The sequence below is a fragment of the Hyaena hyaena genome, unplaced genomic scaffold (assembly GCF_003009895.1).
Source record: "Hyaena hyaena isolate Hyena2069 unplaced genomic scaffold, ASM300989v1 scaffold_206, whole genome shotgun sequence".
NCBI classification, from domain to species: Eukaryota; Metazoa; Chordata; class Mammalia; order Carnivora; family Hyaenidae; genus Hyaena; species Hyaena hyaena.
In genome coordinates this window covers 2,010,348-2,082,436 of record NW_024080840.1, presented here as the reverse complement: position 1 = coordinate 2,082,436, position 72,089 = coordinate 2,010,348, and the positions used below count along the sequence as shown (strand labels likewise).

The 72,089-nt window shown below is 42.2% G+C and overlaps 1 protein-coding gene across 2 annotated transcripts; it reads right to left on the bottom strand.

Annotated features, from left to right (window-relative positions):
* Positions 1-29,045: 29,045 nt before the first annotated feature.
* On the bottom strand, positions 29,046-61,300 carry CEP78 (centrosomal protein 78). Of its 2 annotated transcripts, XM_039242180.1 has the most exons (16): positions 60,912-61,300; positions 55,946-56,118; positions 55,778-55,850; positions 54,404-54,507; positions 52,540-52,714; positions 50,470-50,583; positions 48,598-48,662; positions 48,205-48,316; positions 44,974-45,109; positions 43,733-43,778; positions 41,939-42,067; positions 33,836-33,913; positions 32,485-32,651; positions 30,783-30,954; positions 30,413-30,460; positions 29,046-29,636 (listed from the first exon to the last, which is right to left on the bottom strand). In XM_039242180.1, the coding sequence occupies exons 1-16, from the start codon at positions 61,162-61,164 to the stop codon at positions 29,073-29,075; spliced, it is 2,409 nt and encodes an 802-aa protein (XP_039098111.1). In that variant the 5' UTR covers positions 61,165-61,300; the 3' UTR covers positions 29,046-29,072. The 2 variants fall into 2 exon arrangements, with proteins under 2 accessions (XP_039098111.1, XP_039098112.1); XM_039242181.1 differs by lacking the exon at positions 30,413-30,460 and having other exon boundaries at positions 60,912-61,299.
* Positions 61,301-72,089: the final 10,789 nt, after the last annotated feature.

The window sequence follows — 72,089 nt, the reverse complement described above, 5'->3', positions numbered from 1 at the left end:
GGAGCTGTCTTCCCCTTGAGAAGGAAAAATCAGAAACCTAGATGTTTATGTGATGTTTACCAATTTTTAAACGTCTCTGAATTTAAATTTCAGAACACACTGTACAGATCAATATTGTGGAGGGGCCCCGCCTAAATTCCCTGCAGGCCTGATTCAGCTTGCTGGCCATCAGCTCTCCTTCTAACGACAGCTTTGTAGTATCTGTCCCATAATTCCCTCCTTCAGTGAGGAATACACTGTGCCCTCTGCTTGAATAAGAGAACGAGAACAGAAAAAAACAAAAACAAAAACACTGGGGGAAATGTAATTTAATCTCAAAATATCCTTCTTGCAGTGCAGACGTATAAAGACAGCCCCGGGGGATTCCTGCATTTCAGGAGGGACCCTTCCCCTCTTACTAGGCTCTCGCTGAGTACCTTAAAAGAAGCTTCTTTATGAAAGGCATATTTTGTAAATATCAGTTTCCACAGGTGCTACTTCTTGAGCCCTTACTGTACATATGCAAATATGCCGCCATTTCCAGTCACATTGGCCATCCCATTTAGAGGGAAGGAAAAGAGGGGTGCCTGGGTGACTCAGGCAGTTGAGCATCTGACTCTTGATTTTGGCTCAGGTCATGATCTCACGGCTCATGGATTTAAGACCCAAATCAGGCCACAGAGCCTGCTTGGGATTCTCTCCCTCTCTTCTCTCTCTCCCCCACTCAGGCCCATGCTCTCTCTCAAAATAGATAAATACACTTAAAAAAAAAAAAAACAAAAAAAAAGAGGAGAAAGAGAAGAGAACTGAACAGAAACCTGTTGGGAATGAGGGGAGACTATTTCTGTTGCCCCTTCTGTAGTTGGAGCTGACGGTCCTTTTCTGTCATCTTTATTCCTAGAGGAAATAAGGCCTGGGACAAGGACTCAAACAAAATGTCAAAATCCTATAACATTCTTCATTCTGACCCCAAAAGGTGGAAAAAGTTACTCATCCTGGTTACTTTACGCCCTCAATTTATTTCCTCTCCCTACTTCACTGCATTTTTAAAAATTGTGATAAAACATACATAACATAAAATTTATCGTTTTAAACATTTTTAAGGGCACAGTTTAGTGGCGTTAGTACATTCAGTGTTGCACCACCATCACCACGTCCATCTCCAGGCTTCTTCATCTTCCCCAGCTGAAACGCTGACTGCTCCCATTCATCAGTCCCCATAAACCACCATTCTGCCTTCTGGTTCTATGCATGTGAATGCTCCGAGCACCTCTCACGAGGGGAACACGATGTGGGAAATAAAGGCAAACGAAAAAAATTATATTTCCTTACAACTTAACAGGTCCTTGAGACAGGCAGAGTGACCTTCCTCTAGGAGCTCAGAGGTCTGGATGTTAACACTTGATTAAGGGCAAAAGGTAACCTTAGCTTAACATCCTGACCTCCAGATTCTTTTAACATACACAGATTCCTTTGGAAATTTCCTTTATGTCCAATCCCCCCAAGATATATGTTAGCAACCATTCCTCAAGCATATGGACCACTGATAGACATCTGAGGGGTCTCACAACTGAGGTTTTATTAGACAGGAACAAATGACCTTTTCCTAACAATAGCTAGCCCCCTCAAGGTCCTGGAAACATTTCTTCCAAGATTCCTTAGAAACTTAGGCTATCCCTAATGCCCTCCCAACTTGAACGCATATAATCAATCGCTCCTCACAAACCCAGTGCAACTCTTTCTGCCCACAGGTCCTATCCCTGTCCTTTAATAAAACCACCGTTTTGCACCAAAGACGTCTCAAGAATTCTTTCTTGACCATTTGTGCCAAACCCCAATATTTCCACATCTGAACATACAGACTTTGTCTTTTGTGACTGGCTTAGATTACTTAACACGAAGTTTTCAAGCTTCATCCATTTTCCTTTTTTTTTTTTTTTAACTTTTTTAAAGTAGACTTTATTTTTAGAGGAGTTTTAGGTTCATGGGAAAATTGAGAGGAAGCTACAGAGATTTCCCATCTACCCCCAGCCCCTACACATGCCTAGATGGCTTCCCCTATTATCAGTATTTCCCACCTGAGTGGTAAATTTGTTAAGATCGATGAACCTCATTATCACCCAAAGACCAGAGTTTACATTAGGGTTCACTCTTGGTGTACATACTATGTGTTTAGACAAAGGTATAATGCTGTGTATCCACCCTGATAGCATCATACAGAGTAGTGCTGTCTATTCATCCCTCTTTCTCTCTCTCTCTCTCTTTTATTTTTTTTTTCATTTTTTAAAAGTAATCTCTACGTGTTATGGCTCGAACTTACAACCCCAAGAGTCACATGCTCTACTGACTGTGCCAGCCAGGCACCCTCTTTGTCTCCGTTTTTGAATGATCAGCATAGAGAGCCTTCTGTAGCAAGGTTTGCACAAGCAAAATCTCTAAGGGGGTCATTTTAAGAGAAATGCTCTCTATGGACCACCAGGCAAAATTACACAGGGGACTGAGTACACACCACTTGTTTCTCTTGACATTCTAAAAGGATTCTGGTATGGAAAAGGCATTGGGATGTTTTTAAACCTGAAAATGTACTTATTTAACTACCTTTTTTTTTTTTTTTTAAAGGAAGGGAGCAACCCCCTTGACACCATCTGTCTGATGTGTGGACACAGTATTCACCACACTGGGCGGGGCTGTCCCTGCTCACATAGCTGTGCAGTTTCGGATTAGCACTCTTCACCGGGGCAACCTCATCTAGTTCCACATGGAAGGACGAAAATGGGCCACAGAGCACTTGTTTAATCACCCGTCCAAAGTCTACATGTGCTATTATAGAAACCATCCAGTGTCTTTTAGAATGACTTTTGTAGGGGCCCCCAGGTGGCTCAGTTGTTAAGCATCTGACTTTGGCTCTGGTCATGATCTCACAGTTTGTGAGTTCAAGCCCCATAGTGGGCTCTGTGCTGTCAGTGAAAAGCCTGCTTTGGATCCTCTGCCTCTCTCGCTCTGCACCCCCTCCTCATGCTGTCTCTCAAAAGTGAATAAACTTTAAAACAATGTGGAATAACTTTCGTAGTATTAGTGATCTGGTGGTGGTTTTATTTTTTCCTTTTATTTATTTATTTTTAATATTTTATTTTTAAGCCGTCTCTACACCCAACATGGGGCTCGAACCCCCCAGATCAAGAGCCACATACTACCCACTTAGCTGGCCAAGCAGCCCTCCTTTTTTTTTTTTTTTTCCTTTTTAGGGGCCAGAGCAAATACTAAGATAAAGGAAGGAGATAGAGCAAAGCCAGGGATAATAGTGGCAGAGCCAGTACAGGAGTTGGAACTTCCTGCTTCTGACCCTTATAAATCCCCACTCCAACTCCAACTGCCTCAGACATAAACAAGGACTGTCATCTAATTTATTTGCTGGCTTACGTTTGGTACAGAAAGGCAGCAAAGATTAATAAAAAATAACAAGAATTCAAAGCTGCATAGGTGAGAGCCATTTTTGTAATCCTAGAGACGAAACGGAGGAAAGGACACACAGGCAGTGTGGCCGGAGGGAAGTGACTGGGAAATATGGGAAGCCCAGTTCAATAGATCATGGTTTATGCACGTGGTGAACAGCTATAGCCCCATTACATGGAATGTACACCAAGACTTTTTATTTTATATATATATATATTTTTAATATTTTTATTTATTTCCAGGGGAGAGAGAGAGAGACAGCGCGAGCAGGGGAGGGTCAGAGAGAAAGGGAGACACAGACTCTGAAACAGGCTCCAGGCTCTGAGCTGGCAGTCAGCACAGAGCCCGACGCGGGGCTCGAACCCACGAACCGCGAGATCATGACCCAAGCGAAAGTCGGATGCTTAACCGACTAAGCCACCCAGGCGCCCCATTATTTTATATATTTTTAAAAAGTTTTTTTAATGTTTATTTTTGAGAGAGAGCATGAGTGGAGGAGGGGCACAGAGAGAGAGAGACAGAAACAGAGCAAGAGCAGGGAAGGGGCAGAAAGAAAGGGAGAGATAGAATTCAAAGCTGGCTCCAGGCTCCAAGCTGTCAGCACAGAGCCTGACATGGTGCTCAAACCCATGAACTGTGAGATCACAACCTGAGCAGAATTTAGATGCTTAACCAACTGAGCCACCCAACTGCCCCCAAGACTTTATTTTTGAAAGAGAGAGAGAGAGACAGAGCGAGCTGGGGAAGGACAGAGAGCGAGGAACACACAGAATCTGAAGTAGGATCCAGGCTCTGAGCTGTCAGCACAAAGCCCGACATGGGGCTCAAACTCACTGACCTCAAGATCATGACCTGAGCCAAGTCGGGCACTCAACTGACTGAGCCACCCAGACAACCACGAAAAGTTTTTAATCACATAGGAATGCGATCGGTAGGAAACACCAAATGAAAACAAAAGCCACTTTCCATCACCGCAACCATTAACCATCTCCATTCTCCAACCATAACAAAGGTCCCCCTCCCAAATAAAAGCCCGTCTCCTTGAGGGTCACAATTCCTACTCAAATTTAGACAACAATTTATAGTCCCAATCCAGAATCCTGATAAATGCATTCAGATTCATTTATTCATTCCACAAATACTGTGTTCCTACCGTGTACCATGAAGAAGGCAGGCATGTTCCCCGGCCTCCTGAAGCTTCTGGTGTTTGATATATTTATAGAGAATTTTTTTATATTTGGCAAAAGTCATCAGCTCAGTGAGGCCTGCCATGCTCACCCTGATAACATCACAAACCTCCCCTTCCACACCTGGGGCTCCTGAAGACTCTCACCCTCCTACCATTTCTCTTGTTTCCAAAACATGAATCACCTGTAACGTGCAGTAGGATTAGTTCATTTATTATTTATTTCCGTGTCTGAAGGGAAGGAGAAAGTCTCCAGCCTTCAGGGTCGTCCAGCTGGCCTAAGAATTAAATGGACATGAGACCAATTAACTACAAAAAAACCAGAGTTTTACTACATGCTCATGGAGGCCCAATAATGAAATTGAGATCTCAGGAAATGACTGAGGCAGGCAGCTTTCACAACTTTTTAGACTGAGAGACAGTAAATCTGGGAGGAATTTACTGGAGGACAGGACAAAGAAAAGTTTGGGAGCTTCCATTAGTAAAGAATTCTAAGCAGAATTTGGGCTGGGGGAGTAAATGAGTAAAAAGTAACAAGGTTGTTTATTCAGGCTTCTCCACTCTAAATTTCTCATCTCTGGTGAAAAGGATGTGTCTTTATCTCGTGGTGCAGGAAGGGTACCTTTCCCTGGGACAGTTATTTCCTGCTTTCAAGGGGATGGGGAGGGGAGGGGGGTCTGAGTGTCTTCTTGCACAGGCTGTCTCTTAAGAAGCTCTTATTTATGGGGGCACCTGAGTGACTCAGTCAGTTGAGCATCCAACTCTTGGTTTCAGCTCAGGTCATGATCTCATGGTTTGTGAGATCGAGCCCCATGTCAGGCTTGGAGCCGAGCATCAAGCCTGCTTGAGATTCTCTCTATTCCTCTCTCTCTATGTCCCTCCCCTGCTTGTGCTCTCTCTCAAAATATTTAAACTATTTTTAAAGGAAACTTTCATTTATAATAATCAATATGCCACAGTGGCAGATTTGGGGGCAGGCCGACCCGTGGCCCCTACGTGTCTAGTCTGCGTGGTAGAATACTAAGTCTGTGGATTTGCTAAAATCCTTAGATCAGTGCCTAGTCTAGGGTAAGCTCACAAGGATTTGCTCAGTGAGAGACCCAGTCTATAAATACTGGGTCTACTAGGGTGCCTGGGGGGCTCAGCTGTTGAGCATCCAACTTCAGCTCAGGTCATGATCTCTCAGTTCATGAGCTCGAGCCCCAAGTAGGGCTCTGTGATGAAAGCATGGAACCTGGAGCCTGCTTCAAGTTCTGTGTCTCCCTCTCTCTGCCCTTTCCCTTGCTCATGCGTTCTCTCTCTCTCTCAACAACAAACAAACATTAAAAAAAGTAAATACTGGATCTACCATAATTTTCCTAAAACAAAGAGGTCTGTCCCAAAGTTGAAGTCTCCACCCACAGAGACAGAAAGCTGCTTGCCTTTATTAATGAATTATTCCCCACCCCATTGTGCAAGGTTTCAGAGAAGGTTATATCTTCTCTCATTGTCACCCTCAGTTTCTTAGCAAGTCTGTCGGACTTCCAAACTTTTATCCACTCCATCCACTTCTCTCTACCTTCACTCGCCTATCCAAGCTCCCATGCTCTTTTTTAGACCTCTAGACCTGGGCCCCTTGCATTCATTTTGCCCCCTTACAGTTCATTCCTCAGACAGAACAATAGCCATCTTTGAAAAACATGCATGAAATAGATCATGTAACTGCCCTGCTTAAAGCCCTTTAACAGCTGCCCATTACCTTTAGAACAAAGACCAAACTCCTAACGGGCCCACAAGAATCCACCTGGCCCGGTCTTTGGTCACCTCTTAGCTCAGCATTTGACTTGCTTCAACCACCCTTTCTCTGACAGTCCCAGGACGCCCTGGAGGCTCTGGCCTCCCCGAAGCTGGCTCCGCCCATCCCTCCGTCTACAATTCGGACACCACCTCCTCGAGCCTTGTCTGCCATCTTATCAAAAGGGGCCCCAGTGTACCCTCCAGTTCCTCGTCACCTTATTTCCCAGGCTATTTCTCTCATAACTTGCCAGGCTCTGCAATACTCACATACTTACTCATTGTCCCCCTCACTCCCCATTGGAACACAACGTCCTCTGAGAGCTGAGACCACACCTGCTGTGTCACGCTGTAGCCCCAGCATCAGCATTAGTACATGCATGGTAGATATTCTCTGAGCGCATGTCCAGGGCAGGAAGAATAGATAACAATGATGTTGACAGTCTTCGCTGCTGGGATAAAGACACTGTATCTATTATTGCTCTAGAATTTTCTATAGTGAATATGAAACACTTAATAATCATTTTTAATTGAGTTATTTTTAAAAATTATTTATTATATTTTATTTTTTGTTTTAATTTTAATTTTTTTTAATGTTTACTCAGTTTTGAAAGACAGAGACAGAGCATGAGTGGGGGAGGAGCCAATAGAGAAAGAGAGACAGACACAGAATTTGAAGCACGCTCCAGGCTCCGAGCTGTCAGCACAGAGCCTGACGTGGGGCTCGAACCCAAGAACAATGAGATGATGACCTGAGCCAAAGTCGGACGCTCAACTGACTGAGCCACCCAGGTGCGCCAAAGTCCGTTATTTCTAAAGAGTGGGGTGAGGATGGACATGAGACCCATGAGGCCCACGAGAAGCTCTGGTGCTCCCTGCACACCACTTTGCAACGTGGTGATTGCTGACGCCCATCCTGCCCGAGGCGTGTGCTGAGACTGGAAGCCTCCTTCTCTGCATCGAGTATTAACATGTTGCGGTGCAATTAGAATTCTAGGTTAGTGTTCTCGCTGGTGAGTGAAGCTGCAAGTGGGAGATTACCAAATCCCTCGCTCCTGTCCAAGTGGCACTGGATCCAATTACACTTCTCTACATGGGCACGACCAGCCAAAGTTCACGGCAGCCACCGGTGAGTTACAGATTGTGGAAGGGAGGCATTTTGTGGGGGAAGAAGTGGTGGATAGAGGTGCAGGGTGGCAAGGGGTAGAGACGGAGTACCCACAGAACTGGAAGGAATCTTGGAATATCATCTAGAATCATCCGCCCACACATTCTGAAAGCCAGCCCCTCCCAAGCTTTGTCCTGGGGCCGCAGGGAGGAAAATTACTTCCCCTATAAATCGCACTAAGTCTGTCCCAGATGCCTGTGCAAGGATCAGGGTGGAGGCTGGCAGAGCCCGGGAATGGGATGAAAGAATAAAAATTTTTAAATTAATAATAATCCCCATATTGGTGATGTCTGGCCTAGCGTCCCTGTAACTTATAGCGCCCAAAATCCTCTCAGGTAACTTGGTGCCAGGCTGGCCCCATGAGTCTCAAATCTCTAAACATGTCTACACTTCATTGGGCAACTAACCAGGTAGACTGACAATATGGAACTCAGGGGTCAAAAGAAACTGCATTCTAAACTCTAAGGTTATAGATGGGAGAAAATGACCAAGGGGCGCCTGGGTGGCTCAGTCTGTAAAGCGTCCAACTTCAGCTCCGGTCATGATCTCGCAGTGGGTTCGAGCCCCATGTCAGGCTCTGTGCTCACAGTTCAGAGCCTGGAGCCTACTTCAGATTCTGTGTCTCCCTCTCTCTCTGCTCCTTCCCCACTCGTGCTCTGTCTCTCTCAAAAATAAATAAACATAAAAAAAAAAGAAATAAAAAACGACCAAGTGTGCTTCTCAAGAATAAAATGAAAAGCATCTGCTCTCTTCCAAACAACATGAGAACATTCTCGGGTATTAAATATGAAGCATTTCCAGTGTGTCTTAAATCTATGGTGGGCAGGGAGGCGATGATAGAATTCAAATCCCAGATCTCAGGAATTTAGTGCCGCTCTTAGTTTCTGATGAGGAAAGTGATGCTGTAGGGCTGGTCCCACCCTCTGTGTCTCCAACAGCTGTTACCTCCTGCTGATAACCAACATTTGTTCCCATTTGGTGGAAGGAAGACTGAAATCTAGATCAAGGATTTGGCTAGGGTCACCAAGAATCTGGTCAATCAAACTGAGGAGAAGACACCAAACCACTGCATCTCCAGCCCAGAGAATATAACCCTTTCGTCTCATGTGCACTTCCCTGCTTTTAAAAATGATTTCAAGGTTATTGGAACTCCCAGAAGAGAGCAAGCTCAGAGAAGTACAACCTCAACATGAGCAATATGAGATCTAGAAAGTGAAGGGTGTGTGTGGTGTAGGCAGATGCAGAAACCTGGGAATGGCCGCGCCTCACCCCCGCCCTCACCTCCTCCCTCAGAAAAACGCTGTGTTCTCTCCAAACTGCAGGCAAGGGCTTCACCTAATGTTCCTGTGCCCTTTTAGGGACGTTGGTCCCCTGTCCTTCCAGCCCGAGCTGATCCATGGTATCCCAAGTACCCTTGGCTACTCTTCCCTGTTTTTCTCTATAGATCTGAATTCTCTTTCCATCCCAAGCTAACTACACCTGCTTTCACCCACTTATCACCAAGTCAGCCATTGCCATCCTGCTGGTTTTCAATCTTTCTGTAGTTGCTGAATGCCAAAGGCACGTTATTAACTATCCTTAGAGGTCTGGCTCGGACAAGAAGCTTTCTGACCGATTTGTGATGCAAGTTTAGAAATGTTCATATTAGAATGCCAGTGTCGGGGTAGTCCCTCTTCCTCCCTACTTTTGAACTTGACACATTTACATACAGTCTTGGGCCCTGGAGAAATCTCTAGGTCTTTGGCTTTGTTTTCCTAGAGCTCCTTACATAGGAAAAATGTTAACAGCATGTGTTGATCCCTAACAGTTTTCGGTTTTCTGGAGGCCAATGTAACATGATCGCTGTTAAAATGTTCAAACATTATAGACATTGAGTGTAGACAGGGAATATCCAACCTTGGAGACAAGTTTAGCTTAGGGACCAAGTCTACTTTTTGTTTGAATTGGCAACACATTCACCTGGTTCAAAAACCACACAGATAAGAGACATAGTGAAAATGTTCTTATCCTCTCCACCCAGCTAGCTTCTCTCCACCAGGAGACACGTTTGTCAGTTTCTTTTGCATCTTTCCAAGTTTCTTCAGCAAATCCAGGCAAAAACAAATATATAGTTATTCCTTCCCTCCCTTTGACACGTAAGGTAACATACTGTAAGCACTGCTTTGCGCCTTGCTTTTTTATTTCACATAAGAGATATTAAGCAAGTTTTGAATCAGAATGTAAAGAAACCAGAAATAAAAAGCCATGGCATATATGTGCATGCACACACATGCACACATACTCTCTCTCTCTCTCACACACACACTTTTCTTCCTTTTTTTTTTTTTTTTGGTATAACTAAGGATAAATTAATTGAGCCAATCATTGTTCAGTCTACTCTTCTCCATGGGCCTTAGGAAGAAATAGACCAGGGATAAGATCTGATAAGAAGATTCTATTTGATAGATAGTAGCAGAAGGTGGGAATAGGTGAGATATAGGAACCAGAACTTCTCAGGCTCCTTCCTTGCTGGTTCCAAAGATGCAGTGAGATCCAGCTATTTTAGGGACAGCCGAAGCTGGGGATGCCTCTCCTCAGGGGGCTTTCCTACTCTTTGGTTGTCTTTATCAGCAGAAATAAAAATGAGAGCATCCCAGGAGTAGAGAACGGGCTTCATCTCCTTTATTAACTACAATGTCAATATAAATATAAAACTCACCATTGGTCTGAGAGTAAGACTTTCCAACAGTGCAGACAGCCCCAGGGTCCAGAACTGGTGAAGTTCATTCCCCAGCAGGCAGCCAGGCAAGGACTTTTGCTGAGAAGTTCAGCCACGCCTCTGAAAGTAGAATTATCCAAGAAATTCTCTGACCCATTGCTTAAAATTTCTCTCAACACAAACAAAAGCTAAAATTTCATGATGTCAATCATAATCTTCTTTAACTTCTTTTGTGCATGTATGCACATGCACATGCAAACACACACACACTACAGGAACAAGAAAGCAAGTATGTTTTTCAGAGGGACTCAGCCTATTCAAGGGACACTGCATTACTCCCCTTCCTCACAACACAGACAAGATATTTCCTGAAAGGAACACAGAAATCTTCATGTATTTTTTTTTTAATTTTTATTTATTTCTAGGAGAGAGAGAGAGAGACAGCGTGAGCAGGGGAGAGTCAGAGAGAGAGGGGGTCACAGACCGAAACAGGCTCCAGGCTCTGAGCTGGCAGTCAGCACAGAGCCCGACGCGGGGCTCGAACCCACGAACCACGAGATCATGACCTAAGCGAAAGTCAGACGCTTAACTGACTAAGCCACCCAGGTGCCCCTCATGTATTTTGTTTAAGAGCTACAGTCCCAGGCTGTTAAAAAGATCTTACATAATGATGTTAGGGGAACACTGGGAATTTTTCCAAGTCTTCCAAAGTGGCAACTGTAATCACTGCTCAATCAGCAGAACTCAACCCTGGGTGCATATTTCCTGCCTCTTTGGCCACTTCTGTCCCACAGCAAACCATCGGCTCGTGACAGCATTCAACCTTGGGAACAGAAGATACTGAGGACAGTTTGTGACTCCTCTTTCTTCTGTCTTCTTTATGCTCCTTGCTGCCAAGCCCAGAGGTCTTCCCTTCTTTAAATACCTGAGTACTTGACTGGGGAGATACAGGTGTGCTATTTTTCCCTCTCTTAGTCCTTCTAGGCAGCACAGGAAGGATTAACTTTTAAACCCTGTTAAAAAGTAAGCAAGTCAGCAAAGAACTGAAAGCAGAGTTGGAGTCAAAACGAAGAGAAGGCTCAGTAGTATAAATCAAACTGACATTTAAGTATTTGAAAGAAGGGGCGCCTAGGGTGGCTCAGTTGGTTGAGCATCCAACTCTTGATATCGGCTCAAGCCATGATCCCAGGGACGTGGGATCAAGCCCCAAATCAGGATCCACACTGGACTTTAGATTCTTGGTCTCTCTCCCTCTCCCGTTGCCCCCTCCCCTGATTATGTGTGCTTTCTCTCTCTCTGAAATTAAATGGATGAATGAATGAATGAATGCTGAAATGCCCTTTGGATGGCATTGTCTAGCCCCTTTGTTTTATGAGTTTCAGAAGGTAACTCATCCAAGATGGCAGTTAGTAGTGGGAGCAGTAGGCAGATTGCTCTCCTTTGCTCTTCCAAGTCCAATGTTCAAGTCCACTTCCTGTCACTCCTGGATTTCTCAGAAAGGGAAGGCAGTAGCCTAATCCTGCCCTAGTTTATCTCCGAAGGATACCTCTGCACCCTGTAATGGCTGAGCGGCCTGTGCTGACGTGCCAGGCCGTATCTCCAGACTCACTCAATTGCGAATGACAGAAACTCAACCCTGATCAGCTTAGGCAGAGGGGGAAGTGAATCCATTCGTGGAGCCTGGAACCAAACCTCAAGGTGGTGGACAAGGGTGAAGCTTTGCTTCGGGGACAGCCTGGACAGAACCCTCATGTGCTGTAAGGTGTGTATTTGTGTATGTCTTTGTCTCCCGTCTTTGCTTCTCTCTTCATATCATTTCATTCTGTCACATTGGCTTTCTCCTCAGGCCTGAAATCATGGCCAGGGACTGCCTCGTCTTTGCAACAAGAGAAGAGAATCTCTTCCTTTGTTTCTAGTTTGAAAACCACACTGAAAGGGCTCTGGGACCTTTGGGTCGTATACCTACCTATTCCTGCATTCAGGGGTACAAAGGGGTCGGCTTGGTAGCACCCCAAAACTGATCAGAGGTGGGATCAGTTCATCCCACAGCGGGATGGTCTTCACAGAAAAAAGGCAGAGGTCTGGGAAGACAAACACTGGCTAGCCTCTCTCCTTCCCCTCCTTTGCACAGCTCGGCCTGATGACCCCTCATCTCAAATCCTGTCAATACCCTGAATTCTGAGCTGTTTTGCTGATGTGCGCTGTCTCTCAGACGTTCCAGTTCATCACCCATGTGGGCAGGCTCCTCAGTCTGAGGGACTCGCCCAGCAGCAAGCCAAGTTTCAAAAGAAAATCAATGATTAACATTTTACCCTGAGCTAAAGTGCTGGGTGACATTACCAAAGAGAGACTTTTTTTTTTTTAATTTTTAAAATCACTAAATCTTTATTGCTGCGAACTGCCACGCAACCTTAAATGCCTGAACTGTGAAGATCATACGTTGTTGGGGATATACCTCTCATGCAAGAACATTTTATCTTAAGGCTTCAGCAAAAAAATCAGTCTTTCCTGTCCTCCCTGTCCTGGCATCTCAGATTGAACTTTTGAGTTTTATTAGCTTTATTCTTCTGAGCTTGGACAACTTCAAAACAAAAAATGGGGGAAAAATATTTTGCCCTTTTCTTTTGACTGGTAAAAAGGCACAAACTACAGAATTGTTTCTTCTGCAAAAATTTCAATGACTCTTCCATTCCATTTACGATTTTCTTTGCCACAGACATCTTTCAGCCACAGGATTCCAAAGCCTTTCAATGTCTCACTAGCTTCAAATTATATGAACGCCAGCAGCAGCGGACACTCAGTGCTCCTCTCTCTAAAGGAGTGGAGGCTCAGATGTTCTGGGCTGCTCCTGCCCACTGGCCACAATTGATGGCTTCAAGAGTGAAGCCCTGATCCAAGAGGCATTCATCACAAATCTTTCCCAGGATTTGAAAAAAATTGTGGTCAAATACACATAACAAAAAAATCTACCATCTTAACCATTTTTATATGTACAGTTTGGTAGTGGTAAGCACATTCACATTGTTGTGCAAGCAACTCACCAGAACTCTTGCAGCTTTCAAAACTCCAACTCTTCACCTGTTAACTCTCCATTCCCCTCTTCCCTTCCTCTGGGCCCTGGCAGCTGTCATTTGACTTTCTGTCCCTGTGAATATGACTATTGTATGTTGTATTAGAAAAAAACCCAGCCGTCCCCCTGTGTGTCTCCTTAACTCTCACATGACTTCCAATTCACAGAACTTCTGTCACTGGAGGTGTGTGCATTTCCCCCACAAGCTGTTCTGCAACACCAGCTAAGTGTCCCGCAAGTTAACTCACTTCTGACACTCTCTGCCCAGAGTTAGCATCAGACCCCACAAGGTAAGGGCTCAGTCCCTTAAGACATCGTCGGACTTCAATGCCAAGAGGAAGTAGGAGGACCCCAGGTTCCTCAGGTTCCCCACATCTCCTATCTGACTTGGCCACAAACACGAGATTCCCATGACTTCCTCCATGGATTCAATTATTTACTAGAAGAGCTCACAGAACTCAGGGACACTTATTTATACTTATCGGTTTATTAAAGGATATAGTAAAGGATATGGATGAACAACTAGATTTAAAAAATACATAGGGCAGAGGCTGGGCGGGTCCTGAGTTGAGGAGATTCTGTCCCCTGCGTGGCATATATCACCCACCTGGTACCTGGATATGTTCCCCGACCTGGAAGGTTTCAGAACCCCATACTACTGGAACTTCACTGAGGTATCCTCACATAGGCACGATCAATTATTAACTCCATTTCCAGCCTCTCTCCTCTCTCTAGAAAAGGGGGGGAGCAGGCTGAAAACTCCAAGCTCCTAATTATGTCTTGGTCCTTGTGGTGACCAGCCCTCACCCAGGAACTATCCAGAAGTTGACCCAGAGTCACCTTATTAGAACAAGAGATGCTCCTGCAATGCCCTTGTGACTTAGGAAATTATAAGGGTTTTAGGAGCCAGTATATATATTGACATATGTATAAAACAGATGTACTTTCTATTGACAGAGACCAACATATCTGGTTTCTATTATCTCGCATATGTATATACCACATTCTGTCGTTCCATTCATCTACCAATGGACACTTGGGTTGCATCTTCCTTTGGCTACTGTGAATGATGCTATGAACACAGGTGCACAAATAAATATTTGAGATCCAGCTTTTAGTTCTTTGGGGTACATACTCAGAAGTGGAAGTGCTGTATCATAGGGTAGTTCTATTTTTCATTTTTTGAGGAGCCTCCCTACTGTTTTCCATGGTGCCTGCATCATTTCATGTTCCCGCCAATAACGCACAAGGGTTCCAATTTATCCACATCCTCACCCACACTTGTTATTTTCTGGGGTTTGTTTGCCTTTTAGATGAGCCGTCCTAATGGGTGTGAGGTGGTTTTTGCCAGGATGTCTAACCAGACCTGAGGAAGATGATCGTTCTCTCCTATGACAGACGCCATGGAGGTGGGACTCGGGAGTTAACTGTCATATTTTCTTGACCATGTGGAAGAACACAGTCTGTGTTGTTTCTAGGGTGCTCCATAGTCCTACCATTCTCCCCTTCAAAGTTCCGAATCCAAGCGAAACCTCTTCACAGAAGCCCAAGCGGCTGCAGTGGGGACTGAAGTAGCCACATCAGTACTTTTCGAGGTGGACCGCGGACTCTGACTGGAAGTCACGTCCAGGCTATTCTTTCCGTTCCTCTTTCCTCACCAAACGGAACTTATTTACCAGGCGATGCACGGGCAGGCCTGCTGTGTCAGCCGCTGCCCCTCCCCTCCTCACCCCGCCCCCTCCCAGCCCCACAACAGAGGCAGAGAAGGCTCTGGTGAATTTACTGCAGAGAAAGGACAAGATGACAAAGAAGACCACATCCTGCCTGTCCCCAGAAGGAGGAGGCCATGCCTGTGTGAGGAAGAACCCCACTGCCAACCTCAACAGCCAGAAGAAGCCACTCCCTCGTGCTGGGAGAAAGAAAAGGACCTGACAGGGAGAGGAAAGCTTAGTGTCCAGAAGTTCTGAGAAAGCAGACACTCACCTTTATGGTTAGTTGACTTAGGCTGACACATGAAGGGAGGGGGGAAAAGGTCTCTCTCCTTATGTCCCCAATATTTCTAACATTTAGGTTTCTGAACACACAGGACTCAGCACTGCCTAAGTGCATCTATTCTTCCTGAGAAAAAATGCTGAGTGTCCTCAGCCGAGGTGAGGCCGCTCCCTGGGGTTGTCACCATCCGGGGGTGAACCCTCCTGAGGTCAGCCCGGGAAGCTTGAGGGCTCTGAAATGGGTCTCAATGGAGCATTGATTAAATTCCCTCCAGGCTATCCCAACGCTCTAGCCGAAAAATTCCCTCCCCAATCTATTTTCCATCTTAGATTTTTCCCAGGTAGGACATTCAACAGAGCTCACTGGAGATTATGCAATGAATTCAAATGAAGGCGTAAATCTATTCCAAATAATAAATGCCAGCGATATTAAAATGCCCTGATTTGAACTATATGAAATGCCTCACGTTATTAAATTCTCAGGGAGGAATTAAAGTCTAAAAAAAATTAATATCCTTTCTCTGGAAGGTTGAGCTCTAAAGAAATTAAAAATCCACCATTATTTCCCGCCCAGATTCTTCTCGGTTGGGGTCGGTCAGAGGGGTCTCGTTCAGTGAGGGTGGCGGGGGCTGGCTCTTTCCACAGCTGCCTCCACTACAGGACAGTCCTGGCTTCGGGCTCTCCAGGGTGTCACTCCGTTGGCCGGTTGTCCGAGGTCTGTGACTTGTGAACTACCACTCGACCGGGAGAAAACCACCCGCATGGGGGCAGTCCCGCTGCCACGGAGCCTTCCCCACGGCTGGCGGAGCTCAGGGCTGAGCTCAGGGGTTGCCTGAGACGGGAGGGGGAGGGGGAGGGGCGGGGGAGGAGGAGGAGGAGGGGGAGGGGGAAGGGCGGGGCGGGGGGGATGCCGGGACCGTAGCTCTCCTGAGCCGCCTCTCCTCAAAACCTTTATTTATTATTTAAATATTTATTTATTTAAAGTAATTTTTTAAATGCTTATTTATTTTTGAGAGAGAGAGAGACAAAGTGTGAGTGGGGGAGGGGCCGAGAAAGACCGAGACACAGAATCCAAAGCAGGCTCCAGGCTCCGGCTGTCAGCCTAGAGCCCCATGCGGGGCTCGAACCCACGAACCGCAAGATCATGACCTGAGCCGAAGTTGGGCGCTTAACCCACTGAGCCACCCCGGCGCCCCCCCCTCAAAACCTTTAAAAAGGAAACCCACCTCAGAGAAGTATCTCTGCCTGCTTGGAGGTAAGAGAGTCCTCGTTCTAGCAAGCACCTCGTCTCTTCCACGCGGGACTTTGAAGTCCCTGAAGAAATGAAGCTGTTTCTAACTTCTCTCAGAGTCTGTCCTGAAGAAAAGGCCTGTGGTGCTGAAGTCACTGGCAAGGACTGAGGCAGCAGTGTAAGCTTCACAGTCATACAAGGCCAACAACCTTCAAGGCCGATTTCTTTCTTCTTTTTTTAAAGTTTACTTACTTATTTTTGAGGTGGGGGAGGGGCTGACAGAGAGGGAGAGCGAGAATCCCAAGCAGGTTTTGCACTGTCAGTGAGGAGCTTGACATGGTGCTTGAACCCATGAACCCGGAGATCAAGACTGGTGCTCAACAGACTGAGCCACCCAGGTGCCCCTGCAAGGCTGATTCCTGCAAGAAAACACTAGACTTTATCTTATCAGTTGTATTAAAAAAAAATCTAGGCTTTGAAGACGATGGACTTCACTCTGTTTAAGATGACTGATTTCTGGGGCATCTGGGTGGCTCAGTGGGTTGACTGTCTGACTTTGGCTCAGGTTATGATCTTACAGTCTGTGAGTTCCAGCCCCACATGGGTTTGCTGCTGTCAGCATAGAGCCGGCTTCAGACTCCCTGTCCCCCTTTCTCTCTGCCCCTCTCCCACTCATGTGCGTTTTCTCTCTCAAAAATAAGTAAAAATCAAAAAAGGAAGATGATTGATTTCTGCAAAGTTATTTTACTAAAAACATTATAATTAATTTTTTAAAAACAAAAATGAATGGAAAACTATGGTGAAACTTTTTGAGGCATTAGCCAATTTAAACTTATTATCTAGTTGTAAGGTTATTGTATTAACGACATTGTAGAAAGTGATGTAAGCTTAAGTGTCCATAAAGAAAAGGAGACAAAAAAGTCATGTTCCACAGCTTCAAATTTCCCATTCTCACCACTCATCACAAAACATTCTGTGGTTCACTTGACTGTAAGCAGTAGCATGTGCCAGGGTGTGCATGATATAAAGTGTAAAAAGATAATATCTCTGACCCCTTACAGGTTTTCAAGTCTTGGAATGATGTGTGAAAGTGTCTCCTATCTGGTATATACAGTAAGGTGCTCGGTTCATAGGAAAGACTTAGGTGACAGTTTGACTTTGGGATAAAGAAATTAGAGAGGCTATTTAGTAAATTGATTTTAGTGTGTTTTTTAAAATTAAATTTATATTTGACATATAACATTTTGTAAATTTAAGGCATCGAACATGTTGATTTGATACATTTGTATATTATGATTGCCATTGTAGCCGTAACTTAGTACCTCTACCACATCACACAATTATCACTTCTTTTTCGTGGTTAGAATAATTCAGATCTAGTCTCTTAGCAAGTTTGACAGGTTTTAAAAAACTTTTTTTTATAGTTTATTTATTTTTGAGACAGAGACAGAGCACGAGCTGGGGAGGGGCAAAGAGGGAGACACAGAATCTGAAACAGGCTCCATCCAGGCTCTGAGCTGCCAGCACAGAACCCTATGCGGGGCTCAAACCCACGAACCTCGAGATCATGACCTGAGCCTAAGTCTGACGCTTAGCTGACTGAGCCACCCAGGCGCCCCCAAGTTTGATGATTTTGATACATTATTGTTGTCTATATTTACTACACCGTGCGTTCTATGTATATTCTATGTATAGGACTTCATACTCGTTGCAGGTTTATAGCTTTATACAACACCTCTCCTATCCTCTCTCCCCGTTTTAGTGTTTTAACACCATAGTCAAATTTTAGCATTTAAGATACCCACCTGGGATTATCTAGTTTTAAGATTTTGTAAAGTTTTATTTAGTTTTTCTGGTTTAGAGATAAAAGCCTCCTCCACACGTCAAGAACTCTGAGGACTATTTTTTTTTTCATTTTTTAAATTATTATTATTTTTTTTTACAAATAGTTTATTGTCAAGTTGGTTTCCACATAACACCCAGTGCTCATCCCCATAAGTGCCCTCCTCCATGCCCATCTCCCCCCTCCCCCCCCCCACCCATCAGTCCTCAGTTTATTCTCAGCATTCAAGAATCTCTCATGGTTTGCCTCCCTCCCTCTCCCCCACTATTTCCCCCCTTCTTCTCCTCCTTGGTCCTCCGTTAAGTTCCGTTTAATCCTGAGGACTATTTTCTAAGACCTTAAATAAACCAGCTAGTCCTCACTGGTCACTCTGGAACAAAGTTAACAATTATATAATCTATGGGAGGCATACTTATCTAATTCTAAGCTGCCTGGTGGTTGTTTTGGTTTTTGTATTTGAAATTCACACAGGTTTACAATTTATGAACTCTGCTAAGACGACATGTGTATTGAGCCCTTTCAACCTTCCAGTACCTTCTGTGCTTTATGAGCAGCCTCCCATACCAAGCGATTGCCTTAAGTCACAGGGCATCTGCTTTGCTTTTTTAACTCTGACAAAATTATATTTTAGGATTCTGCCATAGATGTGTCAATGTGAGGCTTTAAGGGTAACAAAAGGACTTTTAAAAGGGGAATCTAAGGTAAATTACCTTCAGCCTATTGAGAGGGAAAGAGACAAAGAAAGTTGGGCTTTGGAAGTAATTTACAGAGAGACTTTGACCCGTCCAGTAACAAAGTGAAGGTAGGAAAGCTTTACATTCTCCATGCACAGCAATTTGGTCAGGAGCAGAGCAAATGTTTGAGACATGCTACCCAGCGTTTTCAAACCATAGGTCATGACCCAGTAGTGGATTGTGAAACCTACTTAGTGCATTGCAAACAGAACCTCTTTAAAGGAATGAAACAGAACCGGACATACCAGAGTGTCCCTAGAAGTACTGTAAGAGCAGTTTGATGAAATTTTCCATTCATTACGTATGCACACAAGGCAGGTGTGGGCCAGGACCATTACCTTATACTTTGCACAAAATATCATTTTTATTGTGGGCTGTGGTTAAAAAAAAACAAAACCCAACAAACAGTTTGAATATACTATGTAGGAAGCCATCCAGGGGTACAAAGCTCATTTTCCACGTAGATACTAGGACAGGTTTTGAAAAATGGACGCAGGACATACAGGGTGACCGACCATCCATATATTTGTATTTTCCAAGTTTTGTGTCATGAAGAGAATTTAGAAAATTATTTATCGACCATAAAACATACTTCTTAAAAAACAAAATCAAATAACCTGAAGTGAATGGAGTCAAATATGAAAAGTCCCCTTTCATCCCTCCTCTCCAGCTGCCGTCTGCAGAGTCACCATCAACAGCTTGACGTGTATTATTACTGAATATTTTCTAGGTGCACACAGACACCCATGTGCGCTATGTATATGTAAGCAGGATTTTAGCCATATACGTGTAAACAATGTGCATTAAGAATTATGGTGGAACTTGTTTTTCATATCGGTATGTCTTTAAGATTTTCTTTTTTTAAGTAACTTCTATACCCAACATGGGGCTCAAACTCACAACCCCGTGACCAAGAATTGCACGCTTTACTGGGGTGTCTGGGTGGGACAGTAGGTTAAGTGTTCAACTTCAGCTCAGGTCATGATCTCACGGTCTATGAGTTCGAGCCTCGCGTTGGGCTCAGTGCTGACAGCTCAGGGCCTGGAGCCTGCTTCGGATTCTGTGTCTCCTCTCTCTGCCCCTCCTTTCCCCCACCTCCTGCCATGCTCTGCCTCTCTCTGTCCCTGAAAAATGAATAAACCTTAAAAAAAATTTAACAATTGCACACTCTACTGACTAAGCCATCCAGATGCCCCACGTCAGTAGGTCTTAAAAATACTTCCATGCCCACACTACAAAGCTGCTATTTTATCTGCTGCAGAGTATTGCATGGTAAGAATTGGTAGGTACTAATTTAATAATTTCCACATTTATGTACGATTATGTTGTTTCTAATTTCTTATAATTTTAGAAAATGCTTCAGTACACGTTCTTCTACCTGACTCTTAAGACACTTGCCTGAATATTTCTTTAGGCTGGCTGCTTATAACTATTGTTAAATCAGAGTCTGGGCACAGTTTACATATCATATCACATACAATGATATACAACATCGAATTGTCCATTCAAAAAGCTGTATCAGCTTACATGTCCTTCAACAGTGAGAGTGCTCTTTATGCACATTATCTCCCGCAATAGCTGTTTACCGGTCTTTTCATATCTGCCACTTCAAGGATTGAAAAACAGTATCTCATTTCAATTTTTGATTTCTTATGAAGTTGAATGTTAACTTCTCTTATTTCTGAGAGAGAGAGAGAGAGAGAGAGAGCGAGCAGGGGAGGGTCAGAGAGAGAGGGGGACACAGAATCTGAAGCAGGCTCGAGGCTCTCAGCTAGCTGTCAGCACAGAACCCGACGCGGGGCTCGAACCCACGAACCGTGAGATCATGACACTTAACTGACTGAGCCACCCAGGCGCCCCTAGGTTTATTTTTCTTTACAAAAATATTTATATCTTTTGTCCATTTTTTTGGTCTAGTTTGTAGGTGCTTTATATTAGGGATATTTCACCTTCTCTTATGTTTCACATATTTTCCCAATCCTTTGTCTCCTTTTTGTTTAATTTGCATATATGTTTGATATATTTTAATGGAGTCAAATCAGTTTTTTTCCCTTTTATGGAAATGGGTTTTGAGTCTTCTTTAGGAGGCCCTTCCTCATCCCACAAATTGTTTTCCAATATTTTCTTCTAGTTATTTTTATATTTTAATGTTTAATTCACCTGGATTTTACTTCCTTCCCTTGAAATGAAAGAAGAAAGTGTTTTCCAAGTAATCAGCAATCCCAACATCATTTACTGAATAGTTCAACTCTTCCTTACCTGTTTGTAATGCCATTTTTCAAGTATTAAATTCCCAAATATACACATTATCTTAGATTCTCTGTTTTGTGGCTTTAACCTATTCGACTGTTGCCAGAACCCCATGATTTCATTCACCCTGGCTTCCTGGATTTCAGAATTGTTTTGTGTGTAGTCTTCCAGATGAGCTTTGTAATTAGGTTGTTCCATCCGTTTTTAAAGCTTGGCTTTGATTATATGAAAATGTTCTGAATTTATAAGTTTATTTGGTGGAACGGACATATTTAATGTGTTGCATCTTCTTAGAAATGTGGCATGCCTCTTCATTTTGGCAGTCTCTTTTTTTATCTCTTTCAGCATAGATTTCTTTTTTCATACGGGCCTTAACATTTCTCTGTGGACATTATTTCTACATGAATGGGATCTTTTCCTCCATACATTTCCTAACTGGTTATTGCTGGTGTATAAAAAAGTTTTTGTTTTTGTTTTTTTTAATGTTTACTTTTGAGAGACAGAGCAACAGAGACAGATTGTGAGTGGGGGAGGCGCAGAGAGAGATACACACACAGAATCCGAAGCAGGCTCTGGGCTCTGGGCCATCAGCACAGAACTCAACATGGGGCTTGAACTCACGAACCACGAGGTCATGACCTAAGCTGAAGTCAGACACTTACCCAACTGAGCCACCCAGGTGCCCTTGAAACAGTATTTTATAAAGGCTTTCTGCAAAACTATACCTTCTGTTAGTCAAAAAGAATTTTTTTCTATGTCCCGTTTAATGGTTTTCATCTTGGATTCTATTTAGCCAGAAATCAACGGAGCCACATACACTTTTGTTAGCACCTGCCTAGTATGCTTTTATCTATTTCTTTATAATCCATGATATATTTTTTAGATTTGCTTTTTGTAAATAATGAGCAGTTAGACTTCATGTTTTTACTCAAGCCTAAGGAATTTGAGGATTTAACCTACTCAACATTTATTGTGAAAAAAGCATCTAGTCTTATTTAATACCTTTTACTTGTTTGTCTTCCCTGACTTTTCTTGGATTTTTAAATTACATCCCCCATTCCTGGTAGTTTGGTAGCTATTATTGACTTATATTTGCCTTGCTCTCCTTGTCTTTGCACATGGTAAGTTCACCCTTATCTGCTCTATTAAACTTGAGCATGGTCATGTGACACACTCTGGCCAATGAAATGTGAGAAGTGGCTCGTGTTTGGAAGCTTTCAGCTCCCTGTTGGCTGACTGCATTAGTCTCTTTTTCCTTAGGTTGCAACCAAGAGTATTGTAAATAGTGATGCTTCATCAGCTGACTCCCAGGTTGAGGGTGAGATGGAGTTCACTTTATTTTCCCATATGCATGAATATTTCGACTTTTTCTGACTATAGGCGTCTCATGATTATAAAGGAGAATGGCGGGTCACATGGCATCATCAGTTTCTTTAATGTAAAACCTTTTATGGATTCATTGTTCAGTTTGCTTTGTAATTCTTAAAGAAAAATCTTTTTGTTGCTAAGAAATCTAATACCAAAATCTGTGTCGTCTCATTAATCCCATGAGTATCTGTGTGCTTGTGCAATTAGTCTATGCCTGTTTGTGGATGGCTCTCACTTTTCTTTCATAATTTTTTTCTTTCATCCCTTGGCAGAACTGGAGGGGGAATCTCTCAAAGCTTCTATTTCCTGAATTTAAGCTTCAGCTGAACCCATTCTGTGATCTAGCCAAGTGCTTTTCATAATCGTATTTTTAATTTCCAGAAGGGAAAGATTTCTTTTTCCTAGCATCTTATTCTTCTTTTAATGAAAAACTAATTTTTAAAAATATTTTTATTTTGCACAGAGATTGAGACTGAGCAGGGGAGGGGCAGAGAGAGAGGGAGACAGAGAATCCGAAGCAGGCTCCAGGCTCTCAGCTGTCAGCAGAGCCCAACGCGGGCTCGAACTCACAAACTGTGTGATCATGACCTGAGCCAAAGTCGGACACTCAACCGACTGAGCCACCCAGACGCCCCCCTAGCATTTTATTCTTTAGGGATACCATATCCATATGACTCTCTGAAGATCTTAATCATATTTTTATTTACTTTTATTAAAAAAATTTTAAAACATGTTTTATTTCTTCTTAGGAGACAGAGAGAGAGAGAGAGAGGGAGGGAGGCAGAAATGAGTGTGTGAGGGGCAGAGCAAGACAGTACACAGATTCCAAAGCAGGCTCCAGGTTCTGAGCTGTCAGCACAGAGCCCGACATGGGGCTTGAACCCATGGACCGTGAGATCATGACCTGAGCCAAAGTCGGATGCCCAACCGACTAGCCACCAAGGCGCCTCATTAATCATACTTTTAAATTTCTTCTGTTTCTTCTAGGAACAACCTTCTTAAGCAGGTTAATTTGTTGTAATTTGCAGTCTCCTTTTCTGTTACTGGTTTTCTTCAAATCTGATGATTCTTGGCGTATTTATAGATGTGGACCTAACGCCACAGTTTGAAGTGCTTTTCCTAAGCCAAGTAATTCTGTTTGACTTTCAGTGAACACAAATTCTGATCACAGGTGCCTCTGGTGATGATCAAGGGAGTGGCTGGTCTCCACAGCCAGAGAGAGTGGGTGAGTTGCTCATCTTCAGTTCCTCCTCATAGTCACTTGGGTGACATCACTCTCCAATCTCAGCGTGTCCTGTGCCAGAGCTCCCACTTCAGAGAGCTGATTTCTTAGCCTCAGCCTGGTTCTAAACTCCCCAGTTAGGTGCTTCAAAGATGCACGGAACGGAAGCTTAGCTGTTCTGCTCTTGATAACTAGCTGATCCTTTGATAATGTGCTTTTTATCTTCTAGAAATTCCACATTGTTCATTTTCTGGTTTTCCAACTCTGCTATTAAACTATTTTTGTTTTAATACTTCTCTAATCATCTCAATGAGATTCTGGAAGAGTAAAAGAATGTGTTCAGCCAGCTCTGTTAAATGATTCGCTCTAGCATGTGGTTTATAATCAGAATCTTAAAAAACTTAATCGTCAATCCTATCTTGCCAATCCTCTGAAAATCAAGTGTTATAATCTTGAGATTAGGGATTATTCTATAAATATCCATTTGAAATTAGACGGATCCTTGGATACAGTACCAGATAGACATGAAATAGTAATTTTTGACCAGGAGTAATTATGTGGATTTAGGGCAGGATGACAAACTCTTTGCTACATCATCACATCTGACACTATTTTAAAAACCTCAAAAGGTCCTCTTTGCATAGACTTCATATGCTCTGGCAATCACTCAGTAAATGACACAGAAACTTCTCAGTAAAGAAACATGGCTTGTAACTTTCTCCCAAATGAAAATACTGCCCTTCAGGGAAGTGACCTTGCTTCAGGTGCAGTGTTGGAAGTTTAACATCAAAGTGCTAAAAAGTATTAAACAACAAAACATCCATATTGTTGATTCTTTTTCATTTTTAAAATTTTTAATTTTTTTAGTGTGTTTATTCTTGTGAGAGAGAGAGAGAGAGCGTCCGCAGGGTAGGGGCAGAAAGAGGAGACACAGAATCAGAAGCAGTCTCCAGGCTCTGCGCTGTCAGCACAGAGCCCAACGTGGGGCTCGAACCCACAAACCAGGAGAGCATGACCTGAGCTAAAGTTGGATGCTCAACTAAGCCACCCAGGCACCCCCATATTCTTTTTTAAAAAATTTTTAAAAATGTTTTATTTATTTCTGAGAGAGAGAAAGAGAGAGACACCATGAGCAGGGGAGGGCCAGAGAGAGAGGGCCACAGAATCAGAAACAGGCTCCAGGCTCTGAGCTGTCAGCACAGCACCTGACGCGGGGCTCGAACCCATGAACCATGAGATCATGACCTGAGCTGAATTTGGATGCCCAACTCACTGAGCCACCCAGGCGCCCCTAATTCTTAATGAAATCATCTCAAATGATTACAAAAACACATAAAACATGCAAGAATTTTAAAACTGTAATGTGTATGCATACATTTTTTTTTTTTTTTGAGAGACAGCATGAGCAGGGGAGGGGGAGAGAGAGAGAGAGAGAGAGAGAGAGAATCCTAAGCAGGCTTTGCGCTGTCAACATGGTGTTGGATGTGGGGCTCGGTTTCACAAACCGTGAGATCATGACCTAAGCCAAAGTACGTGTGTCTTTTAAAGATCTGTGGTAAAAGCAAACTGAGGTGATCAGCATAAAACTCATTTAACTTCTACCTCTTCCCTATGCTCTATTCCCCAAACTTGCCAGAATTTATCTCACTTGAAGAGTACAAGTTACTCTTCTGTACTTTGTAGTACGGACTGTATCTCTGTTTTCACCTTACTATATTTCCACGTGTCCCCAATTGTCTACACTACTTATCGTTTTCACTGCGTGTATGTGGGCGAGACACCTCCAATTCACTGAGGGTTCAAATGACTTACACCCTCATCTGCTCACATCTCTTTCTGCCTGTCCTAAGAGCACTCATGCTCCCGGCTCCTGGGATCCCGAGGTACACCTAAGCCGCTCACCCCTCAACATCTTCAGTAGCTCCTTTCTTCGGTTCCTTCCTTTCAACCTATAAACATTTAAGTCACCCTCATTCTAAAAAAATTCTTTTTTGACTCCTTGCTTCCTCTTGTCCAAACTCCTTTAAGGAGGATCCCACACCCACTCTTCACTGTCCCCCGGGGTCAGCCCTGCCCCTCAACTTGTCTCAGTCTGGCTTCACCTGCCACTTCACTGAATTGCCCTCACTAAAGTCGCCAGGGCCCTAACCACCAAATCCAGGGGACACTTACATTGTCTGCAGCAGGACACTGTTACCTATTTCCTCTTCCTTGAAATGGTAGGAACGCTCTCCTCAAAATCCTTTCTCTGCTTAGGACTTAGGATTTTGATAGTCCCCACAGTTTTCTGTGACCTCAACCATTTTCATGATTTTAACTATCGCTCACATGTGCTGACAACAGTCAAATGTGTCTCTTTCCCTGACTTCACATGCATGTCGTTATTTACCTGTCCTCTCCTAAATTCTATAGGTGCTTTGAAACTGAACACATCCAAATCTAAAGTCTTCTCCCCAGTATAGTTCTTCACCCCCTATTTCTAACCTCAAGGACATCACCAGTCAACCTCAGTCACACAAGTGGGAGTCTGGCCTCTGCCTACTTCTTCCTTACCTCTTACAACCAAGGCTTGCTTATTTTGTTTTCTAAATAAAATTCAAATTTATTTCCTCCCTTCATAGATTATCTTATTTCAGACCATTTTTACTCTTGCTGTTGACTAATTCAGAAGTTCCCAAACTGGTGTTTGGTAGAATTGGTTGTTAGATGCTTTTTTTTTTTTTTTTTAAGCCTATTTATTTTTGAGGAGGGGCAGCAACAGGGAGAGAAAGAGAGAATCCTAAGTAGGCTCCGTGCTCTCAGCACAGACCTCGATCTCACGAACCATGAGATCATGACCTGAGCCGAAATCAAGAGTTGGACGCTTAACCAACTGAGCCACCCAGGCGCCCCATTAGACACTCCTTTTAAAAAAGGATTCTATAATCAAATATATTTGAAGAGGGATGTGTACCTTAAGCCTGTTCTGGAAATTCAGAATCACCATTAGCCTCCTGCAGCCCCGAGAAATCATATTGTAGAGAAACCTGCTTAACTTTATTTAAGCCAGGATTTCCCTTACTTTTGTCTATGGAACCCTTTTCATAAAGACAGGGGAGGAAGTTTTTAATTTTTATTTAAAAAAAAAAAAACAATGCTCCTCAGAAGTGTGTGGAATCATCTCTGATCTCTGTGCTTCAACAAACTGATGTTCTACTGAACATCCATGATCTAACATGCAACCCTCAATATGTCATTTCCATTCTTCAACCCTTTTAAGTTTCTTTTTAAAATATTTTATTCATTTTTGAGAGAGAGAGAGAGAGAGTAAATGGGAGAGGGGCAGATAGAGGGGGACATAGGATCTGACGTAGGCTCTGTGCTAAAAGCAGTGAGCCTGATGCCAAGTTCAAACTCATGAACCGTGAGATCATGACTTGAGCCAAAGTCAGACACTTAACCAACTGAGCCACCCAGGTGCCCCCACCCTTCAACCCTTTTATCAGCTATTTCCTGAGAAAGAACCAGCTCCATGTGACATGGCTTATAAGGCTACTGCCTGATGACATTCCACGAACTCTGAAATGCTCATCTGGCATCCCCCGAACATACCACTCTCTCGCTCCTGGTTCTATACTTCTGCCTATGCTGTTCCTTACACCTTGAGTATCCTTTCCCTTCCTCACAGTATTCACCAGTTTCCAACTAGTCCTTCAATGCTCAGCTTAGTTATTACCTCTTTAGATGACCTTTCCAGTTCTTTCTTCTTCCTCAAACATGGGCTACGTTTTCTAAGCAATCCCATCACAGAATGGAAAATGTAGTATTAATGCCTCTACTTGTGTGTCTTCTACTTTCAGTCTACTGTTAGGTAAGGGCCAAGACTACATCTCTTTATTGTTTTCTTCCAATAGCAGTCACTCCATGATTCAAGAACTTAGTAGTAGTGTCGTAGTCCTCTGGGTATCAATCAGGCAAGACCTTCTAGAAGAGACCCGATACTCCAGCTTTTCTCTGATCTTACCTCTCAAGTCACAGTCTGGTTGAACTCAGGACTTATCTACGCATGTTTTACCAGGAAGGCATAATTTAGTCCAGAGACATGCATTCATTTACCCTTACATATTCTGCCTTTATTAAAAAAAATTTTGTTTAATGTTTTATTTATCTTTGAGAGCAAGAAGGACAGAGCATGAGTGGGGGAGGGGCAGAGAGAGAGGGAGACACAGAATCTGAAGCAGGTTCCAGGTTCTGAATTGTCAGCACAGAGCCCAACGCGGGGCTCAAACTCACACACCTCAAGATCATGACCTGAGCCAAAGCTGATCGCTTAACCGACTGAGCCACCCAGGCACCCTGCACATTCTGCCTTTAAAATCCCAACCCAGATGGGGGAGGGGCGCGTATGCTTTCTACTGGTCCCACGGTGCACTTCCAGTGCTCACTGGCTTTTCTCTCCCATGGCCTCCTCAAGCCCTTTCACTCTTAACAAGGTAACAGGACAACAAAGAGATTAAGAGCACCGGTTCTGGTTCAAATCCCAGCTCAACCACTTACTTAAAGCTCTGTAATTTTGAGCAACTCACATTATCTGATTCCTCATCCATAAAATGGTGCCCTACCTTATAATTTATATGATTGCTGTAATCTATAAATATGGTTAAGTACCTTGGTCAGTATTTGCTGCTTTGGTTATTATGATTTAGGTCACACCAATGTCTTCAGGGCAAGTGATTTATAGTATTTCCACATTTAACCACACGTTAAAACTATCCCACTTATTACCTCATCCCTTTCTAGTGCTATTACCCTGCTTCATTAATTTTTTTTCTCCCTCTACAGAATATTCGCTCTGCAAAAGTACAGGTGTTGTTTTGTTCTCCGCTGAAAGCAGAACGCCCAGAACGGTATAGCGTGTGCTAGGCTCTCAGGACACACCTGTTGAATGACTGGTGTACAGTGTCGAAAAGAAAAAATACACCAAAAGTTTCATTACAATGAAAAGACTAGATAAACCTTTCTCTAATGGCTCCCAGTACCATCTTTTAAGACACCATATGCCACAATGAAAATATAAGAAATTTATTACAATTTGGAGGCAAAAACATAATTTCAAAAGATTTAGACCTATGTCAGGCGTGATACACTATGGATGCTTTCTTGAATTTCAAAGTCAGATCCAAGAGTATCACTTTCAGAGTGTTCTAGTAGATTGAGTTTACTTTTAGTTCTCTTCGATGAAAGAGTCACTATTTTACTTTCTTTCTTGACAGAAATGGAATTTTTCAAAGGCTCATTTTTAATTGGTTCGTTAACCAGAGAACCATCTTGCCCGATTCCGTTACTTTTCCAATGTATGGATGAGTCAGAGCAGGAATGCAGGTCGTTTCTGGACTGTTTTTTAGCAGAGTGTTTTTTGGTATATTCACCTGTTTTGGTCAATTTCTCTGAAGAAGGTCTGCTATTTCTGGATAATTCGTCGTCTTTTCTTTGGCTGCCAATTCCAGGTATCACATCTGCTGACGGAGAACACGTTCTAGCAATGAATTCTTCGAAAGATTCCTGCCGCTGCTCACTGGCCAGGGATCCCAGGTTGTCTCTCGAAGTTTCTAAGGGCTCCTGTGTGGAGACGGGGACATGGAAGGAGTCGAGAGGCAAAGGAATTCTAGCATCACTTGTAATTTTCTGAAACTGGAGGGAAAACAAAAGAAGACAAAACAAAAATTCAGTGATGAAAAAGCCATCCATTAAAAAGTAGAGTCCATGACTTTAATGTTACTCTATGATCTTATTATTAAGACAGATAGTTGTTTAATCAAGATTTTAGATCCAGTGTTTTTCTAATTGTATCTTGCCAGGTGATTCCCAACTTAACTTAGCTATATCCAAGACAACGTCTACTTCATTTTCAGACTTTATGGTCTGGGGTAATTATTACCCACTTCCTGTTCCTTCATTAAAAATAATAAAGCTAGAGGGGCGCCTGGGTGGCTCAGTCGGTTAAGCATCTAACTCCGGCTAAGGTCATGATATCATGGTTCATGGGTTCAAGCCCCACGTCGGGCTCTGTGCTGACAGCTCAGAGCCTGGAGCCTGCTTCAGATTCTGTGTCTCCCTGTCTCTCTACCCCTCCTGTGCTCGCGCGCTGTCTCTGTCTCAAAAATGAGTAAACATTAAAAGAATAAGAAAGCCTTATTCCCTAAGAAAATTAATTTCTTCTCTCTCCTCCAGAAACATGTGAGCAGTAGCCAATCTGTGACGGGACTGTGTTCTCAAGCTGTCGATTCCCAAGACTGGCCGAGGCTGGCCGAGATGGGAGATGAAGGCAAGGGAAAGGAAGGCCAGGGGAAAAGCGGACAGGTTTTCCCCTCTCATTCCCGTAACTGGGAGGTTAACCAGAACACCCTGTTTGTTAGTTATGTCTGGATTACTTATTTAAAAAAAATTATCTGTATCAGCACTTGTACCTTCATTAGTGTTCCTTCATTGTTAGCTGTCTGCATACAAATAGAAACCTAGATGAAACATGAATAGAATAGACATTTACACAATTTAAAATTTGGAATATTTACTCTAATGTTTCATTTCTATCTTCACTGAGGACAGTTTGGGCTTAACATCATAAATTTTCAAAAGGCCTCCCCATTTTCTCATTTACAACTGTACAGTAATATGAAATGGGCACAAACTTACTAACTTCAGACTGAGAAAGGGCCCCAAAGAGGCTCGCAGGCGTGTGGATTCCTAGAGACAGATTGTCTTCATTTTCCCTCTGACTCTCTAATTCCCTTTTGCTCATCACTCTCAGGATCACTAAGTTCTGTTTCGTCCACTCACTTGGATGTTCTGCACGTGTCCTAGGGAGTTCTGCTTTGATTCTGGTTTTTCTTCTTCAGGTGCCTTCTTTTCTTCTCTAGGCGGACCACTCATCGTAGAATTCATCTGGGGACGACCCAGTAAATGAAAATCTGACTGATCTATACCAGCCATGGTGGCAAGCTGACCAAGCCTGGACAAGAGGAGAAAAGGAGAAAAAAGCAAAGACTGTTATAATTGCATATGAGCAGCTTAGATTTCCACATACCTACAATCATGAAATATTTCTTAAAAAAATTTTTTTCGGGGTCCCTGGGTAGCTCAGTCAGTTAAGTGTCTGACTTCAGCTCAGGTCATAATCTCTCAGTTCATGAGTTCAACGCCCACATCAGAGTCTGTGCTGACAGCTCAGAGCCTGGAACTTGCTTTCGGATTCTGTGTCTCCCTCTCTCTGCCCCTCCCTGCTCGCGCTCTGTATCCCTCTCCTTCAAAAAGAGATAAACATTGAAAAAAAATAAAAAAATTTTTTTTCAATGTTTATTTATTTTTGAGAGAGAGAGGTGAAAGCTGGGGAGAAGCAGAGAGAGAAAGGCAGAGGATCTGAAGCAGGTTCTGACATGAGGCTCGAACTCACAAACTGTGAGATCATGACCTGAGCCAAAGTCGGACGGCTTAACTGAGTCACCCAGGCGCCCCACTCATGAAATCCTTCTAAAATCTTAAAAGCCAATATCCTATCCCAGAAACAAGCCCCTATTCTCTCCTAAATTCTCAGCCCTTCCAGACCATGCCCTGGGACTCAGATCATCCAGTCCTTGAAGCACTCCTTCCTCCCCCAGCGACGTCCGGCCCACTCCACCACAATGCTTCGGATTCTAGCATGCACCTAGTGCACTGTCCCTCACCTCATCCCCACTTCTTTTCCACCTCTCCCCTCACTCCAAAAACGTGTTTGCTCCTTCCCTCCCCACACCAACCCTTTCACCTACAAAAGATCACTCCATCAAGTTCAATCTCCAATTCGCTCTTTGGATAACTTCTCTTAGCAAAATCGTTCCTGGTTGGAAACGACCGATCTATCTCTGCCCTGCAGACTACTAATGATGGCTTTTATATGTAGGACAAAAATTGCTTTATTTTTTATTTAAGTTAAGAAAACTTTTTTAAACATTAATTTTGAGAGACAGGGACAGAGCATGAGCAGGGAAGGGCAGAGAAAGGGGGAGACACAGAATCTGAAGCAGGCTCCAGGCCCTGAGCTGTCAGCACAGAGCCCAATGCCGGCCTCCAACCCACGAACTGCAAGATCATGACCTGAGCCGAAGCTGGATGCTTAACCAACTGAGCCATGCAGGCGTCCCCCCAAATTGCTTTAATTCAGACTTATTTTACAAGGAAAATGGATAACAGGGAGGAAAATTCCTATGCATTCTGGAATATTTTCAAGTAAAATTACCTTCAATTTAGTCTTTACTAAAACCTATACTTACAAATTAATTTATAGGTGATTCCTTTATAATGAACTCTCTCCACTACCAAAGCAGGTTTACCATTTTGCATTTCTTTGAAAATTTAGGTCCTCATTAAAAAATAAAAACCCACTATCTTACATATAGTTACACCCCAAGTAAAATGATGGAAGCAATGAAAACTGCTCATGCTCCTCAGCAAACCATCATTACAGTTGCAAAGGGAATAATGCAATAGAGAGAAATTAACTAACCCAGCATCTTTAAGGAGATCCAAGAAAGCATGGAACTTCTGAAAAGAATTCTCAATGCTGCGCAAAACACCTTCGTCATCCAGGATCATATTTGTCACGGATTGCGCATGAAGGGCTTCAGACAAAGAATAATTTATATTTCTTAATTGGGCATTTTCATGTTCCAGCTATAAAAGAAGATTGAAAAATGTCTGACATGATTTTCTCGCACTGTCATCAAAAGAAAATAGTTAAACATTTCAAATGTAATTAATTTGTAATTAACCTAACTTTCCACCAGTAAAGACAGAGACCACATCAGATAATAATCAAAATCCAGAAACATCTGATAAAGTTTCCTATATAACACTCAGATGGTATATAAATAAAGTCCTGTTTTAGTCATGATCTTTGAAAAGATCACTTTTCTAACTGCTTATATTCATAACAGAGCCTCATTTTATATTAGAAAGTTAGCTGCTTATGGTTCCATTTAAATTAGAAAGTGGAAGATCGTCTGACTTGAGCAAAGCATATTCCAACTTGGCTGGACGTTAAGGATTAACTTTACTGGGCAAAATATTAAATGCTTAAGTTTAAAAGTCCCAAATCATACCCAACTTATTAACTGTACAATGATCAATATTCTCCTCGGCTTCTTAAAGATATTTCCTCCCTTGAACATTCCCACCCCCTCAACATCTATTCATCTAAAACCATAAGCAAGCCTAACTGTAGTATTTCTCAGAAAGGCCCTTTTGTTCATGATGCACCTTTTACCTTAACAACTGCTCAACATTTACTGAATGAGTAAATGTCCTTCAATCCAACGTATGCACTTGCAAAAATTCTCCCTAAACTCACCTTATGATAATAAAATATATTTACATACAACTTTTTAGCTCATGTCCTACGTCCATGAACATCAGCCTAATGTAATTCTCAGAATATATATTTTTATCTTTCACTGCATTCTTAGCAGTTTTACAATGTTTCATGCTTATTTATTTAAATTATTCAGTTTTCTAATTCACTGATAGTAAACAATCTCATCGTGTCTTTTACATTACTGTAAATACAGTATATGCAAAACTGCTTTCTTTAATTGAAGCATCGGGAACAGAAAATACAGAAAAAGTCACATAAAAGTACACACACACCAACAAAAAAAACCCCTAAGATTTTAACATTTTAAAAACATGTCCTCCAGAATAGAGATCATATGACCACTAAATATAACACAAAGATTCATACGTACAACAGTGTGCAACATGTTACAGTTTCAAAGTTTAAAAACTGCGAGTACATAGCTTCAAATAAAATCAAAATAAAACCAAAACACTCTCAAAAGTATAAGAAAAAACTTGTTTACCTCACTGACTCGTTTATCAGCCTTCAGCCTTATTACTCTTTCCTCCTTTAACTGCTTTAGGCATGCTTCCAGTTTTTCCTAGTGAGAAGCAACAGAGTAAGTATAATACACAATTCAGAGTACAAGATCCAAAAGCCTTTGCAGGTACAGATCTCACCAAGGATTTAGGCGCAGAGCCAGAAGTGAACTCAAGGCTTAAGGATTATAGTCTATTACTTATGATATCATATCATGTTAGTGAAATTAACTGCCAAAATATATCAAATTAGCAATGTTAAACACGTACTTGAGGGGTGCCTCAGCCGATTAAGCGTCCAACACTTGATTTCGCTCGGGTCATGGTCTCACGGTTCATGACATGGAGCTCCATGCCGGTCTCTGTGCTGACAGCAACGGCACCTGCCTGGGATTCTCTCTGTCTCTGTCTGTCTCTCAAAATAAATAAACACTAAAAAAAGTTTAACTTGAATCCCACGCTTTCCAAAATAAATTTGTGGCAGCTCACCATAAAAGGTATATGTGTTTTATATAGTAAGTCAGATATTTATCTTACTTTTTTAAAATTAAGGCTAAGAAAGGAAAATTCTACTTTTAATTATGGGTCCCTTTATAAGAGGAAACCTTAATGACATGGCTAAGCTACCTGAATTATGTAACTGTAGATTCAATGCATTTTTAAAAAAGTAAACACTTTAGGGGCACCTGGGTGGCTCAGTCGGTTACGTGTCTGACTTTGGCCCAGGTCATGATCTCGTGGTTAGTGAGTATGAGGCCCGCATTGGGCTCTGTGCTGACAGCTCAGAGCCTGGAGCCTGCTTCAGGTGCGGTGTCTCCCTCCCTCTCTGCCCCTCCCCCACTCACCCTGTCTCAAAAATACATAAACATTAAAAAAAAATTTTTTTTAAGTAAAAAGTAAACACTTTGAAAACCCTGAGGCAGAGACAAGGGGTGTAGGACACCGAAGACCACATCACTAATTAAGCTGTAGAGCCAAGTTCTGCACTGAGGAGGTTGAGCGCCATGCCTGCCTACAGAGGTGGTGCTCTTTCCTTTCACTAACGTCAATAAAGTAGAATGCACTTGGTAAACTCCCTTTCGGTTTCCAGGAACAAGACAGTCAAGTCCTTGCGGTGGGGGACACTACTTGCAGTTGGCAGAATTCTATGCCCCTCAGATTCCTACCTGTTGAACTACAGCCCTCCCAGCTACTCAAGCAAATGCTAATCTAGGTGCTGCAGCAAGGGCATTTTGCATCTGTAATTCAGGTCCTTCAAATAAGTTGATCTTTAATTGAATTTAAGAGGTTACTTTTGGTGGGGCTGACCTAATCAGGTGGCGCCTTAAAGGTGACTGGGGTCTTGATGTCTGACGCCTTGATTTCAGCTTTATATATTTATTCTAAATATTTATTTATTTTTGAGGAAGGGGAGGGGCAGAGAGAGAGACAGAGACAGAGGATCTGAAGTGGGCTCTGTGCTGACAGCAGACACCACGATGTGAGGCTTGAACCCACGAACCGTGAGATCATGACTGGAGCCAAAATCAAGAGTTGGATGCTCAACTGACTGGGTCACCCAGGTGCTCCTGTAAGACAAAAGGCTAGTTGAGATGTTTGTATATGCAGAGGTGGCTTTTATTTTCTTTAATAAGTTTTTCATTATTTAAAAAAATTTGCTCAATGAACATATGTTTTTACACTCAACATATGTTTAAAAAATAAAAAACTAGCCTACTAACTTCAAATTCTTTTTTTTAATATACATTTATTTATTTTTGAGAGAGACAGAGTATGAACAGGGGAGGGACAGAGAGAAAAGGAGACACAGAATCCGAAGCAGGCTCCAGGCTCTGAGCTGTCAGCACACAGCCTGATGCGGGGCTCGAACCCACAAACTGTGAGATCATGACCTGAGCTGAAGTCGGATGCTCAACCGAATGAGTCACCCAGGCACCTCTCAAATTCTTTAATGGGGACAAAGGAAAAATATTACAGAATTCCTCTTCTTATACTTGTATAATGGTTTTAATATTTAAAATTTTTTTCCCCCAGAACTTCTAAACAAATAAGCCAACAAGAAACTGGTTCCACAGAGATAGCAGACTGAGATACTCCCCTCTCAGGTAGTTCTAGAGTACATCATGTCATTACATGAAATAGTTTCTCCCCCTAGTGGAGGGAATTAGAACATAATGTTAAATTTTCACGAAAAAGTATAGCTTCGTCCTACAAAGTAACTCATGCTCCTTAAAAAAATATGGAAGCAAATAATTAGAAAGTAAAATTGCTTGACATTCTCTTACTTAAATAAGACTAATCATCAGGTTTTGGAGAAATGTGCCTTCTTGTCATCTGCTCTCCTTCCCTTTCTATTCATTGACTAGTGGGATTTTTTTCTGGAACGAAGCTCCCATCATACTGTACTAATAATTTTATGTTCAACTGTTTTTCCATTTACCATCAGATCAATCATTTTTTATCTAATCAGGGGATTCATAACCTTGCTTTTTTTAATGGTCTACAAAACATTCCACTGAGCAGGCTTCTCTGTCCATGTAACCATTCCTTTACATTTAAATTCTTTCCAACTTTTCAGTATTATAAAACTAAGTACCTGTTTTTATGCATGAAGCCTTTCCCCCATATGTAGGAATAATTTTCTGTCAATAAATCCATAAAAATGAGTTTGAGATCAAGGCAAATGAACATTTTTAAGGTTCTGCCATACTGATCTCCAACTGTTTTCCAAAAGATTCCTAACATTTTAGACTGCTTTCAGCAATGTGTCACCTGGTATGCTATCTTCTACTATAACTGGTGGCTTGCTTCCTCACTTTAAAGTGCGAGAAATTTAGGGGCAGGAGGTGTTTTATCCCAGCCCATGTGCCTAGCACTAAGCACACAATAAAAAACTGCTGAATAAGGAACACTTGTGTCACTACAAGATCTATGTGTGTAAAAGACAGAATGTTTTTCTCTAATTGGATAGGTGAAAACTTCCCATTTTCCTTCAATATGCATTGCTTTGCTTATAATTAGCAATTAAATTTCTCTTTTCAATTCCTAGGTGGCTCAGTTGGTTAGGCATCCGACTCTTGATTCTGTCTCAGGTCATGGTCTCATGGTCTGAGATCGAGCCCCGAACTGGATTCCAAGCTGGACATGGAGCCTGCTTGGGATTCTCTTTCTCCTTCTTTCTTTGACCCTTCCCTGCTTAAGTTCACATATGCTCTCTCTAAAAACAAAAAACAAAACAAAGCAAAAAAACAAAACCATTCCGAATCTGTGACTAAAACCTGACTCTTGGCTATATAATGTTGGACAAACATAGTAACTTTGTCTCTATCTTCTCATCTATAAAATGAAGACAGGTTCCCACATCACAGAGTTCTTATGAAGATTATATGAGTAACATGTGCATATGCTAATGAATATATGTGAATGCAAACAGCAGTGAAGGACTGAAAATCAAATATTCTCATCTCACTCACACATCCAGCCCCCTTGAGGCAACCCTTCTTCTTCTTCTTCTTTTTTTTTTTTTTAAGTTTATTTATTTGAGAGAGACAGCAAGCACAGGACTGGGGGTGGGGCAGAGAGAGGGAGAAAGAGAATCCCAAGCAGGCTCTGCACTGTCAGCGCAGAGCCTGATGTGCAGCTTGGACTCACAAACCGTGAGATCATGACCTGAGCCAAAATCAAGAGTTGGATGCTTAACTGACTGAGCCACCTAAGCGCCCCAAGACAACTCTTCTTTAAGTAGGTTTTTAAAAGTAATCTCTACACCCAATGTGGGGCTTGAACTCATAACCCTGAGGTGAAGGGTCACATGCTCCACTGACTGAGCCAGCCAGGCGCCCCTTTAAGCAGGTTTTAACTGTAAAATACGATACACATACTAAAAAGTCCGTAGAACAAAACTGGCAGTGTCACAAATAAAAAGAGAACACTTACTTACGTAACCAGCACTCAAGCTGGCATATACAGCTTGTCAGCATCTCAAAACCCACCACATCCTTTTACCGTAACAAGCACCTTCCCTCCTCCCAGAGTTAAAGGCCGCCCTCATCCCTTACATGCACGCACCCCTAAAATACACTGGTGGTGCCACCTCCTGCCGTCACATAAAGAGAAGCACAGTGTACACAGTCCTCCAGCCAACACTGTTTTTAAAAAGCCAGGGGCTCTGGCTCATGAAATGTTACTACTTTCTGAATACACAGAATTTATTTTCTTAAAGTTTATTTATTTACTTTGAGAGAGGGTGCACTGGTGTGTGAGCAGAGAGAGGGGGGAGAGAAAGAGTCACAAGCAGGCTTCACGCTGCCAGCGCAGAGCCGGATGCGGGGCTCCATCTCCTGAACTGTGAGATCACAACCCAAGTTGGAACCGAGAGCAGGACACTTATGCGACTGAGCTACCCAGGCGCCCCACACCTAATTTAATTTTTAACTCTTAAGGGACACTAGGGTTGTTTTCAGTTGGTGCCAATAACGTGCACGTGTCCTGCTGCACCCGTTATTCTAGTACGCGTACCGAGTGGGTGGGGGAGAGGAAAACTCCTTGGGTCGCGGGGTATTCATACACCTTCAGTTAACAGACAGTGCTACATGCTTTCAAAGGCAGCAGTGTCTGTTTATACACCCATATAAATGTGTACAGGGTGTGAGGTTCCTATTACACTGCAGGGCTAGGGTATCTGTTATTATCAGACATTTCTTTGTTAATGTGATTGGAGTTACATTTCGTATTGGCTTTAGTTCATTTTTTCTCTAGCTACTAATGGGATTGGTCTCTTTCCCATTGTTATTAGCTGTTTTGACTGCCTTTTCTTATAAGGTTTTACCTATTCTGACTTGTAATTCTTTTCCATTTCCAAGTAACAAACTTACATGACTATGCCATGATGAAATTTCAGACACTGTTAACTTCCTGCTTTACTAAACAAGAGGTCAGATCATTTACACTCTTTCCTGTGTCTACTCCTCTCAGTGAGGTCATGGCACCATTACTTTTCCCACTGCTCATGCCCTCTTAACTTGCAGTAAAATACCTAAAAACCTGTATTGTTTATCAACTGTAAACTCAACGCCCCATTTTGGGCAATGAGGACATTCATGCCTTTTCCCCTTCTGTCCATCTCCTGTTTTCCTTCCAAACTTAGCTTTTATGTTGTCAGAGCTGATATTTACACTCTGTTCTACATTTTCTGTTGAGAGATACTACACGACATAGGCACTGGTCCTACTAGGTATCTCGTTTTACTTTTTTTCTCCTGTCGTGCTGTAACTCAATTATCAGGTGAACCACGGTCATTTTTAGACTGTGAAAAAGGAGAGAAGGGAGGCTCAGTCATTAAGCATCTGACTTTGGCTCAGATCATGATCTCATGGTTTGTGAGCTCAAGCCCCACTTTGGGTGAGTCCCACTTCTCTCTCTCACTTCCTCTCGCTCTCTCTGCCCCTTGTGGGATTCTCTCTCTCTCTGCCCCTTGCTCACTTGCACCCTCTCTCTCTCAAAAAACAAAAACAAAAAAACAAACAAACAAAAAAACCCAAACAAACCGAGAGAAGAAAGGTCCCTGGAAACTCATGATTGACTGGCTTCTCTTATGTGTGAAGAGGCAACACTACACAGCAGGTGCCCTAGTTCTCCCCGTTCTTTTTAAAGTAAAAGAATCTCGAGGCGCCTGGGTGGCTTAGTCGGTTAAGCGTCCGACTTTCGCTTAGGTCATGATCTCGCGGTTTGTGGGTTCGAGCCCCGCGTCGGGCTCTGTGCTGACGGCCAGCTCAGAGCCTGGAGCCTGTTTCAGTCTGTGACTCCCTCTCTCTCTGACCCTCCCCTGCTCACACTGTCTCTCTCTCTCTCTCCTAGAAATAAATAAAAACATTAAAAAAAAATTTAAAGTAAAAGAATCTCATTTTAGGAGAATGAGGGCAGGAACAAAAGTTCTCTCTCCCAATTAAGAACTTTCCACAGGCCTTCCTTGTCTCAGTCACATTTCTAACGAACTCCCCCCTCTCTCCCGCACGCACACCTGGGGCTGGAGCTATCTCTGCCTGGGGGACAGGTTCCCCTCGGTTGCAGCCCGTCTCTGTGCATATTCTAGGTTATGGTTTTCCTCTGTTTCTGGTTTCACACTCTTGTACTTGTCTTCTGTCTTTGCAAAATATGTTGAAATCTCTTCTTTTAACTGTTGTGGGTTTTTACAGTCATAAGAATTTTAATACCATCACTTTTTTAAAACTTTTAAATGTTTATTTATTTTTGAGAGAGACAGAGCATGAGCGGGGGAGGGTCAGAGAGAGCGGGAGACACAGAATCTGAAACAGGCTCCAGGCTCTGAGCTGTCAGCACAGAGCCCTGCGCGGGGCTTGAACCCACAAACTGTGAGATCATGACTCGAGTCAAAGTCGGATGCCTAACCGACTGAGCCACTCAGGTGACTCCCTCATCATTTCAATGTGTCTTGTCAAACTGGAGAAGAGCCGAAAGGGTCCTCAACACATCCTGAATCAGCTATTCCCTAACTACAGTTTCTAACCTCCTGTGTCTTCCCCAATGCCCAGAGTCCATTTTGCAAGTACAATCTCCCTAGTCTCTTGGTGCAGGAAATGAACCCATATCTAAAACGACCTTGAATGCAAATGAGATTGTCCAGGGTCGTCTTGTCACTCTGCAACTTGGTACTCAAGTGCTACAAATTGCTCATTTATAAGGTGAAATTGGTAATTTTTTTAAGTTTGAGAGAGAATGTGTGCACACACGTATACCTGTGCATGAGTGGGGGAAGGGTGGGGAGGAGGAATCTCAAGCAGGCTCTGCCCTGTCAGCACAGAGCCTGATGGGTAACCTGATCTTGCAAACCACAAGATCTTGACCTGAGCCAAAATCAAGAGCTAGATGCTTAACCAACTGAGGCATCCAGGCTCCCTGAATGGGGTAATTCTGTATCAACTACACATTCCTCCCACTCTAACACTTCATCATTTTCTTTAAATTTTTTATTAAAATTTTTAAAAAATGTTTTATTTATTTCTGAGAGAGAGAGGAAGAGAGAGAGACAGCATGAGCAGGGGAGGGTCAGAGAGAAAGGGAGATACAGAATCTGAAGCAGGCTCCAGGCTCCAAACTAGCTGTCAGCACAGAGCCTGACGTGGGGCTCGAACCCACAAACCATGAGATCATGACCTGAGCCGAAGTCAGACGCCCAACCGACTGAGCCACCCAGGCGGCCCCACTTCATCATTTTCAAAGTACTTATCTTAATTTGTCTATTTTATTGTCATTAATTTTATTTAAAAAAATAAAAATCTTTTTTAAAAAAATCAAATAGTAATTTCCACTGTCCTACAATAACAAGATAACCGGTTTTAAACCTGTCAAGTTTCACAGTAAAAGAAAACCATATTACATCATTCTTAGAAATTAAATGCAGACTTTGTAGCAGAAAAGACAAGGTCCCTCCCAAATGAGGGTTCCATAATTTACTACAAAGGTCAGCTCTGCATTAAAGTTGAAATAAAATAAATATGGTATTTTGAGAAGCTAATTTGTTATAAAAACCAATTTTTTCTTTCCTGTCCACACAAATGGAAATTGCAGATGAGATTAGAGGTCAGGTTAATTAGGCAATACAATATAACTTCTTGAGTTTTTTTAATTCGGGAAGGGGGACTCTCAACATCCAAATCATCTTTTCAACTTTTTTATTAAAAATGAGGTCATATTTTCCTATTACAAAAAGAAGGGTTCAGCGAGGACTTCCAATTTCCTGATCTGTAAAGTAAGAATATCAAATCAGCTGACTGCATTCATTCAAAAGTCTGTTCCCTTGAGTTTATCTGACCATCATTAAGGTTCTCTCTACAACTAATAGCTGATGGTTCTAAGGAAAGGAAAATATATATTACTGATGACATGTTTTGATTTTCATTTCTCAGAATTCAAACGTCTATCTCTCACCCTGCTCTAAGCTGAGGAACCGCTGAGGGGAAGACAGGACCCATGCGCGAGCTTAGCCAGTGGTGTCATCAGGCTTCCGCCAGATAACCACCACCAGTCTGAAAAATGATCTCTGTATCTTTAAAGTGATAACTCTGTACCTGTAATGCTTCTTGTTTTAAACTGGCTTTTGCAGGCTCTTCTTGAACACTTTCAGAGGAATCGTCGGCGTCTTCAATCTCGGAGGAAGAAGGACTCTCTACTGTCACCGTCACAGGAAAATTCGATTGCTTAGAGAGAGGAGACAAGGTTGTAGAAGAGATAACAAAACCCAGATACCGATATTAAAGGACATGTAACAAAAGTGATCTGAGGTATCAAGTCATTATAAATGTCTTCCGCTGCTCCTTAGTCTAAAACAGGCAACGACAAAATACAGCGACAGTAACTTATTTTTGCTGTTACTGCATAGAATTCTGTTGTTATGATTAATATTTGAAATCACCCATATTATTTTATAAAATTTCGTTCACATAAGCCAAGTGAGGAGCCAGGGTCAATATTTTTCTCAGATCAACTTTACACTGCAGACAAGAAATTTATTCTCCACCATTAGGCACAAAAAGTCTAGAAGAAAATATAGTTTTGGAGGAAAATCCATCAGTAGGGGACTGATAAAGAAGAATTAGAAGAATAATTTGAAAGTCAATGTATCTAATGAATGCCAAACATGAGAATTTTAAAAAATAAATCAGTTATACACACACAAAACCGGTCAAAAACATCTTGTCATCCTTAAGCCATCTTAAGCCAAAACTAGGGTAACAGTAATGTAATTCTCCTGCCAAATTTCAATGCCACTGGAATGCAATTCAACATGATGTTTCCAAACATTTGAAAACTGACCTGGTCACACCCCATAAAGAGTTTACAGATTAAAAGGAGGTGCACTGGGATTCCTAAACTGCACAGAGGACAAGTCACTAGGATATCACTCTGACCACAGGCAGCAAGTCCGCCAGTGCAGGAAAACCCCAATGGTAGAAAGAGGTGTGTGCCCCTTCTTCCGGGCATGCGGGGTGGGGGGGCAGGGCTCACACCCGGGGGCTCTTCCCCCAGTCACATCAGTGTGACTTTATTCAGAGCAGCTACGTAGTCTCCCAGGACAATGGGGAGGAGAACCTGGCGCTCTGAGGGGATGAGCTGGTTTTCAGACCAGGAGACAGCAGGACAGGGGGAGTGTGTGGCGTGGGTGGGTGAGGGAGGGAGAAATGCTCTGAGGCAGCAGGAGCTTTGGGACTGGCCTCTTTATTCTGCTTTCAGGACCCAGAACTTCTATATACAGCCCCCAAATACCATTTCTCAAAAACAGAAGGACATTCTTGAAAATGGCAACTCCATGCATTGGGTCAGGAATGTCAGATCTGTTTCACTGGGTAACAGGTGGCTTGTGAGCTGGAGAAATGGCTTCCCTGTTCACAGGTGAAACCACAAGGGCTCCAGTGTGCGCCATGTCCACACAACTACGCAGTGTCCCTGGGAGAGCATGATGACAAGGTGCATATGGACTTATTTCAGAGAGGGAGATGTTCCCTGTAAGGTTCTGTTCAGTTTATTCTTTTATGTTTTGAGAGGGAGAGAGAGAGACAGGGGAAGGGGGCCGAGGGAGAGAGAGAGGGAGAGAGAGAGGGAGAGAGAGAGGGAGAGAGAGAGGGAGAGAGAGAGAGAGGGAGAGAGAGAGAGAGGGAGAGGGGGGGGGAGAGAGAGAGAGNCAGGCTCCATGCTCAGCTCGGATCCCACGACCCTGGAATCATGACCTGAGCCGAAATCAAGAGTCAGACGCTCAACCGACTGAGCCACCCAGGCGCTCCCATTTAGTTTGAAAAGCAAAGAGAACGCCCTCCCACCTTTCCCACTTCAACTTTCTATATATTGTAAATATGCAAACTACATACCTGCAAGTGATTATAGACATCACGAGTCTTGATTAACGGAAAACCCCTAAGGAGATACCAACAAATTCAGTTACACTTTGATGTGAATACATCACCAGTTAACCTCAGTTAACACAACCTAGTAGTATTATGTACAATAATACTGTCAAGAATACATAGGAATTGCATATTAACATAAGTAAGTTCAAAATAAGGACTGGGGAGGCTCTGCTATGAAGAAAAGTGAACAGAATTTAGCAAACTGACTTGTGACTCTCTGAACCTGAGAGGCGACTCCACTTCCTATGTTCAGGATGGTTGGGATTTCCAATCTAACTTCTTTAACTGATAATCGTTCTCCAATTTACAACTCCGTGTGGTCAGAAGGGACTCGAGATTACTAAATGTCACAAGAAGAAGATACGAAACCACAAAGCTATAAAACTACAGTGCAAGGCTGGGGACTTGGAACTATAGTTTACACAACAATAATTCACATCACCGTTTGTGAAAAGGTGTAGCAGTCAGTTGTCCAATGGAGATTACATTCATCAACATAACGGCTAATTTACCTCACACCTACTTCAAGCCTTAAAATTTAAAATCAATCCTTTGTTTCCCGAAGCAATTGCTCACCCTCAATTTCTTGAACACTACCATGTAAGTTACTTGAAAATACTCTATAGCAAAGTGATACACTCAGCAAGCCTAAAATTATGGTTTAACCATGGAAAGAGATGTCTATATGTTGACGACCAAAATTATCCTGCACAGTTATCTCCAAGTAAGTAAGCAGCTAAAACTAGTTATATCTAGTTTGATTTACTAAATCTGATTCACTAAAGTGAGTTAAGCCAGTTGACCGAATTAGATTAAGTCTAATTCATACTCCCCCATCCATTCTGCACTAAACTATCGCCCACGCCTAAAATGTCTTTTTCCCTATTCCTATAAATCCAAGTTCTTCCTCTTGCACTGTAGGGCCTGGCTCAGTCACAAGTGCCTTTAATGAAACCTTTATGACCTGCACAAGTGGGGATAATTTTATCTCCTCTGGATTCCTTGTTGTGACACTTGAGAAATGACTTTGAAACGATCAGTTATAATTTTTTTTGTTTTGTTTTTCTTCCTGAAAGGACTCATTAGGCAGAAATCACATGGGAGTTACCGCCTTTCGTTCACAGAAACCGCTAGAGACCAACCATGTAATACAAGCTCCAAAATGAAGATCTGTGACGAGACAGGGAATGAAAACACCCTACCGGCTCCTCTTTGCACGTTCTGCTGTGCGCCACGGCAGGAAACCAGACACGCCCGGAGGTAGCGGTTCAGGGGCATAGTACTCTTTACCAAGGCAGTGTTTTCTTCCATTACTTACAGGTTTCTTTGCACCCAATCCTATGTTTGCAAAAGCACGAAAAGAAAAAATCAGGATGCGCTAAAGGGCGACAGAGCAGTCATCACATGTTCACGCTTCTACAAGAATAAACAGGCACCGGGCAACGATGCAAAAGCCATTAATAACAAGACTTTGTAAAAATGTTTTTACATAGGCCTGGTACTGTTTAAATATATACATTCTCTACAGTAACAAGTTATCACTGTAACTAAAATATAAGTACATGAAATGTACAAAACATGCAAAAGTAAATAAAACATATATCCCAGAGAATGAAACGCGCACGATACATTTCTTGTATCACGCAGAAACTTTCAGTTGGCTGACTTTCAGAATAGCTTTGGTATCTCTGAGGTTCCAGGATAAGAGAAACACTGATATATCCGTGATTCCTGCCAGACAGGATCTGAATTAGACCAAAATTTCAATTTAAGATTAATTTTTCTATGTGAAAATGATCAAAGTAATAGCACTGAAAGCTTCTAAAAGGCAGACGAGTCAATGTTACCCTCTGCAAGTCTGCTGACCGTCATGACTTATTTAGTGTCATATAGAAAACAAAAGAAATAAACCCACTGATAAAAGAGCAAGATAAGGAGATATGGCCTAGATGTCAATACTTAGGGGTCAAGTATCCTTATGAAATATTTGGTAACAAAAACTAGACCTACATGCTAATACACTTTATTTAGAATAAACCATATATTGAAATTGACTTACACTGTGTTACTGAAAACAAGTGATATAGATTGGTTATATTCATCCTTCAAATCTATTTCACAATACTACTTTAGCAGCACCAGGAAAGTATGCGAAATAAAGTGTAAGTGGTAATACAGTGTAAATATTTCGTAGGGGGAGGCTTACTGGTAATCACCATGTAACCCTGTATGTTTTCTTGGGATACATTTATTTTTTTTATTTTTTATTTTTTTTAATATTTTTATTTATTTCTAGGAGAGAGAGAGAGAGAGAGAGAAAGACAGCGTAAGCAGGGGAGGGTCAGAGAGAGGAGATACAGACTCTGAAACAGGCTCCAGGCTCTGAGCTGGCAGTCAGCACAGAGCCTGACGCAGGGCTCCAACCCACGAACCGCGAGATCATGACCTAAGCGAAAGTTGGACACTCAACCGACTAAGCCACCCAGGCGCCCCACTCTCGGGATACATTTAAATGCCTCTTAATATATATAGAAATTCCATTCACCTTGTGCTATGTTTGTTTTTTTAACTTATTACTCTCAAGTAAAAAATGTTCACTGTCTATGTGGTTTGTATGTATACGTCTTTCCCCTTACTTTCAGAAACTAATGCAAAGGCCATTTTTAAGTAAAACCCAAAGAATTTATACTTATTAGGAGATTTAAAAAAAAGCTCATAAAAGTTGCTATCTTCTTACTGCACACATAATTACAATATGAATATGACACAACTCACACAATTATTCAACCCCTATACTCACCTGGATCTAACTATATAGCGAGCCACCGATTTGGCTTACCTCTATGTCTCCATATAACTGAGGCAAATATAGAAAAAAGCCCAAGAAATAAAATTACTCTTTAAACAGCTCAGTGAGCTTATAAACTTCAGTCATATTTCCACTTTGTTTAATTATGCTAAGAAAAAAATTTTTAAGTTTTATTCTTGTTTCACAAAGTCCTGTTATATACCTCTACGTATTAAAATTACAGAAATCCAAATATGACACATATACATTTTCTTCCTATAGATAACTCTATTTCCAATATTATATCAAAATACCAAGTTTTTTCTTTTGAGAGAGACAGAGGGAGAGAGAGTGTGCGCCAGCAGAGAAGGGGCAGATGGAGAGGGAGAGAGAGAATCTTAAGCAGGCTCCACAATCAGCATAGAGTCAGACATGGGACTTGATCCTACAACTATGAGATCATGAGCTGAGCCAAAATCAAGAGTCAGACGCTTAACCAACTGAACCACCCAGGCACCCCCAACTTAAGACACTTTTATGAAAAGTTTACATGATGTAAACTTTTAATAATAATATATAATTAGTGTGATATCACAAATCTCAACTTCCTTGTATACACTTTTTGACTGACTACTAAAATATCACTGTTTTGGAATAAAAATTGGTAGAAACCTGTAAGCTTTCTTTTGTTTTAATAAACACTTAATTCCTATCTAATATTTTGTTGAGCAAACAAGTTGACTAATGGAGAATCAAAAACATGTATCTCTTAATGATAAAAAAAGTTATATTTATGAACATGTTTACAATATGATTAAAATTACTTATATATAAGCTACTTCTAATTTTTCATGAATTTATTTATTTTTTTAAGTAGGTTCCATGCTTGGTGTGAGGCTTGAATTCATGACCTTGAGATCAAGAGTTGCATGCTCTACCAACTGAGCCAAACAGGCACCCCAAATTTTTTACTAATTAAAAAGGTAGACAAATCAACTCAATGAAACCTTGTGAACATATTAAAAAGCATAACCATGAGTCATACAGAATTTTAATTTAAGATGAAGTGAAAGGGGGCATGTAGGTGGCTGAGTGGATTATGTGTCCGACTTCAGCTCCGGTCATGGTCTCAGAGTTGGTGAATTTGAGCCCATCGGCTCTGTGCTGACTGTGCAGAGCCTGCTTCAGATCCTCTGTCTCCCTCTCCCTGCCCCTCCTCAGATCATGTGTGTGTGCTCTTTCTCTCTCTCTCAAAAATAAACACTTAAAATTAAAATAAAATGAAGTGAAAATAGAAAAATGGCAAATTATACTTAAGCTACATGGAATCATGTTACAGACAATAGGAGGAGAAAATGAAAATCTTAACAAAGAAATACATTCAAAATAATGAACTTTTTATGGGACATAAAGTTGCTTAACTAAAAAGATGGAAATATTAGCATCTTTTTTTAAAAGTTATTTCTACATTCTATAAATTCGCATAATCTCTATAAAATATTTACAATCTTTCTAATCTGCATGCAGTCAATATTGCTTATTACCTTCAATGTCATTCAATGAGAAGAGATTTCATTTTAGCACCCTGAACACATAGCAGGTGTAAACACTAGTAGTGCTAAAAAGCCAGGCTAGAAGGAGTTACCGATTCTAATAGTAGCTTTCCCTTTTCGACCACTTCCCAGAACTATAGTTCTCTTTTTCTGTCTAGCAGTTTTGAATGGTTCCTTCACTGATGGAGAAGTGATCCACTGGTACTGGAAGAGAAATAACAAATACGCATTTCAGTTACAGGTAATTTATGAGGTTTGATCTCAACTGGAAGTTCAGATATTTTAAGTTAATAAAAGGTTTGGAATCTGCATATCTGGGACCCCATATTAAAGAATCACACAATTTTTTCAAAAACAGAAAGCCGTATGATTTGACATTTTGATTTAAGATGGCAGAAAAATGCCTTGATAGTTTTATTAAGGGGGGAAAAAAGAAAAACATGCAATTAAAGAAAAATTCTTCCTAGAGAACCACTACATGGTACCTCTGACTTGGCACTCCTTCCATTCTGGAGAACTTTCTTAATAACTGCTTTCATCACAGAGTGATCTGAAATAAAGTAAAACTGAAATTACAGTAATTGCTTCCCAATGAGCGGCTATCCCCATTTAAAAACAAAAGCCAATAAATCACTGCTTTTCACATAAAAGTAAATATAAAACCCACATTGTGTAATTACAGACCTATTTCCCCCTTTGAGTATTCTAATTTCTTCCTCAAAAACCGAAGATAAAAGTATGCCTTCTCCCTTAATGTCCCCAATGATTTCTATGTTGCCAGCAGTGAGATAAAGTCTAGATACTTTGTATCTTAAAGTGGCTTTGATACCTCTGGATAAAAAGCAGAGAGTCTAGGCGCCTTCCAAATGCTTAGATACATACATAACAGGCACCTAAACCATCAAACCAAAGTCCTGATGGTCTCTCAAAGTTGCCCCTGTCCGCAACCCCCCTTTTTCAGTGAATGGTACCAACCTGTTGCACACATAATCATCTAGGACTTGCTCATTACTATTTTCTTCATACCCCATACCTGATCTGTCCCTAAGTCTTATTAGTTACACCCTCAAAACACAACCTGAATTCAACTGCTTCACCAGCTGCAAACTTCCACCTTAAGCTAAGCCATAAACAGCCCTTAGTTGGACTCCTGACTGGAGTGATAGTCTCCTGACTGGTCTCCCCACTTCCCTTCTCTATTCCCGGGCCAATCCTAAGTCCATTCTTTACACCGGGGTCATCTTACTGAAACGTTATTCAGTTCAAGCCTTTCCCACTTCAAAGCCCTCTGCTAACACAGAACAATCTATGTCCTTAGTCTGGCTTTCCAAGACTTTATTTATAAGATCACATGCTTGGCCACCAACGTGACCTCACTGCACACCATGCTCTCCTTCACCCAGTGCTCCGGCCAGGGCGGCCTCCGTGCTTTTCCCTAATACTCCACCTACCCTGCCACCTACGCACCTGCACACACAGCCTCCTGGTCCTGGGACGTGCTTTCTCCAGGTCTCCCATGCCTTACCACTTGTCACTCGGCTGTCCCCTCAGAGGTCATTTCTCCAGTGAAGCTATCCCCCGACAAATCTAATACAGTCCTACTGCCCCATTCAATGTCCTCACATTAAGGTGTGTTTGCACTTCCTGCTATCTAAAAGTACACTACTTATCTGCTGGCTCGTGTCCACCTGAACTCCTCCACTGAAACCTAAGCTGCATGAAGGCAAGACTTTTGTCTATCTGATTCACTGCCACATCTCTAGCACCTAAAACCTCTGTCTGGAGCACAGAAAGGATTCAGCCCCTACTCAGAAACTTAGAAATGAATGAAATGCTCTTTCCAAGAATGCAAACGTCCCACAAGGAGGAAATAGCTCTCTTGGTGGAAGCAGGTTCATTATCTAGATTCATGTCTATACACAGTGGCAGGCAAGAGCAATTTACAAGTTTCAATTGATTTTAATTAGTAAATTATCTGCTAAAACCACAAGGGAAGTACAGGATTAGAAAAAGTATGACATTAGGAAAGTAAACACATTAAATTTTAATGTTTTTGTTGTGTTTTTTTTCTTGAGAGAGAGAGAGAGAGAGAGAGAGAGAGAGCGTGAGCAGAGGAGGGTAAGAAAGAGGAAGAGACACCGAATCCGAAACAGGCTCCAGGCTCCGAGCTGTCAGCACAGAACCCGGTGCAGGGCTTGAACCCATGAACTGCGAGATCATGACCTGAGCCGAAGTCGGACGCTTAACCGAATGAGCCCTCCAGGTGCCCCAAAACACATAAAATTTAAAAAACTGTCAATACATGAAGAAATTCTTTGTTTGGCCATTTGTTGTAATCAATTAAAGATGTGACTTACCAACAAGTGGATTTTTCCTTATATCCAGAATGACCAGAGTTCTGTTGGTTTCCAGGGCCTTTAGTAAAGCCTTTGCTCCTTCATTGGTGAGGCCACATTGCTGCAGGTCAAGTGCTTTTGATGAAAGATAAAAGGTCACTTGCCAACTCTCTACAGATTTAACACACAGTCAACTCTCATGTATTCCTGTGTGTAAGATTTCTGTACAAGCCTAATCACGGCAGGTACAGGCACACATAATACAAAGTACACACATAACACAAAATCCAATAAAAAATTCTTTGATGTGCCCCAATTATCCTGCCCATAGTACCAATAAATCACCCAACATATTCTAAGATTACATGGTTGAAGAATGACTGTAAACAGTCTATGAGTGAAAAACACCCCAAAAGGAATCCCAGTTCATAATCAGCAAGAATGCTCGTGGCAGTGGGCCTCAGCTGCAAAGACTAGTGGAGTTCAGCAACGGCACTGCATTCTTCTGATATGGTCTTGAGCTCCAAATCATTTTTGAAATGAGTTGAAAGGAAAAAGCCAAATAGAGGATATGTGATAAGGGTTAGTTTTAGAACAAAAGAGACAAAGAAAGATGTCTCAGAGGATGTAAGTAATAGCAAATCCAAAGAATGGGTGAATAGGGAATATATGCTAAGAACTTATCAAGAAGGAATGATAGTCAAGAAGACTTTCTTTAAAAGGTCAAAGAACAGAGCAAGTGATCAGGAACACTAGTAGTTCATTTAAACCAAAGGGATCATCACAAAAGCACAGGTATACAAAACATTACGTAGAAGGAAGCTATCATACGAGCCCTTCTCTAAAAATCATTAAAGCGTAAACCATTACATCAAAGTAACTGGAGGCTTGTAAAACTGCATGACACAAAGAAATGAGCCAGATACACAGAAATGATATGATGCAACCCTTACAATCTCTTACTACAGAAGGGACAGAGGATACAATTCACCAACGAGGCAAATTAATAAAAACTGTTAATTGTCACTACTATATAAAGTGAATACAAATTAAAACAATAAAATGGATTGTCCTATTGGATTAGGTCAAGATCATACAAACAAAAACCTTTAAAATGTGCATGCCCTTTTGACCCAGCAACTCCCTAAGAATTTCACCAAATGATAAACAATGTAGGCCAGGGTGTGCATGAGAGTACTGTTTTTAGGTGAAAAACTGGAAAGAACTAATCTTTCTGGCAAGAAGGAATAAGCTGAGTGAACTATGGCATATTCATACAATGGAACTCTGAACAGTCACTAAAAAATGATGTGGTAGATATAAATTTATTGACTCATTGAGTATCTCATACTATATTCAATGAAAAAAAGTTATAAAATTTGGATTAATTCTACCTGCATAAAAGAGGGAGGGCTACTAACTTTTGCAGTTTTATAGTTTTTAAGTGACCCAAGCCAGTGCTTGTAGAAGGTAGAGGCCTCATATAAGCTGTTAAGGTGGATTATAAATGGGCACAGAATTTCTGCATGGTAATTTGGCAACATGCCATAAATGTCTTAAAAATGTCATGTTATGAGCTCATTCCACTTTTAGTAACTTAATATATACAAGTAATACCAATGGATACAGAGACCTGGGAACAAAGTGTTCACCACACATTGTTTCTGACAGGGAAAAGCACAAACTGTCAAGTCTAATTGCAAAGAATGATCACACTGTTGCACATCAATATGATGGAGCACCAGAGGGTACATCATTAATTAAAAGAGCATAAATTAGTAAGTATGCTATGAGTCCACTTTTTTAGTCTCTCAAGTATACGAGTATATTTGTAGAAAAATAAAACCCAGAAAGTACACCAAAAATGAACGTGATTGCATCTGAGTATTAGGATTATGGGTAATTGTGTTTTCTTATTACTCTGTATTTCCTATAAAGAATATATGCAATTCTTTGAAAAGCTTTAAAGCATAAAAGGTATTGGAAAAATAAGGCTTTGAAAAAAATCCTATGACAACAGTCATAAGATCATGTCAAAAGCTAAACACAGTTAGCATTTAAAAATTCAATATTTTGCATTTTAGAATTTACCTCTAAGCCATAAATCATCACTGAGAGATTCTGCAAAAGCACTTGCGCCAAGGTCACCAATGAGCGTGTTGCAATTCAAAGTGATTCGCCTCAAACCAGCCATACAGTCCAGGTCAGGTCTCCTATAACGAAGACTCTCAGCCCACGTTTCTTCGTGCCTTCTCATGGTCTGATACTTCAAAGGTTTAAGAAGATGAAATTAAGATGTTTGAATAAGGGAATGGGGGAGGCCTTACTAGGATGGCTTATCATGTCATCGTCAAAGCAAAAGATTTACCAGTCGACTCTAGTTCAGGGGTCCAGTGACCCAGATTCTAGTTTGGTGGTGATTAGTTAGATTCTAGCCATTGGGTGACCTGTAGCTGATTAGTTATATAAACTATGACAATCAATTACATTCTATAAATTTTATTTTCCTTGTCTCCAAGTCAGGGAATTAGTTCTAAATTCTGTTATTGCCTAGGTTCTGAGTTCTTTCATTCTGTTCTCCAGTGGTCTCCATAAGCCTGATTGCCCAGCCTGCAAGGAAACTTTCTGCAACATGTATCTTATTTATTGAAAAATTATACACAGGGAGTTCTGTCCATATATTCTATGCACATTATAAACTCCCGAGGTATTTTTTAGATGATACAAAAATAAATATAGAGGTTCTAATATTTTCTTTTCCGAACCCAATGGATCTTGCTTACTACTTTAGGGTATGAACACCAACTTCAGAGGCCTGCAATATGCAAAGGCAGTTTGACATGCTTTAGGAAATTGATGGTTTGATTTTTAACCAGAGATAAGGTCATAAAGACATATTCATTTCTATATACTCATAAGATAAAATGTGGTAACAGGGAACACTGACTTTAAAAGAAATCAATCTTGGGGCACCTGGGTGGCTCAGTCAGATGAGCGTCCTACTATGGTTCAGGTCATGATCTCGCGGATCATGAGTTCAAGCCTCTGAGATGTCAGCACAGAGCCTGGAGCCTGCTTCGGATTCTGTCTCTCCCTCCTTCCCCGCTCCTCCCCCGCTTGCGCTTTCTCTCTCTCTCTCTCACTTTCAAAAATAAACATTAAAAACATAAAAAAGAAAGAAAGAAAGAAAGCAATCTTATTACAATGCTCAAACATCAAAAGTCTCAAAGTTCCTATGACGCTCTATGATGGAAAATTACTGGTACTGTTTTCCTATTAACAATAACTTATAAAAGCAACAAGTGGGAATCAGAGCAAAGCATTTACATGCTGCTTATTATGTTCCAGGCACTATTTTATACAAATTAGTTCATTAAATACAAAGCACAGAGGCAAAGTAATTTGTCCATGGTCACAAGCTATGAAATCGGAGAGCTGGCATCTGAACCAAGGCTATTTGTTTTCAGAATCCACGCTCTTGACTGTGGTTTTCTATATCCTGGGTCAATGGACTCACTCTGTACAGGCCCAAAGGTAAAATATTCAGCCTTGAGCCATACAGTTTCTGTTGCAACTACTCAGCCCCACTGAAAACTAGGGTAGGATGAAAACAGCCACAGTCACTCTATAAGCAAATGGGTGTGGCTACGTTCTAAACAACTATTTATCACAGGTGATGGGCTGTCTTCAATAACTCAAAATACATGACGGGATTGTTTACGATGTATTATATATGAATTTCTTATTTCTAGGATTAAGTGAACTACCTTCACTAAATGGCAAAACACAGACTGAAAACTGGTTGTATTCTTTCAACAAAACCAAAACTGCAATCACATGTTATCGAAAGACAAAAACAATAACAATAAAAAAAAAAAACAACACCTGCCATCTTGAATTAAAATGTGTTTCAATTACATAATATGTTTTGATGAAAGTTTAAACATACAGTCACCTTTAAGATCTTGGCCATGTGATCTGCTCCCTCCCACGTCAGATTACAGCCTGTGAAGTTTACTGTCTTAAGAGTGAGAGAGTTCTTTATACCTTGACAAATAACTAAAAGAGAAAAAAAAAAAAACAAAACACACATACAATAAGCTGAAGGGCCTATACAGTCTGGTTGATCCTGACATTTTTGCTGTTCCTGAGTCTATGGGAGGTTTATACCTATATTCTTAAATTCATTATCTACAGTCTTCCCAGGCAATGATGAATTGATAGATTCTAAAATATGTTAGCAACAGGGGTGCCTGGGTGGCTCAGTCAGTTAAGCATCCGACTTCAGTTCAGGTCATGATCTCACAGTTCATGGGTTCGAGCCCCGCATGGGGCTCTGGGCTAACAGCTCAGAGGCTGGAGCCTGCCTCGGAGTCTGTGTCTCTGTCTCTTCCTGCGCTCTTGCTCATGATCTATCTCTGTCTCTCAAGAACAAATGTTAAAAAATTTTAAAATATGTCAGCAACGAAATGTTATTCCAGTTTATAGCAATAGTTTAATTCTATTTCGATGCTAAAAATGAATACTCCAAACACTGAAAACTTTGTTCCCAAAGGTACTATATACCTTTTGGGACATATGAAAGAAAAATCTAAAAAGTCTAAGACCCTTCCTAGTTTCATTTCCAGTGATATAACCCAAACTCAGTTATCAATCAATTTATTTTTTTTAGTTATCAATCAATTTAAATGTCATCTATAAACCCAGAGTTTTATTAAGTGCTGTGAAATATACTAGAGCAATATAAGACAGAAGATGTCAAATTCTCAGTTCCTTCAAATTAAAATACAGCCTTCCTTAACACCCCAGACTCTACTGGCCACAGTGAACACACACCAAGTCTTCAGGACCTCAATCAATAATCCCCTTCTCTGTGATTATTTCCATGATATGCCCCCACCAACGCCGCTGAGTTTGCTGACCTTTGCATATGTTCCCTATTTTAGTACATAACATACTGCATTATATAATTAGGATTGCATTTAGATGTTTTAACTATTTAAAGATAATCACTTTTTGTGTTTATATATGGCTATTTCCCTTCTCATAATATTTCTTGAAAAGAAAAAGGTGAACAAACACAAAAATCACAGACCAGTATATATTTGTGTGGCTTGTGGTTTAACATAATCTTAAGTAGACTTGGTTCAGAGGGTATGTAGCATGACAGACTTGGCGTACAAGTGAGATGAGACCATGGTTTGAATAGGCACAAGAGACAATCCAGGTAGAGCAGCATCAAGAAAAGGTACAGATGGCAATTAACATGCGTGCAGGCAAACATGAGATCAGTCTGGCAGGAGGAGACTTAAACAAGATTGCAACTTACTCTCTAAACCTCCATCTCCAATTGGACAATTTGCGAGAGACAGGTGCACCAAAGTAGCCGATTTATTCAATCCCTTTAAGGTGGAGAAAAAGTTACAAATGTTATAGGCTCAGTTTACCCTCTAAAGCAAATATCCAATGTTCGCAGGAGACATTGGAGACGGCTTACCTTCATCAAAATAGTTAAATCTCTCTCTCTCAGAACTAGTCCATTTAGCTCTAGGTTCTTCAGAGCGCTTGATATACTTAAACAGCATTTGAGAGCTTTACATAACTGGAAAGTCACATCTTTGCTTCTTATTGCAGGAACACGACTTCGGCAAACTTTATTCCTGTCAGAACCTAAAGCAAAAATTATGGTAAGACATGTATTATCATTAGAAAGTATCTACTCTGTGCCAAGATACAGAAATGAATCCTGGTCTTAAAGTCCGCTCTGAAGGACATATGTAAACTCAAAACGTCAACCACGTGAGTTACAGAAACATAAACTACGTGCATGCAGGTTCTGTGAAAGCAAAAATTTATATCTAAGTGATGGCTTCAAGATAATGCTGAAGTTGAATCTAGAAAGAAGAGAATGACCACATAAAGTCTGAGTGGAAGGTGCATTAACCCTGTGCAAAGACGTCCAAGCCTGACACCTGGTGGCCACAGAAAATACTGCAGGTGGGGACATCAAAAGGCCAGGGTGTAAGGGGGAGGAGACAGAAATTACAATGGAGAGGTTGGCCCAAACCAGCCTAGGATAAAGAGCCCATGGCTTTTACCTCATAGGTGATGAGGACTGGGGCTGCCAGGGGCACAGTAAGGGTGCCTCTGCAGTTAGAAAAATGTACCTAAATCAGATAGATTAGACAAAGCACCCCTTCCACAGGGCCAACTAGCCCCTTGGGTTTTTAGTAAGAGCACAGTTCAGATTCCATGCTTCTGCATCGAACACAAGCTGTGCAGCCAATACCCATGGATCCTGTGCTGCTGAGCCATTATAAGCATTAAAATTTTTTTTCTTATTTTTATTTAGCTTTCTGCCCGTGGACGCCGCCGAGTAAGCATCGATAAAGTCTCCCCTCCCACCGCTGTCATGTCTAAGTCAGAGTCTCCCAAAGAGCCTGAACAGCTGCGGAAGCTTTTCATCGGAGGTTTGAGCTTTGAAACAACCGATGAGAGTCTGAGGAGCCATTTTGAGCAATGGGGAACGCTTACGGACTGTGTGGTAATGAGAGATCCAAACACCAAGCGCTCCAGAGGCTTTGGGTTTGTCACCTATGCCACTGTGGAGGAGGTGGATGCGGCCATGAATGCAAGGCCACACAAGGTGGATGGAAGAGTTGTAGAACCAAAGAGGGCTGTCTCGAGAGAAGATTCTCAAAGACCTGGTGCCCACCTAACTGTGAAAAAGATTTTTGTTGGTGGCATTAAAGAAGACACTGAAGAACATCATCTAAGAGATTATTTTGAACAGTATGGGAAAATTGAAGTGATCGAAATCATGACTGACCGAGGCAGTGGCAAAAAGAGAGGCTTTGCTTTTGTAACATTTGATGACCATGACTCTGTAGACAAGATTGTTATTCAAAAATACCATACTGTGAACGGCCACAACTGTGAAGTAAGGAAGGCTCTGTCTAAACAAGAGATGGCTAGTGCTTCCTCCAGCCAAAGAGGTCGAAGTGGTTCTGGAAACTTCGGTGGTGGTCGTGGAGGTGGTTTTGGTGGGAATGACAACTTTGGTCGTGGAGGAAACTTCAGTGGGCGTGGTGGCTTTGGTGGCAGTCGAGGTGGTGGTGGATATGGTGGCAGTGGGGATGGCTATACCGGATTTGGTAATGATGGAAGCAACTTTGGAGGTGGTGGAAGCTATAATGATTTTGGCAATTACAACAATCAGTCTTCAAATTTTGGACCCATGAAAGGAGGAAATTTTGGAGGCAGAAGCTCTGGCCCCTATGGTGGTGGAGGCCAATACTTTGCCAAACCACGAAACCAAGGTGGCTATGGTGGTTCCAGCAGCAGCAGTAGCTATGGCAGTGGCAGAAGGTTTTAATTACTGCCAGGAAACAAAGCTTAGCAGGAGAGGAGAGCCAGAGAAGTGACAGGGAAGCTACAGGTTACAACAGATTTGTGAACTCAGCCAAGCACAGTGGTGGCAGGGCCTAGCTGCTACAAAGAAGACATGTTTTAGACAATACTCATGTGTATGGGCAAAAAACTCGAGGACTGTATTTGTGACTAATTGTATAACAGGTTATTTTAGTTTCTGTTCTGTGGAAAGTGTAAAGCATTCCAACAAAGGGTTTTAATGTAGATTTTTTTTTTTTTTTTTACCCATGCTGTTGATTGCTAAATGTAATAGTCTGATCATGACGCTGAATAAATGTGTCTTTTTTTAAAAAAAAAAATTTTTTTATTTATTTTTGAGAGACATAGCATGAGTGGGGGAGAGGCACAGAGAGAGACACACACACACACACACACACACACACACACACACACAATCTGAAGCAGGCTCTAGGCTCTGAGCTGTCACCACAAAAATGCGGGGCTCAAACTCCCGAACCACGAGATCATGACCTGAGCTGAAGTCTGAAGCTCAACCTACTGAGCCACCCAGGCGCTCCACCATTACAAGCATTATTTTAAGGACACATTTTCATTTTAGAAGATCACTGAAGCCCAGTAGGCAGATTAGCAGAGAGAAACTGAGCTCAGGGGCAGCAACAATCACCTAGAAGCTGGTGAGAATAAACAAACAGACTGAGGAGGACAAAATTTATAGGCGGGACCCATGGCATGCAAGAGAAAACAAAGGTTCGGTGAAGGAATTCTGAAGAGAATGGTCTCTGGGATACATTTTTCATACACTTGATGTGAAGTACGGGGTAAGATTAAGTACAATGACCTTGACTTTGAAATACCTTCAAACTGTAATTTCTACCCATATCTAAGTTATTACTTTGGTTAAGTCAAGTCCCTTTAGAGGTACAGAACAGTTTCTAAACCTGAATAAGACGTAGAGAATAATCTGACTTCTGTTTGCCAGGGGATAAACTGAAATGTCCTCGCAGAAGAGATAACAGGTGACATGAAATCCAGAAGCTTGAAAAGGGCCAGGCACATGACGAGGGTTCAGATTTTTAAAAAAAGAATCAGTAGCTATTTCGTCTCCTGAATCTTCATACCTTCCCTGTGTGCTGGCTACTTTGCCTTGGCTTGTAAACATACTCAAATGTGTCCATTTAAAAATCATCTTTTAGAGGTAGGATTTTCTGGATCTTCTTTGTGGGCTACCTTAGTTTCTCCTCTGCCTTCAAACACCCCCCCATGGAGCCCATATCTGCACCTGGGGCCCAGAGCTGTGTAGCACACACATCTGGATGCCCCACAGGGCCCCCTGAAAGCATTAAGGATGAAGTGAGATCTTCTCCCTGACCCCAGACCCCAATCCCCTCCTGCTGTGTTGTGTCTCACAGAAGGGGGCTCCTATAAATTGTCACCCAAGCTTGCTGTTCCCCTCCTTTCTGACTGGTCACCAGGCCCCATCCATTTGTCTCTTTGATCTCTGAAATCCAGTCAGTCCTCTCTACACCTTAATTTGGTCTCTCAGATTACAATGCACCCTCCTCCCAATCAACATGCCCTTTAGATGGAGGTCAGAGCAAGCTTCTAAATCAGAAGTCTATCTCATCATCCTTGAGTGCCTCTCACAGCCTTTAGGATAAACATTCAACCATTGAACAGGACAGACAAGGCCCTTTCCTGTGTGGCCCCCATGAGGCTTCCTATTCCCGCCCTCCCTTCTTTAAACCCTAAACTGTAGTCCTCTACCTTAGTTTTGTCATGTTCTCTTAGATTTCTCAAACTTGGGCACGGGCAGCTCCCTCCTGCTGTCTAAGCAGCTCCCACACATCCTCAGAAAGGAGGCAGCTCCTCCAAGACACACTCCCTGAACTTGGCCTTCTAACATTCTCAGCTGTACAGCGCCGGAGCTCACTTCTTGCAGAGCCCTGACTACTGTGTTTGTGTTTACTGGCTGCCTCTCCCAGCACAACAGGAGACACACCAGGGCAGGAAACTTGTCTCTGGCACTGCGTGGTGCTGTACACTGTACACTTTTATACAAATGACCTGCTTAATTCTTCTTTACGGGTAAAAGGTATTGATTTATTTTTAAAAATTCCAGTATAGTTAACATACAGCGTTACGTTAGTTTCGGGTGTGATATATAGTGATTCAAGAATTGTATATTACTCAGCGCTCACCGCAGTTAAGTGTATTCTTTAACAACCCATGGAAATGTCAGTTTATAAGTGCGGAGATTATACTTTAAAAGTAAGGGGCGCCTCGGTGGCTCAGTCGGTTAAGCGTCTGACTGCAGCTCAGGTCATGATCTCACAGTTCACCGGTTCGAGTCTGGTGTCAGGCTCTGTGCTGACAGCTCAGAGCCTGGAGCCTGCTTCAGTTTCTGTGTCTCCCTCTCTCTGCCCCTCCCCTACTCATGCGCTGTCTCTGTTTCTTACTAATAAATAAATGTTAAGAAATTAAAAAGTAACTTGCTCCTGCCATACAGAGTGTAAGCCCTGTAATTCAAACCCTAGGCTCCTTTCCCAACTGTGCTCTTTCTACTATATGCTATTACCTAAACAAACCAAAAAATTGTGGGGTTTTTTTTTTTTTTTTTGGGTTTTTTGTTTGTTTTTGGGTTTTGTTTTTGTTTTTTGTGTGTCAGTCTTGGCTTATTCAAAAGGAAATGTAGCAAAAGGCTGGGACGTATCAGTTTTCCTAATGCTTTGTTCTGTATCAGGCTAAATCATGCAAAAAACAGGTAACATCTGCCAAAGGCTTAATGATGTCCCAGACCGCACTAAGTGCTCTACAAGCATGCATCTTTGCAATGATCATGCACAACACGTCCTATTAGCCCATATTACGGAAGAGAACGCTGAGACTCGCAGGCCCTGAGTGACTCACCCCGAGGCCCCGAGCTGGTAAGACTCCTAGGCCGCACGTCCAGTGTGCTGCACACACACCCGGGCAGGGCGCACCGGTGCCGGCGCCCAGACTCCAGCTGGCACCGTCTAAAATCTCGCGCCGCTGCACGGACACGAGGAACACCGTTGGCGGGAACTACAAACCTGTTTCGCCAAGCCAGGGCTGGAAGAAGCTCTTGACGGAGACGAGGGGCAGATCTTTATTAATCTTGAGGGTGCTGAGGAGCGGCGCCCAGTCCACGACGCGCAGGCGGTCGGCATTGAAGTCCAGCACGCCCTCCCGCAGGCAGGCGCGCACCGAGGGCAGCGGCACCGAGTCCTGCAGCGCGCACAGGTACTCGTAGTGCGAGAAGAAGTCGGCCGCGCAGTCGCGGCGCAGCTTCACCGAGTCGATCATGGCCCGGGGTCAGCCTCGGGGGACGCCGGCGGCGGAGACAAAGCCCGCTGGCGCCCCAGAACCCCCGGTCGCCGAAGGCCGGGCGGCTGCGATCCCGCGGCTGCGCAGGAGCGACGGCTCGGCCAGAAGACGCACAGCCCCAGGCCCCGGCTCGCCCAGCCCCTCGACGCCGCGCTCCCGCGTCGCCCCCCGCCCCGCAGAGCCGGCCGTTGGCTCCCGCCTCTCCGCGGCGCGGGGCTGCGGTTCAAGCCGGCGGGCGGAGCCTGCGGGGGCGGGGCGCCGAGGCGTCAGCACGCTCGCTGTGCGTCGGCACGCAGGCCCCGCCTCTCGTGGGGGCGGGGCCTGAGGGCAAGAGGCGGGACCTTCAAAGCGGGACCTTCGAGGCAAGGGAGATGGGAAAGGTAGGTGGTTTTCGGAGTTTGGGGTTTGCAGAAAGGACTTACTGGTTGATGGAATAAAAAGGAGAGACGGATCTACATCTACATCACATTTACAAAGTGGTCTGTGCTTCTGACAAGTGTCTGTACTGGCACCGCCCAAGAGAGGGGACACTTGGTGAGGGATGTGCGAACGACCGAGTGGATATCCACTGCCGTCCGTTACATTTTTGCTGCCTCTGTCAGTGTCTGCAAGTAACTCTTCACTTCTGTTGTTTCTGCTTACCTCACGCGGTTGTCGGCATGTTGTAAAGACTTCCATGAATTCAGCACATTATTGTGATTACTACTTATCGCTGTGTTTTGTATGGATAATGGTGGTTAACGCTCTTATAATTAGTACTTTCTGTCTCCTGGGCATCATTTAAAGTTTTGTTTCAGTAGGAAATAATTTAGTTTTCCTAACAACTCCACAAGGAACCTAGCGGTTGTATATCCACTTTACAAAAGGGGAAACCGAGGCAGAGGAAGGTAAGTACCTTACAGCGAAGTAAGTCGAACTCAGATAATTGGCCTCAGAACCTATATTTGCATCCATTTTCTAGAGCAGTGATAATCCTTTGGTCAGGCCTTTAGGCATTATGTTTACAGCATTCCTCTTCCACTGTAGAACCAAGCTAAAGTGGAAGTCGGGGACAAAATGGAGAAATTCAATTGCCACACATAAAGGAAATCTAACCTAAGTTACAGGAATATGTAGCTCTTCTCAGAGATCAGCAGAGGACACTAGCCAATCCCCAAATGCCAAGTCTGATCATCCCTTCTCTGGACTTCCTTGTTCCCGTGACTCAGCTACCCTGATCCAAATAAAATAGAAGACCACTAGGCAACCAATCAGCTTAAAAAACCAAATACCTTATGCCTCACCCTATAAAAATCCCTTAACCTGTGAGCAACTCAGAATTGGTTGCTCTCCTCAGTTTGAGTTTCTCAGGTTGGAAGGCCAAAGCCTTGCACTAAACTCATCTTTCTGCTTTGTTTTATTCAGTGTGCAGAGTTTGGTTTTTGACAGCATCCACTGGTTAAGTGGGATTGTTTTACCTCTTATTCACTGTACTTCACTCGGTTCACCCTGGCAACATTAAACCTAGACTTCCAACCCAGCTTACCTTCCCATGGAGCCTCAATGCTGATGCTATCTGCTCATCTTTAACACCGATCTTCTCTAGACCTGCTTTCAGAACAGTGAGTTTGTTATATCCAGTCCTGTCTTATTTTAACTGCCATGTGGTTCCCATTTCTTTTTTCCACTCCTGTAAGCTGTTCACAATGGCTCTTCCAAATCTCCTCCACTGGTCTCACTTCACCACTAGACTCTGTGTCCCGGCTCTCTGACGTGAGGAGGATACTTCCTAGTTCCCTAAGAAAATAAGTTCAGACACAGACTTCCTCATCTTTTTCTTTTTTTTTTTTTTTAAGTTTATTTATTTATTTAGGGAGAATGAGCTAGAGAGGGCCAGAGAGAGAGGGAGACACAGAATCCAAAGCAGGCTCCAGGCATGTCAGAACAGAGCCCGACATGGGGCTCAAACTCACCAACCATGAGATCATGACCTGAGCTGAAATCAAGAGTCAGCTGCTTAACTGCCTGAGCCACCCAGGAGCCCCTCCTCTTCCTCTCCACAACTCTGGCTGCCAACCAATCCATGCTCCACCACTTCTTCAAATCCTTTCATGACTTCCCATTGCTCCTAGGATAAAGGCAGTCCTCCTCACAATGGTCTAAAATCTTGCTACTCAGCATGGAGTCACAGACTAGCTGCTGGGTGAGAAATGTTACTGTTTTATAAGGTAAAGAGCTTGCTTCAGAACATAAATCCTGTCTGCACTAAACATACTGATGCGTTCAGCAGGCAAGAGTTTCTTGATGAAAGTAGCCATGATGAAAGTAGCCGCTTGTTGAGTTACATTCGAGAACAAGCTCCTTATCTCATTGCACACTGGCGCTTTGAGTGCCCTGGGCACTGCATCCCCTGAGCGTGATGGGGGCATGATCTCTGCAGCGTCATCTTGCACCCTCTTGTATTCAGGAATCCAGCCCCCAGTGGACTCCCTGCAAGCCTACATACTTCATGGCTCATTGTCGTCTGTGCTCTTCCCTCTACGTGAAATATCCTTCCCTTTGGCCTGTACGTGGTTAAGGTCTCTTCATCCTTCTCAGCTCATGTATCACCTTGTTAAGGGAGCCTTCCCTTACCTATTCAACTCTTCAGTCCCCCTGTCCTAAGCTCCTAACACCACGTAACTCTTCATTCAGACCTTCATCACGTTTCACAGCAATTTTTAAGATAGATGTTTACTATATGGTCCATGAGGAAGTGATCACATTGTTTTACTTACTCTTGCATCTCCAAGAACTAGCACTGTTACTACACGCTACATGTAACTGTGGCACTGGTTACAACACTTGTTAAATTCCACCATTTATTATTTTACATGTGGATTATGATGCTTGCTTCAGAGAATACCATGTTTTCCTACATTCAGGCTCAACTTACATCATTTATTATACGTCTCAAGGTTCATAGATCATGCTGTTGCCCTGTTCCAAATCTTCCATGACAACACAATATTGCCCAAAAGTTTAAGAATGATGTTTAAAACTTGTCATAATTTGGTTTTAATTTCACTTTCTGGACTCTATAAAAATGTTTTATTTATTTATTGAGAGAGGGAGGGAGAGGCAAAGAGAGAGGGACAAAGAATCCCAAGCAGTCTTTGTGCTGTCCGCACAGAACCTGATGTGGGGCTCCATCTCATACTGTGAGATTATGACCTGAGCTGAAATCAAGAGTCGGATCCTTATTTTTTTTTAATGTTTATTTATTTTTGAGAGAGAGAGAGCGCGCAGAGGAGGGTCAGAGAGAAAGGGAAATACAGAATCTGAAGCAGACCCCAGGCTCCGAGCCGTCAGCCTCATGGGGCTTGAACTTGCAGACCATGAGATCATGACCTGAGCTGAAGTTGGATGCCCAACCGACGGAGCCACCCAGGTGCCCCAAGAGTCAGATCCTTAACCAACCAAGCCACCCAGATGCACCTCCATATTTGTTTTTTAAAATTTTTAAAGTTTATTTTATTTTTGAGAAAGAGAGAGAGTATGTTAGGGGAGGGGCAGAGAAAGGAGGAGACACAGAATCCAAAGCAGGCTCCAAGCTCCAAGCTGTCAGCACAGAGCTGACGCAGGGCTCCACCCCACAAACCACGAGATCTTGACCTGAGCCCAAGTCAGATGCTTAACTGACTGAGCCACCAGGGGCCCCCAGACTTGTTATTAATTGATGGGTCTAATTATCTCTATATCTTTGCTCCCTTCCAGCTCACGTATTATAGTATCAAAATACGTCATATTTTGATAGGCACCACTCTTATATCTCCTTCTCTGGGAAAGCCTCACTGAGAATCCAAGCAAGATATGGATCCCTTCTCTTTTCTGAACTTGCAAACAGTTCAGTAGGATAGATCTGGAACTGCCATAAGGCATCTACATCTTCTCTCTTCCACTGGTATCACAGAGTGCAGATACATCTCTGTGCTCTGTGCACCTCTTAGCATGGTGTTATACACATAGTCAAACTGGTCAGTAATATTTGGTGAATGAATGAATGAATGAATGAACGAATTAAATGAGTTCCCTAGCCCTTTCTCTCCTCTACTTTTCAAGGTTCTGTAGTTAGTTACATTTGGACAATAGGCTGCTTCATAGCAACATAATAACTAAGCTCACAGAGTGTTGCCAGTAGCTGCTAAGAGCACCCCTCCACCACTTTAGAACAGCTTGTTCTCCCTCTCAAAAGAAGAGAGCAGGATTCCTTTGTTTACTTGGCATTGAGAGACACTGGGGGCATCAGTGCTCTACATTCAGCGAAATGCCCATTTTGATTGTAATTTTCCCCTATGAATAACAGCTATCCACAAAGATGTTCCTGTACAATTTTTCATCCTTTGTATTCATAAAAATCATTTTAGCTACATACAAGCAGAACATAAATAGAAAAGAACTCTGCTTTATATTTAATAAAAGTTTAGGGAGATGTCCTTCTGGCACGTTACCAGACTTTTTGGGGAAACTTTATGTGAAATACTCTGGAGAGGCAGCAACAGTTCAAGAATTCTCAAAATTTCTGAGTACGCAGTTGCCTCATGTGTAGGCACCGTGGTAGCCATCTAGGTAACAGGAATTTGGAAGATACTCTATTAGACCTTTCATGCTGTAATAATGCGGGAAAAAACCATCCTAAAACTCAGTGACATCAGCAAGAATTTGAGGTTTTTCGATAAGGGTTAGCAGTAGTGACTGTGGTTTAGACCTCCATATGGCTGGCTTTGCTCCATGGTGGGGTCCATTTGAGGTCAGCCCCACATATCTGACTCCTGGGCCCAGCTGTGGGGCAGCAAATCCTAGGCACACTCTTCTCACCTTGGCCACTGACACACAAGAGGTGAGCCCACTTAAGACCTCTGCTGGCATCCTCTCTGCTCACACTCCATTTGCCAAAATGGCTGGAGATAATCAATATAAGTACCGCTAGTGAGCATTAAGCTTAGCTACTGCTTCTAGAATGAGAAATAAATGAGGGTTAAACAGGAAAGAGTATCATTTGTAATGGCTGTATGCTCTGACAATGTGGTATCAGTCCTATAAATGACAGAGAAAGACTGAACAAACACCAGATGAAGTTAAAAGTGTTTTCAAGCATTGTTTATTAAACATAACGTTGAAATTGCAAGTCTGAGTCTGTTCTATGAGTTATATGGAATAGAACAAATGAGAAATTATGGCTTATTCTAGTTATAACATCTACTATGAGCTAGGGAGCTCGGGTGCTCAGGGTATAAGAAAAAGAATACAGAGGTGATATAGAGGAGGTTTACTTAAAACTGGAGTGCTGAATTTGAATTAGAATTATCTGTGTGTAATTAATAAGGTATTTTAACTGTTTATATTTATATAGATGTTTAGGTCAATGTAGAACTATAAACTTATATAGAACTATATACTATCTATGTAAATAAGTATGACAAATATGTGTCTCATATATTTGTTTTGTTTTTTTTTAATTTTTTTAATGTTTTTTTATTTATTTCTAGGAGAGAGAGAGAGACAGAGTGAGCAGGGGAGGGTCAGAAAGAGAGGGAGTCACAGACTGAAACAGGCTCCAGGCTCTGAGCTGGCAGCCAGCACAGAGCCCGACGCGGGGCTCGAACCCACAAACCGCGAGATCATGACCTAAGCGAAAGTCGGATGCTTAACCGACTAAGCCACCCAGGCACCCCTCTCATATATTTGTTAAACACACACACACACATATATCTTATCTCTGTTGAATCAGCCTAGAACCACTGACCAACCCCATAGCAAAAAACATCCATAGGGCCCAGATTATGGTGGTGTTATGGCTGATTTCAGGTCTGTGGTGCATCTGTGTGAGATGAACTTGAAAACTTTGTGATACCAAATAACAAGTTATCAAAGACTAGGGTCATTTCAAAAGGATTCAGGAGCCAAATGTGAAGAGGCTCTCTGTGGGCAATAGAACAGTTTGAACTTCAGTAGGATAATAATTACAATGAATTGAAACCTATCAACTATGTTTAAATCCATGGGTTTCTATGGATACCAAAAAAAAAAAAAAAGCTGACATATGAAGATAATTGGGGGAAAATTCATTATATTGAAAACTGATTTTTTAAATGGTAGGGGTGGGACTGGATGGGGTTGGGAGAATAACCAAGCTTTTATCCTCTCTTTCATTGTGAACTGTATCACTGTGTAACCACATTGTAGATGAGGGGATAGATCTCTTCATAAAAGTATTTCTGGCAATAAATGGGAAAGAAGTGACCAAGTTAGAATATCACAATTTTGCAATCTCTGATAAGTTCATGTTGAGATGTGGCAGAATTCAGAAATGCAAGATTAACTAGAAGAACTGTGGGTTCTGGTGATTGAACAAAAAAGTTGTGTATTCACTGAGTATCAGTGGCTGCCAATATCACATGAAGAGAGATAACCAGACATATCTGCTCCCTGATGAGATAATACACCACAGTCTTTAGTCTTCCCAAAAGGATTGGTCAGTTTCTTATTTTGTAGGAAATAAGGGCAGAGGAACATGTTTAACAGCACCATGAACATGTACTCAGCAAGATCCGTGGTGTGGGGAACTCCACAGGTAGCCTGCATTCTTCATCAGATGGATTGAAAGTCAGTAAAAGGATGGAAAGGTGACTTACAGATTAAAAGAGAAAAAGTCATTATTGAAAACAAGAAAGCTAAACCATGCTGTCTAGGGAGGAAAACTTGGATGATACATTTATAAAGAAATTTGAGGATGAGTCAATTATAAAAGTCAAGAAAATGACTACTTTTTGTAAGAAAGAAATTATAATTGGATCAGGACACAAGCGGGGGCTTCAGGCAAAGTGCTATTTCTTGCACTGGGTGTGACTACAAGGGTACTAGTCTTATAAGATCATTACACTATGTATTTACCTTTATGGTTTCCTGAGTCTGTGACTTATAACAAAAATGTTTTTAAAAACCAAGCACCTAGGAATAAATATAACAAAAAGTTTTATGAAAACTCTACACAGAAAACTGAAAAACTTTATTGAGATAAATTAAACCAGACATAAATAAATGAGTTGTTCTATCATGGGTCATTGATTGCATGATTCAATATTGTAAATTAGCTATCTTCAAACTTTCTACAGATTCAATGCAATAGGAATCAGAATCCTGTCTGTATGTGCATGTGTAAATTGACAAGCTGAATCTAAAATTTTATGGAGGTTCTTTTTCTAAATTATTTTTTAAATTTTTAAAAATTTTATGATTTAAAAACTTTTTAAATTTTATGTAAATCCAAGTTAGTTAACAACATACAGTGTACTAATGGTTTCGGGAGTAGAATTTGGTGATTTATCACTTACATATAACACTCAGTGCTCATCCCAACAAGTGCCCTCCCTAATGCCCATCACCCATTTAGCTCACCCCCCCACCTCCCCTCCAGCAACCCTCAGTTTATTCTCTGTATTTAAGAGTCTCCATCAATGTTGTTGCAAGTGACAAGATTTCATTCTTTTTTTTATGTTTTATTAAAAACATTTTTTTTAATGTTTTATTTATTTCTAGGAGAGAGAGAGAGAGAGACAGTGTGAGCAGGGGAGGGTCAGAGAGAGAGGGAGTCACAGACTGAAACAGGCTCCAGGCTCTGAGCTGGCAGTCAGCACAGAGCCCGACGCGGGGCTCGAACCCACGAACCGCGAGATCATGACCTAAGCGAAAGTCGGACGCTTAACCAACTAAGCCACCCAGGCGCCCCTTATGTTTTATTTTTGAGAGAGAGAGAGAGACAGAGTATGGGCAGGAGAGGAACAGAGATAGGGAGACACAGGATCTGAAGCAGGCTCCAGGCTCTGAGCTGTCAGCACAGAGCCCAATGCGGGGCTCGAACCCATGAACCACGAGATCATGACCTGAGCCAAAGCTGGATGCTCAACTGACTGAGCCGCCCAGGTGCTTCTAGATTTCATTCTTTTTTATTGCTGAGTAATATTCCATTTTATATATACCACATCTTCTTTATTCATTCATCAGGTCAATGGACATTTGGGGTCTTTCCATATTTGGCTATTGATAATTCTGTTATAAACATTGGGGTGCATGTGCCCCTTCAAATCAGCATTTTTATATCCCTTGGTTAAATACCTAGTAGTGCAATTGCTGGGCCTATATAGGGTAGTTCTATTGGTAATTTTTTGAGGAAACTCCATACTGTTTTCTAGAGCGACTGCACCAGTTTGCATTCCCACCAGTAGTGCAAAAGTGTTCTGCTTTCTCTGCATCCTCACCAACATCTGTTGTTTCCTGAGTTGTTAATTTTAGCAGTTCTGAGAGGATTTTAAAGTTATTTTGATAAAGAGAGAGAGAGGGAGAATGAATGAGTGGGGGTAAGGGGCGGGGGGGAGGCAGAGAGAGAGAGATAATCTTAAACAGGCTTGGCACCGAACATGGACATGGGGCTCGATTCCATGATTCTGGGATCATGACCTGAGCCAAAATCAAGAGTCAGATGCTCAACTGACTGAGCCACCCAGGCGCCTCTCTTTGGAGATTCTTAAGGTCAGTCATAGTAAGGCATGAAAAGAAAAGAACAAAGTTGGAGGACTTAAACTACCAGACAACATGACTCATTAAAGGTAAGATAGTTAAAACACTGTGGTACTGATACAAGAATAGAAATAGAGCAATGGAAGAGAACAGAAGGTTTGGCCCCTACCCAGATAGATAAGGTCACTTCATTTATGATAAAGATGACAATATAATGGATGCAAAAAGTGATATATATCATTTATAGGAAAAAAAAATTGATCCTTATGTCACTGTGTATACAAAAGTCTGTTCCAGGGGCACATGCGTGGTTCAGTTGGTTAAGCATCCAGCTCTTGGTTTCAGCTCAGGTTATGATCAAGTCCTGTGTTGGGCTCTGTGCTGAGAGTGTGAAGCCTGCTTAGGATTCTCTCTCTCCCTCACTCTCTGCCCTTCCTGCTGCTAGGACTTTCTCTCTCAAAATAAGTAAATAAACATTAAAAACAAAAACAAACCTCAAAGTCAATTCTAGATGGCTTGTTCCAAATGTTCAACAAAATGACCAATGAAGAGTGGTAAGGCAAACCAAAGAATGATAGAAGATCCTTTCAATATCTATTTCTGACAAGATCTTGGTTCCAGAAAAAGTACTTGATTCCAGAAAAAGACAACCCAACAGAAAAATAGGCAAAGCTTGAATGAGCACTTCACAGAATATACAAAATCGCCAAAAAAACCAACACAAAACAAAACCCCATGACAACGTGCCCATCCTAATGAGGAGAATGAAAAGTAATTTAATAAATTTAAAACACAAATTAATCAGGGATATTAAAACCATAATGCGTTGGGGCACCTGGATGGCTCAGTCGATTAAGCGTCCAACTTCACCTCATGATCTTATGGTTTGTGAGTTCAAGCCCCGCATTGAGCTCTTGGGCTAACAGCTCAGAGCATGGAGCCTGCTTCAGATTCTGTGCCTCCCTCTCTCTCTGTCCCTACCCTGCTTGTGCTCTGTCTCTCTCAAAAATAAATGAACATAGGGGCGCCTGGGTGGCTTAGTCGGTTAAGCGTCCGACTTTCGCTTAGGTCATGATCTCGTGTTTCGTGGGTTCGAGCCCCGCGTCGGGCTCTGTGCTGACTGCCAGCTCAGAGCCTGGAGCCTGTTTCAGAGTCTGTCACTCCCTCTCTCTCTGACCCTCCCCAGCTCACGCTGTCTCTCTCTCTCTCTCTCCTAGAAATAAATAAAAATATTAAAAATAAATAAATAAACATAAAAAAATTAAAAATAAAGTAAAATAAAACCATAATGGGATACCACTGTATGTGCACTCTAATGGTCACATTGAAACGGAGCTGATGAAGATGGGAAGCGTCTGGAACTCCCATGCACTGCTGTTGGGAAAGGAAATCAATGTGTGCGCTTTAAAAGTGCTGGCAGTAGTATGGAAAGTGAAAGTATGTGTAGCCTATGACTTGGCAATTGCATTCCTAATATATATTCAGGACACGTGTGTATATATATGTCCCAAAAAGCATGCAGTGTGTTCAAAGAAGCACTGTATAGCCCCAAACTAGAAATAACTCAAATATCTATCAGATATAAATAAATTGTAGCAGAATAAATAAATTGTAACTTCATGCACTAGAATACAATGAAAGTGAATGAACTCTTGCTGCCTGCAAAAATATGGCTGAATCACGAATTTAATGTTGTGTGAAAGGACCCAGAGGCAAATGCGTGCATACCATATATTATCGGATGCTTCATTCCAAATTACCACAACATTTAGCAGCTTAAAACATACATTTATTTGTCTCAGTTTCTGTGGCTCAGGAACCCAGGTGTGGCTTAGCCGGTGCCTCTGTCTCGGAGCTGTCATTCAGGGTGTCAGCGGGGGCTGTCATCTCGTTTGAAAACAGAACCGAGGGAGGATCTGCTCATAAGTGTGCTTGTTTGGTCCTGGACGGAATTCCTTCTTCATAGGTGACTGGGCTGAGGGCCTCAGCTGTTCACTGGCTGGGGCTGTGACCTTGCCGCGGGGTCTCTGATAGTGCAGTTTACCACATGGCCCCCAGCTTCTATCAGAGGGAGCAAGAAGGAGGACAAGGTAGGATCTTTGGAAACTAGCCTAGAAAGTGCCATCCCATCACTTTTGCTGTGTGCTTTTGTTGTAAGTCACTTGTTCTGACCCATACTCAAGGGGAAGGAATTATACGAGGACATCAATACCAGGAAGTAGAGGTCAGTAGAACACATTTCGAAGCTGCCTACCGTGTGATGTGATTGCATTTTTAAAGTTCTGAATCAGGTGAAATATATCCATAATGATAGGACTCAGGATTGTGGTTAATCTTGGTGGAACTTTGGGTTGCTGGTAATGTAGGAG

Bases quoted from the DNA above. Each gene is read 5' to 3' on its own strand.
- CEP78 (XM_039242180.1), bottom strand. From the start codon at position 61,164: ATGATCGACTCGGTGAAGCTGCGCCGCGACTGCGCGGCCGACTTCTTC. The intron at 50,584-52,539 runs GTAAATTCTAAA...TTTCATCAAAAG, and splicing joins TGATGATTTATGGCTTAGAG to CACTTGACCTGCAGCAATGT. The intron at 32,652-33,835 runs GTAAACAAGTTT...CTTCTTTTATAG, and splicing joins CTGATAAACGAGTCAGTGAG to CTGGAACATGAAAATGCCCA.